The sequence below is a fragment of the Thalia democratica genome, chromosome 2 (assembly GCF_965202585.1).
Source record: "Thalia democratica chromosome 2, ktThaDemo2.hap1.1, whole genome shotgun sequence".
NCBI classification, from domain to species: domain Eukaryota; kingdom Metazoa; phylum Chordata; class Thaliacea; order Salpida; family Salpidae; genus Thalia; species Thalia democratica.
Genome location: NC_139166.1, coordinates 41688131 through 41760219, shown reverse-complemented (window position 1 = coordinate 41760219; position 72089 = coordinate 41688131). Strand labels below are relative to the sequence as shown.

Below are 72089 nucleotides of genomic sequence, written 5' to 3'. Positions count from 1 at the left end.
TATCTTTTTTTTAGATACAGCAGGGACATTGAGAAGTACACACTTAAAGATGTATGCAATATATTTATGATAAGAGGGATATTATATTTTAAAGAAAACTATGACATTTTATTTAACAAATGAAACAACAACAAGATCTTAGTATGATTAATGCAAACGTATCACAACTAATTTTTGAAAAGTTAATGCAAACTTTGTTTAATTTTTTTTTAAACAAGTAGATGGTGGCTATTTTTTATTTGAAAATAACAAAATGTGGTTCAAAACTCCATGGTATGAATTTTTGTCTTGGTTTAAAGTGTTTACCTATTCATGTCTTTTATGTATAACCATCAATTCAATAGTTAGTTGATGGAATTTGCTTAATTTATTTAAAAATTGATATTTAAAATAGTAGTTTTTAGTTCGAATTTGTCATGTGTTATCTTAGTATATGTATAGTTAGTATTGTGTATATCTCTATACTACTATGTCTAGCTAGTTTTGGTTTGCTGATAAGGAAAACTAATATTTGTGGATTTGTTAGTATGCACACCTGTTGTATATTGTATATTTAATGTTTTTTAATTTGTTTAGTTTTTATTTTTACAACCTTTATTACAGAAATTAATTAAAAAAGCTTTTTATTTCTGACTTGTTTAGATTCTATACAAACTTAAATATATAACATTTAGAAGCTTCAACTTTTAATAAATAATTTTTCAATTATTATTAGTGCTAGTACAGTTAAATGATGCACAAATTTCTTTGTTAAAATAGTCTTTAAAAGTTAATGTATTTATTATAGTATGAGTCTAATGTGCTTTGTCAACAAATCATTGTTGGCTCACTCTGGTTTGATTGTTGTTGTGATTTTTTGTGAAAACTTGCTCTGTGATTTGAGCTTTATGATTTTTCCACACTTTGTGGTTTTTATTGTTGAAATTTTAGCCTTGTGCTGTTTTCAAAATGGTGTGCCACCAAGGTTTTATTTTGTTTGAAAGATACAGGGTTGTTACTCTTTGAGTCAAAAAACTGTCCTGAGTGATCCTGATTTTTTCTTATATCTAAAAATAATTTAATTTTTAAAAACAACAAAAATCAAGTTCCTCAACAATATTGATTATAAAATAAGAAAAATTTGAAACTAAATCTTATTCAAAGTATAGAAAAAATTCTGTCCTGAGATTTTTTTAGATTTTGAAAATATCTTGAGTATTTCATTTAAAAAAAGCTATCCTGATTAATCCTGAGACTTTGAAAAAAATTCAGCTTGAGTGTGTGGTCACTCTGAAGATGGTTTTTGTTTTTTTAGTTTTTGGCTTATTTAAAGTTAAATATTAATGAGGCAGATAACATTGCATTTGCTATTTAAAGATATAACACATTTGCTTTTGCCAGAGAAAACTAGAGTTTGAGACTGATGTTTGTTACCATAAAAAAAGAACAAACAAATAAACTTTCTAGTGGTATTTAATAAATCAGAAATTGAACAAATTTAAAACCAAAAGATACTTAGAAAAACTACAAAAACATCCCAAACCTGGTACAATACTATTACTACTTTATTAATAAATATTATATTTACAGTAGATAAGTTTTATTTGAATCTCAAGAAAACTTAAAATAAAAATTTGCCATCAATAGGTTTAAACAGGAAAATTTTTTATAGAACTTACTTTGTCTTAAAAATTACTCTTACTCACACATCTAAAACAACAAACGTGGTTTGAAACTAGGTTACTTTTTATTTATAAAAATTAAACTATAGTTTATACTTTTTATGCATGTGTGTCTGGACTACAATCATGCAAGTTCAACTTGGAGAGTCTGTTGTTAGGACTCTTACACCATTAGGTCACACTTAAAAAATTTCTATAAATGCGAACTTTTTTTATACGCAGAACCAGAACCACTTATTGCCTTAATTATGTAACAATATACTTAAATTAATGTTTTGTTTATAAGCAAAGGCTGCACACGTTTGAAATATAGTAAAACATGAAGTTTTGTTATTTTATTTCCCAAGTGCTTTTCAAACAAGGGAATTTTCTATAGCGCATCTAATGCTAGCAATGTGCATTTAAACTGTTTTTAAACGATGTTAATTAAACCTTAAATTTGAACAATAATAAGATCTTTTCAGAAGTTGCAAAAGAACGCTATATATTTTATATCTTAAAAATTTGTCTTCCACGACAAAAAATTGTTTATTCGATTCGAACTTTTAACTTTCTGTTTTAATAATGAAATAAGTTGTTATTTGTCAAGCTATTAAGTTACTGCTAATAATCGTAAACTAGGATCCAAGTTTTAAAATTACATAATGTTCCTTAATTTTTACATAAAGTTTTACTCGTTGTTGCAAAAACTAAAGGAAATAGACAAAGTGCTTTTTGTTATGCCGGGTCGGCTGCAATTGTAAAGTTTTGGTTTGGAGTTTTCATAGTGTGGGTCCAATTGTAACATCAAGTTGTTTGCCTAAATATTTGATGAGTCAGCAAATTTTTTAAAAGCTTTTTTAAATTATGTATTTAGTTATACCTTTATTCCTAACTCTGCTTATCCAAACATTTTAAAAATAAACCAAAAAATTTTTTTTTAGTTACTAAAAATAAAAACTCATGAAAAAAAAAACTTTTTTATTTTGCAGACTCAGCAAATATTAGGGAGAACACCTTAATGTTTCAAAAAGACTCAGACCTAACTTACTTGAGAGTGTTATGTCCCATTGTAAAAACTTCTTTATAAAAGACTTATCTAATCGAGAAAACAAAAAGTTTTAGGTTTAGTCGGTTAATCACAATGATTTAATTAAAAATAGTTGTTTTAAATCAATTAGGACTTAAAAAAAATAAAGTATAATTATACAAATCTACAGTACACTGGTAAAAATATTGTAAAAGAAAACAGCTTTTATTTTTAAATGTTTTTATAAAATTATAATTTTTCATTACAAATAAACCAACAAAAATAAAATCTTTACAGCTATCATGTAAAGTACTAGTTCAAAGTTAACTATATTTTATATAAATTCATTGTCTACTTTAAAATAAATTTATATTAGACTTTAGAATTTCTAAAATTTAGACTAAAACTCGAGTGCAACTTTTTGAGACGACCTTATATGCTTTTTAGATTAAAAAAGAAAGTTGCAGGGTAGAAAAACTAACTTAAAGGCTAAACCTAGTGACGGGCTTTAGTTTTCCCATTCGTGTTTTTTAATAACAAAGCCATTTTTTTTTTAAACAAGTTTTAATAGTTACAAGTTGTATTTAAAACTACTTACAACACTTATACTTCAAGCATAAACTATAGTATTCACTTAATATATTCTAATTATGAAACTTTAAAAATACAAGGGTTTAAGACTTAAATAAAAATTTTAAATAAACATAACTACTTTAAAGGTTGAGTTTTTTTAGTAAAAACACCAAAAATATGTAATTTACTGATGTTCTTTTTTAATTATGAACTATATTTAAACTAGATATGTAGTTCTAAAGACTTTTTAGACTAGCTTGAAGTACTTTTTAAGTATAAAAATTTTCCTCACTCTAATAAAAAATAAAACTTTTTCAGTAAAACCTGGTTTCATCAAAATAAACCGACTTTTTATACAATATCAGAACTGGTCAACACAATACCCATTATACAATAGCATATAAATATCTTTTTTAAAACTTATTCATGCATAATTTTTTTTTAATACTTTTAGATATGCTTTATAATGTTTAAAGAAAAAAAAAATTGTATTATTCTATTTTATTTTATAAATGTATAATTGATTAAATAATTACTAAAAAAAATAGATTTTTTTAAGTTAAAGTATTTTTTAAGTTGGTTAATATATATTAATTTTTATACCGAATCAAAAGTACAGAACTTAACAAAACGATAAAGTTTGAAAATTAAACAACTTAAAGTTATATAAAAAACTGAAAACAACTAAAGTTATATCTTTAACTTATTTCAGTATCGAACACTAAATAAGGATCTGGTTTCTTTTGAGTTTATTGGTAAAACCGAATGGATTTTTCTTATACCTAGGTCTTGGGATCAATTATTTTAAGCTTATAATTTCTTTTTTGTCTGCATAATTTTTTTTGTTTAGCTATTTTCTTAATGCAGTTTTTATCTGATTGGAGTATTCGTAGAGCTTCTAATCACAGTATTTAAAAATTTGTTAATTTTCGTAAAAATATAAATACTTATATGTATAATTAAGAGAAGTTAAAATTACAGAAAAAAAATTCTGAAAAGTTACATCAAGATTTAAACAACCCATAAATTATAAACATGATAGCAAATATTGTATATAAGTTTAGGTAAATGTTGGCAAAATTTCTAAAATTGCTAGCTAATAAGCCAGAAATTTTTAATCAAATATAAACTGAAAAGTACCTAGCACGTAATCATAGATTAGGGATAGGCAAAGTACGACCATTCGGCTTGACCTAGCTCGCTAAGCAAAAACCTTTGGCGTTCGACGTATTATTTGGTTTAGAAACAACTAAAATTTATCGTTTTATACAAGTTGTGCTAATATTTAGGGTCACCAGTTTAAAGACTTTTTTTTCGATACAATTTTGCGCTAAATTATTGAAAAGAGTTATTGTAAAGTTCTGTCCAATGACGAAGTCCACCGAGAGTGATTAAATTCGGTCCGCAAAAGGTAAATTTATCTTATCGATAAGAAAAGTTTCCCAATCTTATTTTATGTAATAAATGAATGAAAAATAGTTTAACCGTAGTTTAATATAAAAAGTATGATTTTTTTTGAATTAATTTGATTCGTTTTCGGTCGGATCTAAATGATATTAGGATTCGGTCTTAACTCACTTTGAAAAAAAAAATTCGAGTCCGGCTGGATAACAACTAAAAAAAAATCCCGAATCTTAGTATGTTGATAGGGTAGATCACTAGTTTTTAAAGTAAAATAAAGTTTTAGTTTTTCTTTGATTTATTACAGTTTTCAACTTCCATAACAGGTTAACACTAGTGGAGACACGTGGTGTTTTTGTTAATAGCAGAAATTTTAAGAGTTTTTTTTAAATTACTTGAGTTAATTTTCTTAAAACTAATTTAGTTAGATAAAAATACTATAATAACAACAAATCGTTTGTAAACAAAGATTTATTTTTAAAATAATAATTTAAACAGTTTAATAATAGTTTTAACAGTTAAATGATAGCTTTAAAATTTTTAGGTGGAGTATCTGCTCCAATGCAACGCGACGCCCTGGTTAACACTTAACTGAACCAGTAGACAATCAAAATAAATTCAAGCAACATTCCGTGAGCTGGCTTTGTCCTCATTATGACTCATAAGGCAGATATAATCACGATGAACCGTTCTATCAGTCTAACCAAACGATATAAAGTACATACTAAAACACTAAAATATTTCTCTGTGCTTTTGTCGAGAAAACGGACGCTTTAAACTATTACAACTCATCGTCTTTATTGATATTCTCTTTTCAACTTGATATTATAATTAAGGCATATTTTTACTTTATCAGATATGAACTTAGTAGTAATGTTTTTAGCCGAGCTATTTTCCTGCCTGTTTAATTATACTAAACTTAAATGCACGACTTTCAACATCTACCCATACCACATTCTGCGACCTGGTTACGTTCTCATTATGACTGATTAAGCAGATGCATTCACGATGAAGCGACAGGTTTTTGTATCAGTAATAGCCTGAAAACAATAGTTTGAATTATCTAACTATCAGCTTCTCATGAAAAAAAATTATACAAAATTGAAAACTAAGACTTGTTTAAATATATTGCTATCTTGTCTTACGTTACAATTACAAATCATAACTTGTAAAACAAACTTCAAGCTATTGCGGATATGGCTAAATCTAGGATAAGTTAACATAAAATTTCTTATGATGACGGTTAAAATTACTTTTAAAATCAGTAATTAGTTCAATTTAGACTAATTTTATATGAGATAATAGTATATTAACGTTTGCACTTTTCCAAAATTCACTTAAATTTGTTACTCTTGTAACTTAATTAACAGATTTAAAAAAAGCGCCTGTTATAAAACTAGAAAATATTTTAATTTATTAAAGTTTTAATCATAATAAGACTTTAATTAAAAAAAAAATATTTTTAAATTTAATAATGTTTTTTTTTTAACTTTTACCAAAATTTAAAAACAAAAAGTATGTAAATAACAAATACTTATTAGTAGTTTATTGAACGATAAAAAAAAGTGCTTAAAAAGTTAGGTTTAAGGACCTGGTGAACAAAGGAACCTTTCGGTTATCGAGTCGTACACCACTGTTAGTAGTTATTTTAAGTCGTAAAAGCAGTTTAATATTGTTTAATTTATTTTTACAAGTAAACAGTAAATAGTATAAATTTACCAGTATACAAAAACCCATCGTGAAAAATCATGTACATATATATATAGAATTAAGTTATAAGATGTAACGTTATAAGGCGTTAAATCCTGGAGATCCTGATAAGCTAAGCTTATCGGAATGTATACAACAGATGTTCTTGTGCTAAAACTTTATTTCAACTAACGGCGTTTCACTGCTCTCAAATAAATTTAAGAACAGATCTACGGAGTCTATAAAATGTTAACACACATTAGAAAAAAAGCAGAAAAAAGCATGTATAATTTTAACTTATCAGGATCTCCAGGATTTAACGCCTTATATTTCACAAAACTCACATATACTTGCAAGTTTAATACTTCATGTTTTTAAGCTGTATAAATTATTGAACAATTTGTTAAAATTATTATGACGTAACATTTCTGCACAACTCAATTTAATTTTCATTTTTAAAACCTGCCTATTCTTAGAGCTTTTTGAGGTTAGTGCCTACTTTTATTAAATTTGTTTTTTTTGTAGACAATTTTATAATTTTATGCTTTTATCCCAAACTTTGTTTTTAAACCATAAAGTCCATTTATAGTTACTACCTAGATAAATACTATACATAATTATACATGCTTTTTTCTGCTTTTTTTCTAATGTGTGTTAACATTTTATAGACTCCGTAGATCTGTTCTTAAATTTATTTGAGAGCAGTGAAACGCCGTTAGTTGAAATAAAGTTTTAGCACAAGAACATCTGTTGTAGAATTAAGTTATTTAACTTAATAAATTAAATTTTTTCACACTGAGCCCACCTTGAGGGCTTTATTTATAAAAATGTTTATTTAGAGATGTAAACCTCAAAGGACTCGAGTTAAAATAACCTAAATTTCAATCTGTATCTTAGTTTTATCTTTATCTCTTTCAATTATCTGTCCTAATATATAGTTACTCACTGAGGTTTTATAAATTTTTGCCAGTTTATTGTCGATTGGTAAATTAGTTTTTGCACAACCCGTTTTGCATAATTTTTGATAGTTTCAAAATTACGTCATAATCTACTTATGGAAAAAATTTTTAACTTTCATTTGTGATTTTGTTTTGTGCTTTATTTTAAACTTGTTTTGAAGCTGATGAGTGCATAGGCACGAAACTCGAGTCCTTTGAGTTTTACATCTCTAAATAAACCTTTATATATATATATATATAATTAAGTTATTTAACTTAATAAATTAAACTTTTTCACACTGAGCCCACCTTATTGATAAACTCGAGTCCTTTGAGTTTTACATCTTTAAATAAACCTTTATTCATTTCAATTAAATATATATATATATATATATATATAATTTAATGAAATGGCGATTTAAAAAATTCTGGAGCATATGTTTCATAAAGACAAAGAAGATTGTTTCTAATCTTCAGCCAGTTCAAATTTAAAATAAAAAGCACTTTGGTAAACAAAGATGCAAAAGTTTACAAAAAAACAAAAACAATATGACGTAAGAATTGAACATTGTACATTACAAATATTCAGTACAAAAATCGATCTACCATCTAACTAATCAAACAACCAAAATTAACGAATACAACAGCTAATTGACTATAAAATACTTTTAAATTGACATTTAAAAGCCCTTCAATTGGGCTCAGTAGAAGGTGTTTAAGTTTGAACATTAACCTTAATATATATATATATATATATGTATATTTATATATAAAATAAGGTTAATGTTTAAACTTAAACACTTTCAACTGAGCCCACTTGAAGGGCTTTTAAATAATTTATTCAAATGGCGATTTTAAAAATTCTGGAACATATGTTTCACAAAGCTTTAATTTTTCATAAAGCTTTGATCATCAGCCAGTTAAATTCAAAATACAAAACACTGTACTAAACAAAGATACAAAAGTTATGCAAAAAAACAAAAAACAATATGACGTAATATTGTACATTACAAATATTCAGTACAAAATATATATTATTTATATAATTTATATAATTTATATAATATATTATTTATATATATATATATATATATATATATATATATATATATAATTAAAAATGGTTTCACTATGTTTTACATTAATGAACCACAATATTTAAAACTAAGTTTTAAAGTTTTATCAATGAATTTGAGTTATAAAAGACTTGATAAGTTTTATAAGTCTTTAACTTATCTTAAGTACTTAAGTTATTTAAAACATACCTTGCTAGTTTTATTTTTAATAGGAAAAGAGATTTGTTAATTTCATGAATGTAACTTTATCAATCTGCGTTTGAAAAAAAAAACATAATATGTTGTTAAATATTTACAGTTATAGGCTGCGTAACTAGTTAGGTTGATATCAGGTAAAAAAGTGTGTTTTTATACGACGTGTGCGTAATTAAACGACATGTGCGCTTGTTCTAGACAGCTTCAAACTTTGGGTTTAAATTGATGTTTTATAAGCCTACTAACCATTTAGTTTTTAATAAATTTATTTTGTGAATCAAGAAAATATTGTTTTAAAACTATTTTTTACGTAGAAATAGATAGATAGACCAACATAGAAAGTTCCTTATAACTTCCTCAAATTTAGTATAGTGTAAAAAATAAGAGGTTAAAGAAAAAATAGCAGCAGACTATGTTTGAAATGTTTAAATAAAATAAAATACTTCTTTAACAAAAAATTGTCCTGGACAAGATATTAAACTGTATCCATGGTGTATGACTCGATAATCAAAAGGTTTTTTCATAGACCAGGTCCTTGAACTTAACTTTTGTGAGCTTTGTAGTTAACATTTAAAAATATTTAATAGAAAGGAGTTACGACTACTATTAGAAAATTTTACCAAAAAGTTATTTCGATATTTATTTATCTTAATATTTGTAAATAAAATTTTTATTTGTATACTAAGATATTGTTAATTTTGTTAACTATTTTGATTCAAGTATAAAATAAAATTTAATGTTAAACTCAAAATAACTTTTTGGAAAATAAGCAAAGTTATAAAAGGTCACTGTACTGTAAACAGCTCTTATCTTTTTTTGTTTCGAAACAGCATTTATTAAAACATACATCCAAGATATTTTACAACTTTTTTAGTAAAAAACCTTTTTATATAGAAAAAAGTTTGATTTTATTAAAAAAATTTCTAGACAAAAACAAAAGAAGGCAGTATTACAATTTATTAAGATCATAAAGCATTAGGAAACCTAGCTTAGATGGTGCCTCATTATTTATTTTTTTAAAGATGTCAGTTGACAAAGAAAAGTTAAATATTTTTTACAGTTTTATTTTAAAAGTAACATATTACTATAACTACAAAGAAAATCAAAATAGTGATTAAAAAAATATATATACTCAAAATATCTTAAACCAACGTAGTTATATTATGTACTTGATAACAAGTACATTTATTCAAGTATCGAAAAGGTTTGTATACAAACGGAAAGCAGTAAACAAATTATATATCTATTTTTCAAAACTTAAGCTATATCAGTCCTGAAAAGCTGTATCAACATTGTATGTAAAGTATATAAACACTTCTTGTTAACACTTGTGCCCATTCTAAATTTATTGCTGTTTTATTGTCGGTTATAAAATTTTAGTTAAACTTATAAGTTTTATTTTATAAAAGTAGTTACAGAAAATCAGAGTTTATATTTTGTATAAATGACAACTATATATTATTTATATACAAGATCTAGCCTACAATTTTTACTTATATGCCAGGAACTTTTCAATAAATATTGAGAATTGTTATTTTAAGATATTTTTCTTTTTTACTTAAATACATAGTTCAGAAATGTTTTAATGGTTGACTAACTAACAACTTGACTTTTAAACATCTTGTTATGCATCGTTAAACTCTTATGTGATGTCAAAGAAAATATTATCTCATGAATGAATTTTTTTTATTACATTTCATTTGTTCCTTAAATTTTTTCAGAACAGTTTTTGAAATATTTATAGTAAAAACTCTTGTCAGAATTTTTCATTTATACTATATGCTTTTTGTTTTAGTTACTTAAACTATTTATTAACCAGTTTAATCTAATTTAGTTATTTTAATATAAGTAACTTTGTTGTTTGTTTGCAGTTGTTGTAAGCGTCGAGAGAACTTATTTATATCAGGTACTGTTTAACACGAAATTTAAGTTTCACTATAAGTAAAGTATCAGACATACTTTTTAACTTGTTTTTTTTAGCAATGAAATATATAAATATGAAGCAACAACGACGAAAAGTACGAAGAAAACAGCTTTATAACATAATTGTGATCCTTTTGCTTGTTGTTCTAACTTGTTTGTTGGGATTCACTCTACACAGCTTCGAAAATGTCTTTAGTCAACGTCTTCCTTGCAAGTAGTGTAATAGCTGGCTTTAATGTATATAAATAGTTGTTTTAAATTAAATATGGTTAAAATTTATAAAGGTTGTACTTGTTTATATAAATGAAATACATAATTAATAAAATACTTTGTTTAAAAAATACTTTTGTTTAAATTTGACTTTAATACAAGAGTTGAAGAATCTGAAGAACTAGTCAGGCGTAGAGCATATTCTGAAGGAAGATTTCATTTTCGACCTTTACGACCCGATAATAAATACTTGTTAGAACCATGGTACATAAAAAAACCTTTTTGTGTGAAAAGCAGTTGTAGCGATAAGTCTAACTTTAACGATACATTGGAAGGTTGGCTTAGTTTTTACCTAATAAATCAGTTTTTAGTTAGTTTTGTTAAAACATTTCAATTTGATAAATTTTCATATGTTTTTTCAACTGGTATACTTATTTCTTCAATTTATTTTACGTTTATTTTTTAATTTACTGCGATTAAAGATAAAAATTTGACAAACAGACATAAGAAATTTAGTTTTGTCTGATATATGTTTAAGATTCACAATACGTAATATAAGTCATTGTATAGAATGTATAAAAATAAACTTATTTTAAAAGGTACACAAGTATTCCAAACTATTTACTAGCTTAATTAGTTTACGTATAAAATAAAAATTAATAATTTATAAACTATGTGCGGTTCTTTAACTATTTTAACGTAACTATAATACTTTCTGAGTACTATGTTCTTATTATAAAAAATAAATTTCTTTATTTCGTTTTTTTTAAACCAAGTTTTTAATTTTATCTTTTGTCATAGTTTATTTTCGTAAAAAGATTCTATAAGCATTTATAGATCTATAAGCATCTCATAAATATTTTAGTTAGTTTTGTTTTACATTATATGAACTTAAATGTTAAAAAAAAATGTTTTTAACCAGAAAGTATATCAAAATTAGTTTAGTAATTATATCTTTTAATATTAAAAAAAAACACATAAGGTGCGCAATGGACAATGGTGCAGTTTGTAAAATCCTCTGCTCATTCGTTCTACCGTAGGGAGATGCTGAGAAGGAGCTGGGGATCTTTAAGATATGTTGAAGGTGTCAGATTCGAAACACTTTTTATAGTTGGTTGGAGTAATAGCAGTCAAACAGCGAGAAAACTTATTGAAGAAAATAAAAAATATGGTGACATTTTACAATACGACGGTCCTGATGACTACAAGTTTGAATTTTTTAATTAATTTTTTTAAATAAAAACATTAAATCGATACTTTTTTTTTAAAAACAAGTACTTTAAGAACTTAATTAAATTATAGCTATATTGTTTTTTTCTTAATGTATTTTAAATAGAAGACATGTTCTAAAACACTAAAAGAATTCGTTAAAAAAAAATTGCTACATTTTTATTACTAAGTTAAATAAAATTAATTTTCAATATTAAATAGTAGAATGGTCTATAGAAATAATTACTTTGGTAAAAAAATAACATAAACAAGTAGATATTGGAAAAAAAAAGTTTCAAATGTTTTCAGTGCTAATTAAAAAAATTTTGAAAATTTTTTTTTATTCAAAGTTAAATGTAGTTAATCAATAAAAAAAGACAACATAATTTCACTTTTACTAAGTATATTTCACTACTACTACTTTTAAGATTAAATATCAGCCTGGTAAATTGTTGCAAATTTACAGCAACGTATATTTTTATACAAAAAGTCACGCTTCTGTTTCAGTTCTTTAGCTTAGAAATAGTCAGTTTCCTAATTTTTAGTATGCTTTTATACTTTATTTAGCACTGCTAAGGAATAGTTTTAAAGTATAAACAAGTTTACTATGCTTTTTAGCACTATTAGCGTATTTAGATGGTAACAAGTAAAATTAATTTTTAGTTTTTAATATTAAATCTACAAACTTGGTAGATTTTTTAAATTAAAAGCATTCCACAAAAAAATATGAAAATGGTTAAGTATTTAAATAATCTTAAAACTTTCAAAATTAAAAAAATGATAGTTTAGTAAAAGAAAAGTAGAAACAAGTTGCTTTACTTCCGACTCATTTACACACTGACTCGACTAAACGTTTTGAACATTTAGAAGTTTTTTATTTTTCGGGTTTACTAAACCAATGAAACTTATAAAACAAAAATTCGGGTACAAGACGTTATAGTAAACTGTGATTTTTTTTTCAGACATAATTAGAATTTACCAGACGTTTTGAAAAATAAAAAACATAAAAAAGTGTTTATTAGAACCAATAAAACTTATAAAACAGAAATTTGGGTACGCTACGTTGATAAATAAAAACAATAAAAGTTCACTTAAAGCTTCGGATTGTACCATAACATATTGAAATTTGAATATTTTTCTTAGTCTGGTTTACTAGACCCCATGAAACTTTTAAAGTAAAAATTAGCTCGCAAAGGGTTAATTAAAATTTTGCAGTTAATTTCACAATTTATAAAAATTTCAAAAATTTAAAAAACTATATTTTAGTTTTTTCTGGTTTACTAGACCCAAAAAAATTTAATTAAAAATTGTAACAAGACACTAGATTCTAACTACGAAAATTTGACATACAGTTTTGAATTGTACCAGACGTTTTAAAAATTAAAATTAAATTTTAATTTTTAGTGTTTACTTGACCAGATAAAACTCTTGAAAAAAAATAGGGTACAAGATGTTGGTTGTCAACTAGAGGCGTCGCTTAGGGTGGAGTATTCAATGAATCTTTCGAAACTTTTTTTAATTTTTGAGCATTCAGTTTATTGTTAACTTATTAGTTTTCAACACCCCCTAACAAACTACCACGCGTCGCTACTGTTGTCAACTATTAAAGCTTCCCACACAGTTCGTACCAGAAACTAATAGAAATTAAAAAACTTCTGAAAAAAACTATTTTTGGTATTTTTTCTGTTGTTATTTTTCATAATTTTTTTATACAATAGTTTTGTATGAATAAGTCTTTTAGAATATTTTTAATTTATGTTTGTTTTTGTTTTTTCAATGTTTTTGAAAACTTTAAGGTTAATTATGTATAGAACTTTTAGTTAATTATTTATAGAAAAATAGCTTTGACTTATATAAACTAAATAAGAATTTAATACTTGTCATTAAATCTAATAAAAACTTTAATAAGACTATATCTACTTTATACACTTTTTACAATAAAGTTTTTATTAAAAATAAAGTATTAGTACCTTTTTAAAACCTATTTTCTGTAAATCTCTGTAGTTTTTCAAAAATTATAAGTTAGTTAATGTTGTTTAATATATTATATTAAAGCTTTTTTTTTTTTTTTTTCAAAATAACAAATTTCTTTTAAAAGTAAGAGTTTTACCAAGTAACTTCAGAAATAATAAGGGTTTTATGAAAAGTATAAATTTTGAGCTTTAATAAAGTTATTTGTATATTTTTTTGAAGTGAATGTTTTGTTAGGTGTATTTATGTGGCACAAATGAGGAATCATAGGGGTTGCGAAGCAATATAAACCTCCTTGTACACAATTATCTCTCATACTTCAACATTTCATTTAACTCTAAATTCTAAAATAACTACGTACTACAGTGTAAAATACAATAACATTAAAGGTAGCTCAAATTGCTCTAAACCCCAACAACGTCATCACACGTTGTAGAAAATGTATATTATGTATATATAATTTTTTGAAGCCTCGTAACTATTTTAGCTTGCTGCGTCCCTGGTAAAATTTTTACTTTTTAACAGTTTTTAAATACCACGCTTATTCATGTAAAAATATATTTTTAAGTTTTCCGAGTAAGCATAAGTTTTATCTTAGACTTTTATTTTTCAGTTAAAGCTAATTTATTTACAAGTAAAGGTAGTTGGAAATATACAAGAAGCTATTACTTATATTTGTACAATTGAAGTCCAAAAAATTTTAAGAGTCGATGTATTTTAGGCTTACACTAAAGCTGGCTAAAGTAAATTTCAAACTTATTTAAAACAAAGTTTTGTTTAAACAGAACTTTTTTTATAGTTTTTAAAAATTTACAAAATATTTTAACTGATTTTTTTACAGACATATTGCGTTGAAAACGCTTTCTGGAATGGAGTGGTGTGCTAAGAACTTAAACAAAAAATGGCTTTACTCTTCAATGGACGACGATTTTATGATACATGTAGTAAAAGCAAGGGATGCCATAGACGATTCCCATAAGCAAGTTATTTAAACGTTTTTGAAGACTTAAAATAATAAAACGAATTAACTGCTTAAAAAGTTTAAAATTATTACTGTAATTATTAAAACTAGCTGATGTTTTTTTATGGTTCTGCTTCCTAATATACAACAGAACCCATTAGTGAGCAAAACTTTAGTTTAGTTCGTATTAAGTTCTAAAATTTTCTAAAAATAAACCTAACTTTTCAGGATAACCACTCAGTTTCGACCCGCGCACAATTTCAACTCGATCAAGTTTGAGAACCGCTTACCGACCAAGGGTTAGGGGTAACAGTGATAGTAAAAAAGATAAAAGTTAAACAAAAAACAAAATAAAATACATTAAGAAAAAAAAACTGGGTGGCAATTGTGCGCTGGTGGGAATTGTGAGTATACCCTTTGCAGAACATTTAAAAGTCGTCCGAAAAATAAACTATTTTGAACAACTCATTAAAAAGCAGTAATGGTTACTAAAATCAAGTTGATTGACTAAAGACAAGACAACACTGTATCAATTAAACTAATAAAACACTTTAAAAACAAAATGCTTTCAAATATATGTTATTTTAATTACCTAATTAAAACTCTTAAGAATATTTTATATGATTTTAATTTATAGCAGCTAAATAATACAAGCTTATAGGATTACTTTTTATGGTTTAAACTTTTTCATAAGTAGTTTTTTTGTTTTATTTTTATATTTAAGAATGTGTTTTTTTATACACACTTCATAAATGAAGACAATACAATGGTATAATTTATATACTTTTGTCTACCTATGTAAACAACTTTTTGCCATGTTATAATAAGTCTCTAGTTACTGACTGTGTCAAGTTATTGACGTTTTGTTTAAATATATTATTAGTTAGTTTTTTTTAACCATCTTTATAGTTGCGATTAATGGTATAGTTGTAAAATGACAAACGAATAGATGGTTATAATTGTACTAGTTTTGATGTGTTTTTCTTTTTACGAATACACAATTAAATGACACTATAGAGATGATTTCAGACAAACTAACAAGCAATGTACCTTTACCGAAGAATCAATAAGTTACACCTTTTTATAATCGTCTTTCTAAATTTGGTGAAAATGAAGTCCCTTAGTCAGATATAAAAATTAATCTAGAAAACAAATTAATAAATTAAAGCGTCCCCTCCCAAGTCAAGCAAGTCCCTTTGCTAAAATTTCCAAACAAATTTGTTACACCATCAAAAAGCTTGCTGAAATACTTACCTATAGTATCAAAAACTTTTTTTTCAGGCAGTTGATGGAAATTGGGGAGAGTTTCCAATACTTTGCATGTTTAGAAGGGGAGAAGGAGAAGAGCCGGTGAGAGAGGCAAATGGTCTTTATAAGAAATGGTACATTAACGAAAGTACATTTCAATGGCATGTATTTCCTGTCTACTGTCATGGTGGAATGTATTCAGCATCTGTACAAGTAAGTCTTTATTAATTAACTAACAACTCAAATAATGACTTAGGTACTTTTTAACCATGCTTTTAATTATTAAAAAATAGCACAGTTTTAACTTGATGTTATGTCATAAGTTTTATCTAATTAAATAATTTGTGAAGTCTATCCTTAAACTTTGTAACAGTAACATCGTTCATTACCTTGTTAAAAATATACAGCTTCAGTTATTTATTTAAATGAATTAAGAATAAAAACCTTTCTTTTTAGGTTATTACTGACTTGTTTGAAATATCAAGAGTTTTTCCCGACTTGTACCTTGATGATGTGTGGATAACTGGAATTTTAAGACAGAAACTTGGGATGCCCGACGATATGATTGTTGAACCAGATCAAGATGTTGCTATTCATTTTACAGGCTACGTTGGAAAAGAAAAGGATGGAGTAACTGAATATGTGAAGCAATGGGAAAAACAACTTATACTATTTGATGCTAAAAACAAAACAGTTTGTCAATGCTATAAATCTTAACCAAAATTATTTTTTCAAGTTTAAATTAAACTTTTTTGAATTATTATTTTTCAATTTATATTTCAAACTAAATAAATTTACTTTATTTAAAATTCTATTTATTTATTGTTTACAAACTTAGTCTATTTTTAACAAAAAATTAAACATTATTTCTATTTAAACTTAATAAAAAAAAACGTTGAGAACATCTTCTATTTCAATGAAAAATTAAATTAAGTGTTAACACCAATTAAATAAATGGAATTAAATATCTTATATTTATAAAAGTTTACTTATTTAAAAATAAATAAGTAAATTAATCCTTTTTTTGATCTATGAAGTTACACTAAATTGTGCACATTTTACTTTCAGGTTTTATATGGTATATATTAAATTTAAAAAAAAGAGTGAAACGCGAACTAAGTATAAAATCAAAAACTATTTTACATTGAAACTTTTGATACAAACTAAAATATATTAACCTAAACTTTTAAGTCAGTTAATGCGGTTATAAATTTAATGTCCCAAATTAATTGTTTTTAAATACTAAAATGAAAACGCTTTTAGGTAATTCTTCAGAATCGTTAACTGTACTTAGGGGTACTATTTTAAGGTTTTAAATAAGCTTTATACACTTTGTTCCTGCTCTTAATTTTTGTTTAAAAAAAAATTGATTATTTATTGTTTTTTTTAAACGTCTTTCAAACTAAAAGAACACGATTTAATTAATTTCTGTTGATGTCCAAAGCTCGTTATTTCAAAACAGACTTGTATAGAAAAACTTATATTTTGTATAGAATGCTTAAATTCATTAAAAAAAACTTCTTGAAGGTAGTTAGTTCAGTAAGCTGAAGTTTCGCAGATATGAGAAAACAGATATTTGAAGATTTTAGATACCTTTTTTACAATCTCTCCGAGTTTTTTAAATGGATATCAATTTTTACAATTAGTCTTTACTTTGAACAAAAAGCATCTTAAACGATTTGTTGAGCTCTATAGTTGTCAGTTTTTATTTTAAGACTGTTATGAAATCAAAATAGTTCTTTTTTTATTTTAAAATTGGATTTTTTAATTTTCTGTTTGTTATATATAAAAGTAAGTAGTCTTATAATAATATTTATCACACTTATACTTGCTTTTCGATTTCATAAATAATTATCTTAAACGACTCTTAAAAACTAATTGTTTTCTTAATTTCTTTTAAGATTAAATATAAAAACCTTAAAAACAATTTTTTTTAATCTTAAGTTTGCACTAAACTTGTTCTTGTTTGCTCTGTATAAAAGTACTAGCTTTAAAAAATTTATAATTTCATCTTCATTATTTGTTTGATTTCATATGTAAACACCTAAACAGCTTTTTTCCGGTGAATAACTTATTTAAAAAATATAACAAAACACATTTCATTTTTCTTAAATTTATTTGAGTACTTTCGTAGTAAGGCTCATCAGAAATTGTATCTTACTAAGTTAAACTAATTTGAAATAGAAATAAAATTTATAATGTAGAATAAAGTTTTAAGAATAAAATGACGTAATAATCGAATGTTAAAACTAACTAAAAGCGGGTGTCTTGCCAAACGTGAACTTTTTTCCTTTAAATATACACCAGTTTTTACTGGTTCACTAAGCTTTACTGAGCACAAAATATGCAGTTAAGTACTAGTTTTCAAAATTCAACTCAAACTAATTAAAGACAATATGTAAGCTAATAAGTCAATTCAGCAACAAAAAAGGAAAGTGAATATTAAAAGATCGTTAATTTTTAAACAAACAAAAGAACTTCTGCAAACAAAAAATAAATAAGCTACTTAATTAAAAAGGATAAAAACTATAAAAAAGAATTAATTCTTTATTTTAATTTTAAATTTAAAAAACGATTTTGTATAGTGTAAATGTTTTACAAAATAATTAAATTACTATTCTTTTTACTTTGCTTTAAATAAAATTGTTTTTTTTTTCCTAACTAATCGAAGAATATACTGTAAATCAGGTAATGATTTTTTTTAACCTTTTTCTATATTTTATAAATTATTTTCAAATTAAAACACCTATATTCGATTTCGTTGAAAAGTAAATTGATTTTTTAACTATTTGTAATATTTTCACTTGGTAGTGGCAAGTAACTTGTTACGAACAACCGAGCCTATAATATATTTTGTAAATAGTTACTCGAATTATTAAATACTAACTCAAATTAATTCAATTAAAAAGCAATTACATTAAGTTTTTGACGAATTTTTGTAAATAGATAATATTTAAAAGAAAATTCGTGTTAGATAGTAAAGTTTAAAATTTTATTCAGTTTTTAGTTGTAACCTAGTTACTAATAAAACTATTAATCTAATTATACACTTAAAGTTAATACTTCAAACAAAAAAAATCTTAACCATAAATACTTTAAATAATAAATATATTTAGTATTTAAAAAACTAGATAGATACAAAGATTTATTCAGACTTCAGTAGTTTTTATTAAAATTGTATTTATTTTATATATAGTTCACATTATTATTTATTGAACGACAAAAAACTCACCTCATTTAATCGGTGATTATGAAAATTAGATTCTACTAGTTGTTTAAAACATACAATAAGTAGTTTAGTATGCTAAAAACTTATTACTTGTGAGCACAGTATTATTATTTATTACGTTCTACCTTTACTATAAAGATTTCAAATAGGTTTAACAAATACAATCTTACGAAAAACTTAAACATTATGTTTTAGTTTATTACATCAACGTAGTTGCATTTAGCAGAGATTTTTTTTTTAATGCCTTATATTTACTTATATAACAGAAAGTTAAACATTTAACCCAAAAGAGTAATCAAATGTTTAGTATTGTTTATTGAACGCCAAAATTAGCTCAAAAATTTTTGTCCAAGGACCTAGTGTACAAAAAAACCTTTCAGTTATCAAATCGTACACCAGAACAGTTTAATGTCATATCTAGGAGTCAGGACCTTTAGCTTTGTTAAGATATTAAGTTGTGTAATAAAAACAAACTTGTGGTTAATCAAACATATAATTTAATATTAATTTTTTGGTTTACTACACAGCTTCTTAATTTGCGAATGTTTAGGTTTGATGACAATAAAATGTAAAGATGTAAAAAATACACTCAATGTCTTCATCTTGTATTTATTTAAATATTAGCAGTAATTCTCAAGGAGAAAAGTCCGCTTTGCAGCATATAACCCTTAAAATTAACTTTCCTAACTAGTTGTACCAATCTCTGCAACCAGTTTTTAATAGTGAGCAACTTCTAGTGAATTAATCAATTCAATAATGATTTAAATGTGACATATAATAGTATAAAATAAGAAGTAAGATGAAATTAGAAATTATTTCAAGACTTTATACAAGTTTGAGTAGTATATCTTAGTTTATTATTTTATATTTACAAACAACTACACACTAATTTGCCTTAACAAAAAAGATATTTCATTTACAAACAACAAATATTGATTTATCACATATTGCTTAAATAATAGTTGTGTATGAAGTATAACGGCAATAAATAATTTTGTTATCAAAAAGCAAAATTTAGTAAATTTATAATTGCAAAACTTGCCTCGCTGAACAAGTCTCAATAGCTGAGTGGTCTAGTGCGTTTATCAAATACCAGCAACTTTAACTTTACTGTTGTGAGTTCGGAACCGGGCAGTAGAACATTTTCTATCCAAGTTTTTTCATAAATATTTAATTTTTAATTTTCACTTATTGCTACAAAATATTGTTGATTGTGTGTTTCTAACTGTATGACTGTTTGAAAATAGTTTTTTTTTAATTATTTAAAAAACTATTTACAACAAATCAATTAGTTTTAACCACAGAAAATGGGCACTAAAAATGAATTCAAAAAAAAACTATTTATATTGAACTACTCATACAGGGTTGCAACAGATCAAGCTGAGAAATTTTCCTGATTTTTTTATAAATCAAAATGAACAAAGTAAATTTTAACTTATTCTAAAAAACTTTTAAACTAAAACTAAACTAACTGCTTAAGGCCATAGGCTCAACACATTTTTTTTTACAAAATATAACTTTGGTTTTTATATAAAATTTTGAATTACAAACTATAAGCCAGTTTTTATAGCATTCAAAAATATTATTTTACTTTTGAGATATTTTATTTTTATAAAAAGTTTCCAGTACAAATGTATGGACCACATAATTTGGGTTAATTTTCTTGGAAGTTTTAAAAATCACTAAAAATCTATATTCTCCTTTATTTTTCAAGCAATCTTCTTCAAATTTTCCTTACATTAAAAAAAAACGTTACTTATGAGTTTTGATAATTTAAGAAATAAAATTTTATGACAAAAGTTAAAAAAAAATGTATTTTTTTTCAAAAAAAAATTTACTTAAAATTTTTAAATTTACAAGTAAAGTTTTTTTTGTTATTGTATAAAGATGTAGGAGGAGATAGATTATAAACAAAATAGTTTTTTTCTGCTGTTTTAGTTTTCCCTTCCCATAGGGAACCTATTGTTTGGCCCGACTTTGACTGGTTGTATCTCAAAAAAAAATTAAACTTTTTAAAACTATAAAAAGCATCTTAAAGCTTAGAAAAAATTTTATAACATAAGATCAACTTGTAAAAAACATGGCCCCCCTTTTGCCTTAAACTGACAAAATCTGACTTCTTTTTTTATTCTGTCAAATTTCATGATTTTTCTTGACTTTTTCTTCAAAAACCCCTATTTTTTCCTGACTTTTTTCAATTTTTTTAGTTTTTCCTGATTTCCTGACCTTGTGGCAAACCTGCTCATATCTCAAATTTGGAGTCAACCTGTCTTGAGACTTATAAGTCTATGTCCCTTTTACAAGTCAATTATATTATAATGAACTTTGTGTCCAATTGCTTTTCACAGTTTTTGAAATTCAAGAAAAAAAAGTACAATGAACATAAATTAAAAAGGTTTTTTATATTAAAAAAGCATAAAAAAACTACTGCATTACAAACCATTTTGTTCTACAGTTTTTGAACAATATTTCTTAATTTTTTTGCTTAATTATTTTTCTCAAAACAATATGGTTATGGTTAACTTTAGGTGAGCACCAATATCAAACTGAAAATATTATAAATTTAATGTCTTGTTTAATCATAATTTTAGTCTAAAAACTATACTTTGTTTCTAATAAGCTATATAAATATATAGAAAGAAATAAATTAAAATATTATAAAATAAAAAATTTAATCAATTTTATTTCACAACATCATAATCAATATAAATTATTGTATTGATATAATCACTTTATATTGTAAAACAAAAGCAATTACATATTTTAGTTTATTAGTTTATGATATATAAGTTTAACTTTATTCATGTAGTATTTATAAAAGATAAATTTTTAGCCTAAAATTATGATTAAATAAGACATAAAATGTCTTATAACTTCAGCTTGATATTGGTGCTTACCATAACCCAAAATATTGTTGATTGTGTCTTTGTAACTTTATGACTGTTAAACAATTTTTAGTTTTTGGGAATAATTAAATATTTCTTAAATATATTGATATAAATTTATTTCCAAACTGTAAGATAAAATATAAATCTATTACTTGTACATTATTACTCTAATTCTAAAACAGTATTATTTTGTGCTCAGTAAACTATTACACCTGAATAAAAACTGGTTCATACTTAAAGGAAAAAAGTTCACGTAAAAACTGGTGCATATTTAAAGGAAAAAAGTTCACGTTTGGCAAGACACCCACTGAAAACTTATACTTTAAAACTTTGTTGTACATACTTATAAAACTCGTTAGATTAAAATCAAATTAAAATAAACCAGCGATAAAAATTAAAATATAACTACACTTAAAAAAAAGTTTTAACGGGAAACTAATTACTTTAAAATTACTTAATATAAGGATTAAAAAAGTCTAGTCAGGCATACAAACTTTTTTCTGCTTGCATAAGGCCCAGTTTATGTCTTGTTTTATTTTTACTAATGTTTTAGTTGTCTTTATCAAATATATTTAATAATTTTATCATTTAAAACACTACTTTTGTTTAACTTTAAAAACATATAACTTTAAAAATCTAACAGCATTTTCAGTGAAAGATAGTATAAGCAGACCAATTAACTTTATTACTGGTCTAAAACAACAATCCAACTTAAACTTTGCATATATTTCACGTAGAAAACATAAATATTTTAACTTTAAAATTCACGGTGACCATAGTTTCATAAAGTAAAATAATTACCGTACCATTAGTAGCCGTAGTTTTATCAAAAACTTAGAAATATAAACTTTGAATATATTTGTAAATGTGAGAGTAGTACTTAACTAGTTACCTAATTTGTTTTATTATTTAGCTGCAACAACTAACGAAAAGTAACAAATTTTTCCATTTATATGTGTTGTAGGTACGTGTCTCGACTTTTTTCAATGGGGTTGCACATTTTTTTAAATTCATTAATAGAATATTTTGTGTAGTAGCTTTTGTAATACACTTGAAAAATTACATAACTGTCCAAAATTTCTAAAGGCACATAAAAATATTTAAACTTTAAACAATTTGAAAATACCAGTTTAACAGAATGCAAAACCTTAATAAGTAATCAAGTTGTTTAAATTTTAGTAAACTAATTTACATACAAACCTAAGTCTTGCTTTTATTGAAAATTTAAAAATTTTGGCTTACATTGTGAAAATAACATGAATCATAAACTAATTTATACATAAGAAATTAAAAACAAAGTACTTATCAAAATTAGTAATTAACTTGTTTCAATAATAGAAAAAACATGTTCAATGATATGTAAATAAATTACTTACTTAAACAGCTTCAATTAAAATAGTATAGCTAGAAAAAAAGTTAAATCAAAAACAAATTAAACTCTGAAAACAAACTAATAATAGATGGGAACATTTTTTTTAAATTTTGGAAAAAAAAAAAATTGTAAACTATGGTTTTTCCAGTGTTGTTAAAATAAAAACAATATGTGATTTGGTCAAAAGTTTCCATTGTTAAAAATGAAAATCTTTGAATTGTAAATTATTCAAAACAGTTTTAAAAACACCTTTGATTGGCTAATTTTAAATGAATAGTTTCCATTATTCAATTGTGCAAATTTTTTAATAATAATAATAGTTCCAGCTTTATTCAACCCTTAATTAAACGTAATATTCTACTTTGTTCTAAAAATAACAAAAAAGAAAATTTTTCCATCTCACATTAAAAGAATTAAAAAAACTTATTCTATTTTAATCATTTTCTAAAGATTAAAAAAATAAGTCAAAAGAACATGAATTAGCCGTCAATAATGAAAATATAACATTTTGAATATGAAAAAATTGTGCAAAAACCTAAATTCAAAAAAGTTTTATAGTTACGTAAAGTCTAAATATAAATGTACTGCAATACCTCTCTTATATGGAAATGATAAAGACAGAATAATATCCTCAGATTTCGAAATAGCCTCACTCTTTAACAGAAGTTTTTTTAAAGTATTTTAAAAAGATGATAACCATCAAAGTTTTAAATTAGCTCAAAATAATTGTAGTAAAATGGATTTTTTTTATAACTTATGAAGACATTAAGATTTCAATTAACCACCTAAAAGATAAAATCATTAGAACCCAAGAAAGTATGCCACCTTGTTTTATTAAGCATACTATTCTATTAACAACATTTCCACCGTCATTAAGCTTCAATTGCACCCTAGCATTTTCTGATATACCAAAACAATGGAAAATCACTTGTCATTGCAGTGCACTAGAAAGGTAATAAATCTAACGCATTAAACTATAGGCCAATATCTTTAACTGGTAGCTTTTTCTTGAACTTTTGAACACATTATATGTATTAAAATTCTTTAATCTTTTTTTACTATATTTTACTAACTAATAAACAATTTGTTTTTTTTTCCTTAAGCGATCATTAAACATTCAATTGTTAATATGCCTACATTCTTTGACAGTTCCTTGTCTCAAAAACGAATATATTAAAATAGTTTATACTGATATTAAAAAAGCTTTAGACTCATTAGCATACAAACGATTATTGAAAACTCTAATTCACTATGGACTACATCAAAACTTAGTAAGTAAATATTTTTTCATTAACAGATCACAAAGAGTACTCATTAATAATACGCTATCAGACCCTTTAACAATGTACAGTGGAATACCTAAAGGTGGTATAATTAATCCTTTTATTTTTTAATTTATATTAACGCTATTTATTCAAATATTGACATTAAAAGTGATATAAGTTTTTTTGCAGATGATGCAAAAATTTTTAGTTAGTAAAATATTTCTTTACAATTTTTATTTTAGATAATATTTACAAATGGCTATAAACAAACTTGATTTAAATCCTAACAAATGTAAAATCTAACCATTACCAAAAACAATTGCTAAATTGACTTATTAATCAATAACACTAAGATACCAACAGTTAAAGTTTTTAAAGATTTATGAATATATATCTATGAAAACTTAAAATGGAATAAACACGTACATTATTTATAAAAAGTTCCACATACTTTATTTTATCAAATACTAAAAAGTTTTAAAACTAATTCAGTTAGTATTCTGACACCTTATGTTTGAGATTTTAAACAGGAAAAAAGTCAAGTCGATACCGTTGATCAACAGCTGTTGTGAGTAGAACAAGTCTTTATCATGAAGGTTTATTAGTGTGCTGTTATAAATAGTATAAAACGTTCTTTCAAAAGCCTCTTGTATTTTTTCTGAAAAAGTTGCTAAGATTGTTGAACTACTTAGACCTGATGGACTATTAGCTTCATGATTAAAAAACTTTTTTAGTACTGCTGCACACTTGATAAAATTTAAATATATGTTTTTTTATCAAAAGAAATATATTTTAATTTCATAAATAAGTATAAATTATAAAGTCAGCTGAAAAATCAAATCTGCAAAAAACTTTAGTTTTATATATCATTATTTTTACTCTAATGGATGCATGTACCTGTATGTTTACAACAAAAGATTGAGTTAACTAAACTTTAATTAGTCTGTTTTGATTGACTAATTTTATATATATTAAATATTCAAAACAAAATAATCTAAGTATATAAAACTGAGAAAGCTGAAATTTTCCAGATATTCAATATAAGATATTTGCATTTTTCAACACTTATTCGCTATAAACACGTTTTCGTAAAAAAATTTTTGAGCTTACATTCTTATTCAATTTAAACAATAATATCTTAAACCATTTGCAAATAAGTTTGTAAATATGACATTTTTGATTTTGATTAAATAAAAACATCAGAAAATATTTATACCTAAAAGCTCAATTTTGTTTTTCTTGTTTATTCTATATAGAGCAACTAAGTTTCATAAAAAAATAATGGAGCATACAGTTTTTATTCCATTCAGACGAAGATCATCTTAATCTTGTAGATATGATATTTATGGTTTATATTAGATAAAAACATCACAATTTTTTTTTTTTTAACCTAAACGTTCTTTTTTTTCTGTTTATTCTATATAAAACAACTAAGTTTCGTACAAAAATAGTGGAGCCTACAATTCTTAATAAATTTAGACAAACAAATTTTAAAACGATTTGTATTGCTTATTAGATATGACATTGTTGAATTAGATTAAATATAAACAACAACAAAAAAAAGTTTGACTTAAAATTTTAAATATTGTTTTTCTTGTTTATGTCATATTTACAAGGCAAGCAAAGTTATTTGAGATTATTTTTGTCTAAACTGAATGAGAATTGTAAGTTCCATCATTTTCTTTACGAAACTTAGTTGTTTTATATAGAATAAACAGGAAAAAAATTGAACCGTTAGGCCAAAAATAAAGTTAATTTTTTTTTCTTTAATTTAAACTAAAAGTGTAATATCTATAAGGCAAGGCAAATCGTTGAGTTGTTTTTTGTATAGATTGAATGAGAATTGTAAGCTTCATTAATTTTACAAAAACGTTTTTACAGCGAATAAGTGTTCAAAAATGCAAATATCTGATATTTGAGTATCTGCAAAACTTCAGCTTACTATAAAAGTGGAAGAAGCTGATCATGGAAAACAAAGTCTTTCTAAACTAGCTGTATCCTAATCCGGTCAAACCTCAGCTAGGGTTCGGATCTTTTTAAAAAATCAGGATCCGGTAGATTCCTATTAAATAAGGACATAAACAATACTTAAAATTAGTGATCTACCGAATCCAAAAATTTTGGATTCGGCCGAATCCGAGTCTTATTTTCAAATTAGGATTCGGCCGAATCCGGATCCGAATCTCAATTTCGAAATTTGGATCCGGCCAAATCCGAGTCCGAAAAGTTTAATAGTTGGAATCAGAAAGATTTAATCTGCTTGTTATGTAAATACAATGTAAATTTATAAAAAAAAATTACGTGACATTTTATCAATTATTTCGTAAAAAAAGTTTGAACAATATTTATAACGTGTTGATAAACAAATACATTTTTATTTTAGAATAATTTATCTTAATTTGAACAAAAAACATTTTTTTTGCTAGAAAAAAAGTTAAGCTACATACACAAAACTTAAATTCAATATTTCGATGTCCCTGAAAGCAACATTAACAATTAAGTTGTACTTTCGTTATACAGGATAAATATATTATAGACTTGAAGAAATGCTAAAGCAGAAAACAAATCACAAAAAAAGTTAAAACTTTTTACGTTCAACTTAGAAGTTAGTTTATATTGTGACAATAAACGAGTTAAAACATAAATTTTTGCAAGTGTTCATATTTATAAAACAAAGTGTAATCGAAAAAACATGGAGCCGTGATAAGTTAAAATATAATACCAACTGTAGTAAACGCTTAAAAAAGAATAGAATCAATAGATTACAATTGTAATAAAAAAAATTTAAATTCCACTTAGGATTACAATTTTACCATAACAAAAAAGAAACATAGACTAACTTAAGCAACTGTTTAAAAATATAAAACGAACTACAATCGCAAAAGATATCTTTGTTATACTACAAAAGACTATTCTTGCTTTTTTAAGTTGGAGAATTAAAAGTTTTACGCCGGTCTTTGGAAGCAATCGATTGCGCTTTTGCTTGTACAAATTCTCAGCTTCAGAAAATAATCTTTCAGAATACACATGAGGTGATGGTGCAGCAAGATATTTCCTTGCAAACTGGCAAGATGTGGGTATTTTGTCTTGTTCAAGTTCCACCAATTTAAGACTTCATCCTCTTCAGTTTCTACATTCAAATTTTCTGTAGCAAAAAATCCCTTTATTCTGTTTCAATTTCTTTATCAATAGAAACCTGTTGCTCGTCCTCCTGTGTAGCATTTTTTGATTCTATTCTAAACAAAGAATAGTAAGTTGAAAACTTCTTCGGATCAAAATTTACAAAGTTTGGTGGTTGTGGTTTTTCTGGTGGCAACATAAAATAATCACTACCTTAATTAGCCTTGAAACAGATATGCACTTTGTCATTTAATTTTAGCTTTTCTAAAATAATAAAAAAAACCTGCGTTTTCTTGAGTACCCTGAGTGTTTGGCAACCCTTGATTGCTATATTTAGTAGAAGCTAAAAATAAATATTTAAACTATACGATTTTGTAAACTATATTTACGCACTAAAAACAGTATAAAACTAGCCAAATCATTTATCTAAAACTGTTTTATTTAAAAATATATAACAAATAAAGGTCTCTACTCTCTAGTCTCCACTTATTGCTAAAGACAGGGTTGCCAAATGTTTTTGGCAAATTTTCTTTAGGTTTTCAAAAATTATTCCATATTTTTAAAAGTACACATTTTTGGGTCAATTTTTAGTTTAAAGTTTTGTTTAAGGTTTTAAACTGTGTTAAATTGTATAAAAACATTGAATAGGTACTGTAAAGCTACTTTTAAAATGTGTTTTGATAAAAAAAATTGTGATGATGGTAAACACTTTTTATCTTTATGATAGATTTTTTGTGTCAAATCAAAACTTTACTATATAACATGTAAAAATTGTTTAAAAATCCACTTTTTTTAGTGATTTTTGTTCGAAATTCCAGGTTTTTTCTTTTTTTTTTTTCAAAATTTCTCAAATTCCAGGGTTCCAGGTTTTTTAGCAACCCTGTAAAGAGAATGATATGACTTCAGTTATGTTAAGATTTTGTTTTCATAACAATTTTTCACTCCAAGAAATAGAGCATCAAAAAAATAGAAATTTATTATTCCAAAGTATCAGTTGGGTCTGGTTGACTGTCTGTTTGTAGGTTGTCAACCTAACTTTTTTGTCCATACTTTTCCTGTGGACGGGATGACTTTCTAGCACGTTTGTGCTTAGGACCCTCTGCAGGTAGCTTGGTATATTTATTTCTTAAATTGGACATAAAAAGTATAAAATGCTTTTATGGTAACTTATTATAATGTATCAGTGAATTTTAAATATCAATACTAAAAATTATTCTAGACTACTTTAAATTAATTGATAAGATAGTTTTGGTGAAGTGTCTGTTATACAAAAGAACAACACAATAACATTACAAAATAGTTTTACTTGAAAAACACTAGCTGCTTTTTAAACTTTTATAAATCACTAGGTAAAAGTTTTTTGATGATTTGTTGCACTATTAATTTTAAGCCCTGCTTCTCATAACTGCAGCAAATAAGTTCTAGATATTCTCTTAATATTCTGAGTTCAACAATGAATAATGCAAGTATTTGCAGTAGTTCACTACAAGTTACTTAAGATTTTATTACTAACAGATTTTTTTTTCTTTAGAACATTGTTTTCAAAAAAAAAAAAAAAATGTTTGAAGTTATAACATATATGTCATAAACTAAAATTATCAATTAAATAACTAATAAAGTATTAACAAAAAGTATACAGCTAGAAGTATGCAAGCATCTGCTTTAATGTTACATATCTAAGTTGCATTTTTTTTTTGCATAAATAATGCAGCAGTTCATTACAACGAGCAAACATAAAAACTAAACATGTGGTGAATAAATAAGAGCGGTTATCAAAAAAGCTGAGATTAAACGCCTTAACTATGTAACTTCTTTTATTTGAGAGTTTTACAAAAATATTATATCTTAGTTTTTATACTTTGTAAAAAACTCTAAATCAAAATTAATAAGGCTTTTATAAATGTGAAAAATCATTTTTTTAATTCACTCAAGCGTGAAATCATTAACTAGATTTACATTTCATTTAACTTTTAAAAAACATTTAAGTAAAATTCAAAAAGTTTAAAGTGGTCTACCGACTACAAATTATTTTGAAATTAGGATTCGGCCGAGTCCAAATCCGAGACCGAATCTTAAATTCGGTAGATCACTACTACTTAAATTGTTAGGAATTACTAGAAAAACACTAAAGAGTGTGAAGGACGAAAAATCTACAAAACAATTTTTTTAATACTTTTGCACATTTAATAGAAAAATAAAAATATTTTTAACTTCTGTAAGGTAAAATTAAACTATATCAATAAAGCTAAAAGTTAAAAAAGTAGGTTTTGTAATAATTTTAAATGAACAAACTTAAAACCCAATACTGAACTTAAACAACAATGTTTATAAATTAAATGATTTAAATGACTTAGTAAATAAAATTCTGCATTCTGTTTTGACGTTTTTCAGTGGAATAGCACATTTTTTTGTTTAATAATTAGAGTATCTTCTGTAGTAGCTTTTTCATAACTTTCTTTCATATAAGTGTCTAAAACATTCCCAGGTATATAAAAGTGTTTAAGCTTTAAGAAATTTGAAAATATTAGTAAAACATAATGCAGAATACTAATAAAGAGTCTACCAGTCTCTAGTTCTTAAATTTTTAGTAAAATAATCCTAATATAAACCTGAATCCTGCAAATACTGACAATGTAAAAAATAATTTGTTTCCTTACATTGTGAAGCTAGTATGTGTACATAAATTTTTAAATATTAAAAAGAAAAAATATAAATATAAATATACAAAGGTTGATATATTTGATAGCAATACATATCCTGGACATGACATTAAACTAAACCCTTGTGTATGACTCAATAACCGAAAGTTTTTTTCGTACACAAGGTCATTAGACCAAATTTTTGAGCGCTCTTTTTTTTCGTACAATAAACAATAATACAAGACGTAAACATTATACTTATTTCTAAATTGTTCGCTATACCCAACTCAAATATATTTTGAAGAAGCGTTGTCAATATTAATCAATTTGATTATCAGAAAGAATATTTGAACATGGGATTTAAGTTGAAGCAAGCGTTTAAGACAAGCAAAGCTTTGGGATGCGACGTTTTTATTTAAGCAAATTCTCTTTAGAATTTAATTGTTAATTTGGCGACAAAAGTTTTAAAAATTACCTTGGCATGACACTTTATGTTAAAACAAGTAAACTCTAATTAAGTATTTAGATTTATACATTTTTTGAAACTATACTATAAACCGTTATCTTTTTAATGACGTTAAAAAGGCCCCAAGTATTGAGCGTTACATTACAGCCCCAGTTACAAGTTAAAGCCAATTATACTTTAGTGGTTACAGATTTTATAAACTGTGTGACCCTAACTTGAATGTTATAAAAATACTTTTGAATAATGAATATACAAAAAACTCATAGTCTTTTTTGGGTAGCTTTTTTAAATGCTTGTCCAGAGTCAATTATTTTAACACATTGAATTAGAAAAGCTGATTCATCAAGTAAACACACTTTAAAGTTTGAAATTAATATTAGATTTCATATTTAAATTAGAGTTGTTTCTTTAGAAATACTAATTTGAACATTTTAATCTTAGATAAAATATTTGTTAATAGCAGTGGTTCTCACAGTTTTCAAAAGCTGTGCACAATAATTTTCTGAATTTTTTTTTCCACATTTTAGACTTTTTACTACACATCTTTTACTTATAAAAACTACTCCCTTTTAGGTTTTTCTGTTTTTATTTGTACTAATAAATCAAAAATTATTGTGCAGTAATTAATAACTGTGTGCTTAACTGAAAATACAAAATAACTATAATTTTATAAATATTTTTTCTGTGTACAGTAAAATAATTTTTATACGCACTACTTTGAACAGGTAGATACTAAGAACTAATACTTTACAAACAAAGCAAAATTTTTTTAGTATAACACAAACACAGGGTTGCTAAAAAACCTTGAATCCTGGAAAAGCCTTCAATTTTACAATTTAGGTTAAAATACCTGGAAATTAAGAAATATTGAACAAAAATTACTAAAAAGCCTGGAAAAACCTGGGATTAAAAAAAAAACTTTTACATGTTAAGTAGTCAGATAATAACTTGAAACTTAAACTATATATTATGGAGTTGATGATGAAAAGCAAAGAAAAAGGTATAGGCTATTTTATACTAGATATATTGGCAAAAAAAATAATGGTCACAAACAGTAAAAAGGCCATAATTTGAAACTTATTTTTGTTATTCTAGAGTTGATGATGAGCAAAATAAATAAAGGTTTTAGGCGTTTTAATGGTAGTTTTTTGAAAAATCTTTCTTGAGGGGGCCACAGCTTTTTTAAATTCTTAAAAAAAGGCTTTTAAGAAAAGTTTGAGAAACCCTGATCTAAACCATTCAATTTTTAATTAACTTTTGATAAATAGCCAGTTTGTTAGTGAAGTTTTTTTGTTACAAATATATTAAAAGTTTATGTTATTTATTGCACTTAGTAGCCATTTTATTCAAAAAACCTAGATTTAAAACTTAGGCAAAAAATCCTACATGGTTGCCACACACTCAGGGAATTTTAAAATTTTGAAACAAGCTATAGAAAATCTAAGTGAAACTCAGGGAATTTTGATTCCTTTTTTTTAACTCAGGAAACTGGCAGCTTTGGTTTTTTCTAAAAATTTCAGGGAAAATATTTACTATATCTAGAATGTGATTTAGTTAATCCAGTTTCAATATTTTGTTCAAAATAGTTAGTTTTATTTATTTTAAAGTGTTTATTTAGAAATTTTTTAGCTTTGTGGCTAGTTCTTCAATATTCTTGAATAGCATTGTAATTTTTTAGTAAGTATTAAAGTTTTTAAGGATTTAAAAATAACTCAGGGAAACTCAGTGAAGTTTAAGGTTACTCATGGAAGTTTCTGGCAACTCAGGGAAGATTTTTTGACTCAAAAAATGCAACTCTGAACCTAAATTTTTGATAATATTTGAAAAACCTTGAAAATCATGGGGTTTTAAACAACTTTTGTTTGTAAATTAATGAAAATTCAATTAGATAAAATATAATGTTATGTACCTTATATTTAAAAAAGTATACTATAGAGTATATTTTATTATATCTAAAGTAGCATTACAGTATCTTCTTTTAATTTTATAATACTAAGAACATTTTTCAACCCTGAAGTTTTTAATAAAATAAGAAACATAAAAATGATATCATAAAATAACAAACATAATTTTTTTTCATCGCCAACAATTTTTTTTATTAAGTAACATAACTAAAGTAGCTTTACAGTATCTTTCTAATTTTTATAGAATACTTAACACAGTTTTTAAACTTAACTTTAAACTTAAAATAGACCCAAAAACGTGTACTTTCAAAAACCTGGAAGAAATTCAGCAAACCTGGATGAAAGTTCTCAAAAATCACTAGCAGCTCTGATAATATTTTGAATTCTTAAATTGTCCTTATTATGTCAATTATTCTTTGTGATTATTTTGTCCTTATGTTAATACTATATATAAAAACTATTATAATTCAAAATATTCTTCTAAGTTTTTATTTTATACTCAATATATTGTTTGAAATATTTTCAGATTCTTCTTCAGCAAACAAGTTGAATATAAACTCCTTGGTAATTGCAAATTGTACAAAAAAACTAGAATTCTTTACACTTTTGCCTAGTACTATAATAATTTTCAATTGTATTTCAATTATAATTTTTTTTTGAATAATATTGAGTGAATTAATTAGTCATTAAAAAAAAATTGTTCTTAAAAAATTTACCTTACCCTCTACAGCCTTTGGTGACTTATGCATGCATAACGTAATAACTTTTTCAAACAATATAACTTCAAGTAACTCTAAGAAACTCAAATTTAAAAAATGACAGGTAAAATCAAGTAAAAACTGAATTGATCTTAAGATTCTCAATCTAACTAGTTTAAAATTTTTTAAAATCAGTACAAATTTAAATTTTAAAGAAACTTTGACCAATTCAGCCTAGATAGGACTTTATGAAAAACTCAGGCTGACTTAAGTTTGATGGATTTTTTATAATTATGTTAATGCTTATTTATTTTCAAATTTTGACGCTAGTTATGAAATGATTAAATTCTATTTTTTATTTATGGTATTGATACTGTCTACCAACTTAATTATTTTTAATAGTGTTAGGACTAATTAGGTAAATAATTAACAATTTATAAACTTACCTTTAGACTCAGTGACTCTGGTAGTCTATTGGTGGTTCTAGCTAGTTTCTCTTTACTTCTAGTTTTATCCCTTCATAAAAGTAAAACTGAGATTCACTTTTTTACCCAGCAGTAGGCATGATAATGATTCATAAAGTTTGTTTATATTTAAGCAGAGTTCAACATTTTTTCTAGCAGGATGTTTTCATTTTGATACATATGTCTTTTAGTTTATGAAATTTACTAACTCTCTTTTTTACAAGCTCACTAAAAACTGATTATCTCAATTAAACTATTGATTTTTTATCAACTCTTACTAACTTTTTAAATTACTTAAATGATAAAAAAAAATTAGACCAATATTTATTCAATAAGTCAAAATAAGTTAAAAGCTATATTTAAGAAATTCAAACAGTATTGATTATATACAGGGTTGACACACACTCAGAATACTTAAAACACTTGGGATAACTCTATTTTATAACTTCATATTCAAACTTATGAAAATTTCAAGATAACTTGGGATGACTCAGGATAATATGAATAAAAAAAAAAACTTATAATGACACAGCAAGTTAGTTTTCAATAGAAACCCAGGATAGTTTTAAGATATCTCAAAATCTCAAGTCAGTTTATTCTAGATTTTGGATGAGATTCAGTTGATTTAGTTTCAATATTTTGTTATTTAAAACCAAATTTTTCAAAGAACCTGATATTCATTGAATTTGTAAATTTAGAAAATTTGTTTTTAAGGATTTGATAAAAAACTAAGGATGACTCTGAACAGTTTAAAGTCACTCAGGACAATTTTAAGTAAAACATAAATATTAGTCTTTGTTGTTCTGGTCAATTAAGGGTATAGGGGGGTAAACACCTTTTTTTGAAATATAATCTTAGTTTATATAGTTTTTACTAAGCTACAAAATGCTTTTTACAGATTTAAAAAATTCAAAATATTTTTTGAGATATAGCCAGTCAAAGTCAGAGGCAACAATAGGTTCCTTATAGGAGGCAAAAACTAAAACGGCAAAAATAGACTATTTCACTAAAAATCTATCTTCTCCTACGTTTTTTGTGATAACTACCTCAAACTTTCAAAAAATGTTCCTTGATATATTTAGAAAGTTCCGTCAGAAGGAATTTAAAAAAAATTAAAAGATAAAAATTTTATATAAAAAAAAAACAAAAAAAACATTTTTTTTTGTTTTTTTGTTTTAAAATTTTTGTTTTTTAATTCTTTTAAATTTTGTTCTGACATAATTTTCTAAATATTGCAAGGAACACTTCCTGAAAATTTGAGGAAGATATCTCAAAAAACGTAGGAGGACTAAAAAACTATGTCCTTAAGCTATTTAAATAACTCAGACTTGCAAAAAGGCTAGTTTGAGTTTTATTATATTCAAACTTCTACACTGATTTTGGCCTTTATCATAAAGTCAGGCAAGTTAATGCTTCAGTTATAGTTTAACCAATTTTTTCTTGAATTTTATATTGTAATTTTAAAGGATCAATTTACATGAAATAACTAAATTCTTGTTTGAAAGCTTAAAGTAGTATATAATTAGTGCTGTAATTAAAATTTATGATTATAACACAAGCAATTTAGAAAATCAAAATTTAAGTTATTATAGTTTATTAAGTTAAAATCAGGGTTCATACCTGTCATGCCAAATCAGGCTAAGTCTTTTCAATGTTGTTAGACTATTTTATACTGTTTTTTAAAACTTAATTTCAAACTGAATAAACCCTACATTGTGTAATTAAAAAAACCTGGAAGAAATTTTCAAAAATTTGTCAAAATTAGTTGACAACCCTAGATATATCACGTATATATGATTGAAAGTTTTCTGAATTTCTCAGAAGTTTTAGTATCTTTTTGTTTCAAGTAAATATTATTAACTATCTTACCAGTAATATACTTATCAATTGAGGCATTCAACAATTTTTTTACTAAGAAGTGAGTATATTTATTAGTGAAAGGGGAGTATCATAAAAAGAGTGTATCAGTCTTGATATAGTTAGAGTTATTTTAAAAGATAAAAACAAGTGACAAACACTCTTAAAATAAACTTTTAAATATTTCCAGAGCAGTTATATTATCAGTTAGCTTGATCTATGGCAACCCTGCAATTAGTATTTGATTTTTTTCAAAAAGTTAACAAATTAAGTAGTTAACAAAGTTTAGTATAACCTATAATAAAATTTATATGTGAAATTACTTATAGAACCAAAACCATTACTATATAATGAATATTGAGAAATTTTTATTATTTAAATATTTTATTTATGATTATAATTTTTAACAGACTACAATTAAAAAATGAAATCTATTAATTTTAACAAACCGTTTATTTTTGCCATGTTTATTGTTTGTGCTTTCTTAATTTTTCTTTTGATATATGCCATGAATTTAAACTTGAAAGAAGATGAAATTCTAAACAAATTACACATAACCCGAGCTAATAACCTGATAAATCAAGAAGTTTCACTGCAAAAACAGCCAGACAAAACAGATTTAAACTGTAAAATGTATAACTGTTTTGACATTTATAAATGTGGCAAGGTCAAAGGAAAGCCTTATCAGATAAGTGTATATCTATATCCCTTATTTCAGTTTGTAGAATCAACAAATAAAGAATATTTGTCACCAGATTTATCACGGGAGTTTTTTGAATTGTACTCAACTATTGCTAAAAGTAAATTTTATACTGATGATCCACAACAAGCCTGTATTTTTGTACCTCCAATAGACTTATTAAACCAAAACTATTTAAAAACTGTTTTAATTGGAAAACTTCTGTCCCATTTTAGTTACTGGAATCATGGTAAGAATAACTTACTTTTTAATATGTTACCTGGAACATATCCTGACTACAGTACATCATTACAAGTTGCAAGAGGCAAAGCTTTACTAGCTGGAAGTAGTTTTTCTTATTGGTCTTACAGAAACAATTTTGATATCAGTATCCCAATGTATAGTTCATTAGCTTACAGTACCCCTAATCTTTACATGGTTCCAGCAATTCAAAGAAAATACTTTCTAGTATCCTCTCAGGTAAACTTACATTTTGAGTTCAAAACACAACTTAAAAAACTAGCTTCAGAGCACAATGAAGATTTTTTGTTTGTACAAAAATGTCGAACAGTTAATGAAGATGAGTCTGCTCAAAAAAAGCGCTGTTATGGAATGGAAGAAATGGTATACCCTGAAATGTTATATGATGCTACTTTTTGTTTAGTTCTTCCAACATCTAGACTAGGACAAACTATGCTTTCAGATGTTATGAAAACTGGTTGTATTCCAGTATTTGTTTGTGATACTTATGTTTTGCCTTTTAGTGAAGTTCTTGACTGGACAAGGGCATCTGTATCTATACGAGAAGAAAATCTCGAAAAAGTTATGGATATATTAAGAGAAATACCTCCAGTTGAAATAAAGTTAAAGCAACGTCAAGTTCAATTTTACTATAAAAAATACTTCAGTACCATGTCTTCCATTGTACTCACTACTTTAGAAATATTAAACCAACGAATATTTCCACAAAGGGCTAAAGATTACCATGAGTGGAATAGTGATAAATCTTGGGGTTTAGTAAGTTCTACATTTGCTTTGACACCACCTCACATAAGTAAAGATAGTGAAGGTTTTACTGCTGTTATACTTGCTTATAATAGAATAGAAAGTATGTTTGAACTTATGACTAAAATTGATAAAGCTCCAAACTTAGTTTTCATTTTAATAGTTTGGAACAATCAACATATGTCTTTTCCTCCATTAAGTGATTGGCCACATATGGATACTGAATGGAAAGTTATCTCTGCCCCTTCTAATAAATTAAGCAATAGATTCTTTCCATACAGAGAAATCAAAACAGAAGCAGTTATGTCAATAGATGATGACATTGTTATGTTAACTATAGATGAAATAGAGTTTGGATACCAAGTTTGGAAAGAATTTCCTGATAGAATTGTTGGCTTTCCTCCTCGCTTGCACATGTATTCAGATAAGGAAAGTTTGAAGTATGAATCAGAGTGGAAAAACAATATTTCAATTGTCTTAACTGGTGCATCCTTTTATCATAACTATTTTAATCATTTGTACACTTATAAGATGCCAGGTGATATAAAAAGTTGGGTTGATAACCACATGAATTGTGAAGATATTGCTATGAATTTTATAGCTTCAAATTATACTGGTAAGTCTCCTATTAAAGTTACACCAAGAAAGAAGTTTAAATGTTCAAATTGTAATGAAGGTACTGGTATTTCATTGGATGTTGGTCATATGGTTGAAAGGTCTCAGTGTATGAATTACTTTGTTAAAGCTTACGGAATGCTACCTCTTAAAAGTGTGAGCTTTCGTGCAGATCCATTACTTTATTTAGATGATTTTCCAACTAAACTAAAACTTTTTCAAGACATAGGCTCTTTGTAAAAAAATGCATACTAATTGAGTAATGAACAAAGTAAAATTTTATATTATCATAAGTAATAAAAATCACTAAACATAATAATCAATTTTTATTTTATTTACACGTTTAAATTCTTTAACTTTTTAGAAGTCAAATTTTTGAGGTGTTAACACATAGTTAAGTTAAAAAAATTTAACTCAAAATATATTTACTTTTACTTTAACCAGCCTACAACAATTGAGATTTAGATGTTTTAAATGTGTGTAATTTTTGTCTATAATAGTACTAGTTTAATATTCTTATGTAGTTTAAATGATTTTAATTACAAATAAAAAAGTTTGAATATAAGTCTATTACACTTTCCCTAAAAAATCAAATTGTTTTAATGTCTTTAATTATTTTAAATGCTTAAAAGAAACCAGATTATATATTTTTATATTAAAACTTTTTTTAACAAAGCAAATAATAATAATAGTCTAAAATATGTTCTAAATAGTATAAATTAGTATAAATAAATATGTTGTGTAATAATTATGTATATTTTAAAAAAAGACTTTTTTAACTTTATTTGTTTTACTTTTTTGTTTAAGATTTAATATTTGATATATTAGCTTTTTACTTACAATACCATTAAAGTTAATTAATGTTGTATAAGCTAGCAGTATGATCGTTGTTAAATTCTCAAAAAAGAAACAGTTATCCATTAAATGTTAATTAAAAAATAATATTAATGAGCATTCTTTATATAGTTTTTGCACTTAACGATTTTTAAGAAAGTTTTAAAGAGTTATTTTAATATAATTCTGTCTTCTTTGTGTTTTTTAAATTATCTATATTTTATACAAACTGTATATACACCATTTACTTTGAACTGAAAAAAGAGTTATATTTTGTTTTATTGTAGTGTTGAAAGATATTACTGTTATGTTTTGTAATCAAGTGTTTAAGTTTGTAGTTAACAATTTTTTCACCTCAACTTGCCTTATGTAACAAAAGTTTTTAAAATCATGTTTCTGTATTATACTTAACTAATTTTAGGTTTTAACTTAATAATTTGATGGGATTAACAAACCAATACCTGAAGTATACTACAAGTGGGTCACAATTCGCTCAAGTTTGTAGCGGTCGGTGCAATCCAGTTTATGTGAATTTATATAATGAAAAAGATCGTTATGTAGCCGTTGGTGGCTGTGAAAATGTTTTAATTTATGATACAGTAAAAAAGGAAAAGGTATTAATGATTCAAATATATTTTTAACTACAAGTAAACTAACAAGTTTTTAACTGTAGCTGTTTTTAGTAAATGAAGTAAAACTTTTTTATTAATCAATCAATTATTTTTTAGAATGATAAATTTAAAAACAAAAAGCAATTTTAAACTTTAATGAAGAAATTTTTGTTATACAACCAGTATTAAATAAAAATTAACAAGTATACTGTTATTAATTAATTAAATTTAAGTTAAGTATTTGATTGAAATATAACTGAGTTGAACCTTGAAATATTTAAGTACTTTTATTCAGTAAGCATTAATTTTAAGAAAAATTCTGATAAACTTTAGATAGAGTAAATTGTTTTTTTAGTTGATAAATTAAAAATACTGAATATGCCTTTAATTTTAAAGATAATCAGAATTACTTATAAATACAGATTTTCTTGCACTCTTTTAGGCCATAGGTGGTCCAAAATACTAATTTACAAAAATTAAAATCTTTTATAAAGAAGCTTAAAGTATATACTAAAAAATACTTTTTCTAGAAAAAAAGTTTCCATTAGTTTTTGATATATAATCAGTTTTCTGAAAAGTTTCCGAACCATATGGAAATAAAAGTTATCATAGCCAATTTTCTCAGAGTTGTGTAAAATTTACAATGACTCTATTTTATATTAATTTAAAGTAATTTACTTTAATTTTCAAGAAGTATTTTTCAATATTACTAACAACTTGAAAGAAGGGAACTTTTGAAAAAATAGTTTAAAAAATGTTAATGACCAGAATTACAAACAAATTTTTTCTTAAATATTTATTCAAAACAAGTAATCAAAAATAGAAAAAAGTTCCTACAATTCGTTCAAGTTTTATTTAAGATTCACAAAAAAGTTTTAAACCTTGTTGTTCAACAACTTTAGGAGTATGTAGACTTTTAGTGGAATACTTTGTTTTTACCTTTTTATCCTTTCTATTGAAGCCTATCGAAATGGTAGCTTATATTTATGTAAAAAACTATCTAAAATCATTAATTTAATTAAGAGAAAAATACTAAATTAAGTTTAGTATTCCTAATTAGACTTTTAATACAAATTTCTTCAACTTTAAAAGTATGACTTGTTTTAAAATGTATGTAAAATCAGTTTCTTATAATAAACAAATTAAATTTGCAGAATTACTTAGTAGATTTATAGTAATTTTTCATAATTAGATTTGTATTTTCTTATATTATATAAGTAGGTATTTTATAAAAAATCTACTATAGTTATTTCTCAAGAAAAGCAAATTTTATATGTAACAAAATCAAGGTACAAGTATTGACAAGAGATCAGCAGTGCGAAGTAACCTGCTTGGATTCCAGTGAAGACGGAACGAAAGTTGCAGTTGGTTACACTGATGGATACACTCAAGTATTTGATTTGGCTCAAGACGAAGAAGCAATTTTTTTTTCAAGCAATTCAGGAGTATCAACTGTTGCTTTTGATAGCAAAGGGATGCGCCTTGCTACAGGACATTATGTATGTTGTACATGTTGTTAGATTAGTAGTCTAAATGTTTTTAGTTATTAATGCATTAAGTTATATTTTATTTTTGTAAAATGTAATTGCTTAATCGGTGATAAATAAAAAGTTTTATTATTTTAGATGTAGAATATTTAGACAAGCCCCAAAATGTAAAAAGTTAATAGACATTTTTTCTGTTTTTAGACAACTATCTAAAACAGTGTATTTTTTGATCATCCGACTTCTTACTAAAAAATAATCATCATGTTTATTTTTTAATCATTTCAGCTTCTTTTTATATTTGATAATCAACTGTCCTACGTAGGGCTTTGTTACTTTTCTAAACTCTTGTTATTTTTTAATGTTTTTTGTAACTCAATGTTTTGTTTTTAAAATACTTTTTGATATTTTACATAAACTTTATTGGATAAATATTTTTTTTTACGATTTTACCTTTAAAATTTGTGGTAAGAAGTACCATTATTTGGTACTAAAATAAAACTAACAGTAGTTTTTCACTGAAGTGTACAAGATAAAAATCGACGATATGTTATTTCAAAATTAGCTTCAGTGGCAGTATTAAAATTAAATTCTTTAATTCTTTGCACCTAAACTGAAAGAAGACAATTTTTTTTCGTAAAATAATGTTTTGTATGGCTTTTAGAGTGGAGAAATAGCAGTTGTTGATTTAGTTGACAATAAAGGTCTCGCTCGTTTTGGAAAAGATACTGATGGTACTAATAAAGGTCACAATGACATAGTAACCAAATTCTATTTTTCTAAAAAGAAGAATGTCTTAATCTCAAGGTAAGTTTGTAAAATAGTTTTTATATGTTTGATATATTTAATGATATTTTTTCAGTTCTAAGGACGGTAAAATCAAATTTTGGAATCTAGATGTATTGTATTGTGGAAAAACAATATCTCATTTTCAAAAACCTGTGAGTCTGTTTTAGTAAAACTTGAAAATAAACTTTGTTTAATACTCCTAAAAACTACTTTATTACTAAATATGTGTTAGTTATGTATAATAAAATTTAAAAGATTAGTTTTTATTTAAGTTTATGTATCTGCTCTATTAATATTAAAATCGTTAGTCCTAAACTAATTTAGAGGTACATAAGCAGTTGATTGTCATGCCATTCAGTTTTGTAATGGTGGGAAACATCACGCCTGAAACAGATAAAGAAGTACTACTCAATTAATATTGAAATTTTGACATAATGTATCTTAATTAGAATAGCTAGCGTATTGTTAAAGTAAACGCCTTGACTCATAAAAAAAAGAAAACAAAAACTTTCATTTTTAAAATTATTAATTATTATCATCACAAAGAAAACCTTATGTCATAATACTATGACAAGTTTACGTAGACTCATAAAAAAAAAAAGAAAACAAAAACTTTCATTTTTTAAATTATTACTTATTATCATCACAAAGAAAAATTTCCAAGTTTTGTGTCTATTATAATAATAAAATTAAAAGTATTAATATGATATTTTCCTTAAAATACTTATAAAAATGTTCAAAACCACCTCAAACTTAATTTTTTTAAAAGAATGTAATAAAGTAGTTTTAAAAATCATTGTACAGTTCAATACGTATAAATACAAAAACAACTTTTTTGATTTTTTTTTATAAAGGTTTGGCAATTTGTGGTAAATGATGATGAAAATACTTTGATAACTGGAAGTGATGATACGCAACTGCGAGTTTATGATATGCAGTACGTTACGACTGTGAGTTCATTTAAATAATTTAATATTAACCAAAATAAATCTTTAAATTACTGTGGATAAAGCCTTTTAATTTATAAAAAGTTGTAACGTATTTAAATAATAAATATATATATTCAAATTATTTGCTTGTTTACGAGGTAATAAACATTAAATTATGTGATTTATCAAAATCCGATCACTTTTTGTCAAGTAAAAATAATGTTAAAGTAAAAAGTTTTTGTAATATATTTACTATTTAGGAAGAAAACACTTCAACAGAACAAGAATTATCTAGTTAGTTAGATGGTTTAAATTGTTATGAGTAATTTGTAGAGACTAAAAAATGAAGAACGTTTAAAAATAATATCCATTACAAAAAAAAGCTGTTTTTTTACATTTTATCTTAAACAGTTCTTGTTAATCATTTTAAAATCATCCTTGTTAGCTCTTTCAGATGGTTTTACTTTAAGTATGCTGTAAATAACAGGTAAAATTATTTTTAAGTTTCTAAATTAATGAAATGATAAATTATATTTCATATTTACTTATTGTTTGTATACACATTTTATTTTTTGATATTTCGTATATTAGTAAAAATAACCATAAATAGGTACAAATGTTTTATATATTATTTATTAATTTTCATTACTAAAATTAAATATGTTAATTTAAGATGAAGAAAACGATGACAACATTAAAGATAGAATTGTAAAGTTGACATATAAGCAAACCTTAGAAGAAAGAGCGTCGAAAAAACGCGTACATGGAATGTATATCACTAAAGATCAAAAGTACATGGTCGTCCATGTAAGTTTTATATTGGATTAGTACATTCAATAACTTGAAAAAAGTTTTATTTCACATCTAGTTAAAATGTATGGTTTAAAAGAAATTATTTACTATTATTAAATTTTATTATTGTTTTAAAGTTTACAATACTTTGACATACGATTAAAAGTTGTTTCTTGAAAATTTAACAGGGGTCCCGAAAAGTAGAGTTTTACTCCATATTAAATGAAGAAGAAATTATTGAAAAACTTAAGAAGAAGAACAAAAAACTAGCAAAAAAAAGAAAGGCTGAAGTATGCAATATAAAAGCAGATAAAAGTTAGCAAATATTTTTTTATATTATTGAATTTTTTTTTGTATTTTTTAATTACTAAGCTATTATTTTAGGGTTTAATGGTGTAGAAATAAAAAGTTAAAAGATAATTAATTAACATCCATTTACTATTTTTATATTGCTTACATAGTTTTATCTGTATATGTACTTGTGTTGAATATAAAAAGTTGCTCAATTACGGAGTAAACAATAAACATGTTTATTTTCTGTAATGAGTTTACTTAAATAATACTAAATGTGCTAATTAACTATTTTATTTTATTACTGGTTTCAGTGATAGAAAAGGTCTGACCTTATCAAATACTGTTTACCATTTTATAAATTATTTGAAAAGGTTAGACCTTCTTTCTCACTGAGACCGGCAATAGATTAGAATAATTAGTTAGCACAATTATTATTAATCGTAGTTTTACCTAAAAAATTTTTTTTTGAATGTAGACAAAATTTAATTTAAAAGTATTTAACTTAAACATTTTGTATTTACTTTATAAAACTTAAAAACAAGTTATTAGTTACAGGTTAAATTTTTAAGTAAGCTTCTTACATTTAGGTTTAATCATAAATATGTTCATAAATAAATATTTTTTTCCAATTTGCTTGTGTATAAACTCAAACTTATAGTATTTTTACTATTTTTGGAACTTTTTGAAGTAATAGTTAGATATTGTTATTTAACACAAATAAATGTTTGTATTTTTAACAGATGTTGACGTAGATGAAGTAGAACTGGAGTTGAAAGAAAAAATAACTTACAAAACAATTTTCAATTCGAAAAACAGCATCGCGTATGTTTTGTTTATTGCTTTTGTCATATTTTTAATAGTTTTTTATAAATTAAGATTGTTTTTTTCCGAAAAAACAAAACTTTTATTTCATTTTTTACTCTCTATTTTGTTTAATAAATTTCTAAGTAACATTTGAAATATAAGTAATTTAAAATTTAGAGATTTTAATAGGTTCCTAAAGAAGGCACAAACTAAAAAGACAATGAACGTTTTTGGCATTAGATTTTTTCTCCTAAAGTTTTGAGTAGTGGTAAAATTTTTACAGTATAATCTGTATAGAATTATAAACTACTCGTAGGAAAAGTTTTTTATAATTCTGACTACAAAATTATTTTTGATAGTTTGGTTAAAATAAAAAAAAAAGTTTCATAGAAGTTGCATTTAATATTGTATGCATCATTAGCTAGAATTTGGAATACTGCTTTAAAAACGTATTAGGAAAAAGTTTTGTATTAAATTTTCAAAAATCTAATAAAATTGGCCATGAAAAGTTTTAACTTTGCGTTTGTCTCAGAAAACTTTTACAAAAGTGGCTATGATGTATTTATTGATTTTTTTATTCTAAAAAAGTACTTTATGGTATATACTTTAGTTTTTTTATTAGGGTCAATATTAATTTTTGTAAAAAATAAGGCTTTAGCTTAGTTTTCAATGACTTATAAATTTAGTAAATGTATTGTCTCTAACTTTTCTACTGAAGGTAGTTACGCTTAATTCAAGCATGTTGAACTAAAAAATATTAATCTAAAATCTTAAAGCATAGTTAAGGCCATAGGGGGGGGTCCGACAAAAGGCCCCCGTTAAAAAAAATAAAAAAAGCTATGGCTTCCTCCAACAAGATTTCTCAAAAAACTACATTAAAACTGCCTAGAAACATTTTTTTAATTTTTTGTTGTTCATCATCAACTCCAGAATATCTAGTGTAAGTTTTAATTTATAACCTCATGGCCCCCTGTGGCCCCTTTGCTGCTCATAGCTCCCTAAATTTTTGTAATGGCTCCCAAGGGGGCCACTTGGCCCAGTTTGGGAAACCCTGATCTAAAACATACAAAGGAGAGTACTTAAACACATGTAAATATATTTTTGAATTAAAAAAAAAATATTTGTTTGACTCAAAAATATCCTAGATATTGTAAAACAGAAGAGCAAAATTAGAAAATTTAGACTAGGTATAATAAACATAACATTCTTTCTAAGTTGTCTATTAATTATATAGTTTTAGGAATTGTATCCGTTATTTTTCTAAATGTTTAAGTTTTGGAACTTATAAAGATTGTTTAAGGTTATATAGATTAAAAGTATTGATAAGTTCTAAATAAAAATACTTTTGTAGTTGTAAAATTACATTTATTATTTAGATTTTTATTAAACTTTTTTTTTAAATTTGTCTTTTAAATTTTCATGCAAATCAACATCATAAATTAAACAAAACCTTAACTTTTATAAAAATGTATTGATAGTGGGTTATATATTGCTTCAATTACATACTGAAAAAAGTCTAAAGTTTTGTTGAAAAGTTCAGTCTAAAAAATTGAGTTATTTTCTACACTAACAAACACTTAAAAACTTATTTATATTTTGGAAAATGTTTTGACAAATGTACGGATAATATTTATATACTTGAAATCGAACTTTATCTATTCTATGTTTTTCGCTAACAAAATAAGACTGTAATTACAAAACAGGTTTATGACAGTTCTATCAAAGAAAAATGTAGTGACAATAACTTGTGTTTCTCGAAAAAATCTCATTCATTCACACGTGATAGATGTAGAAGGTAAGGACAACTCGTCACTGAAAGAAGTAGTCATTCAGAAGCATGGACACAGAAGTGAAAGCAAAAGCGCGTGTTTTTCTTCAGATGATAAGCAGTTTATAACAACAAGTGCTCAAGACGTAAAAGTATGGAACAGGTTTGTTTTTAGCCCCCGTCTTTAAGACCACTGTACAGTTTAGTGATTTGATAAAAAAGAATCTAAGTTATAAAATAAAAACTTATTCTTGTAAATCTGAGGCCTAATTATTAATTTTGTTTATAGATCATCGAAGCAGTGTACAAAAACATTTGATTGTGAACAGCCAACCTGTTGTTTATTTGCGCCTGGCAACAATTATGTTATTATCGGCACCCAAAAAGGAAGTTTGATGATTTACTGTTTGCTAACAGGGCAGCTTGTACAAACAATAGAACAAGCGCATGAAGATCAGGTTACCGGAATAACACTTTTAAAAAGATATGGAGAAGTGGCTAGCGTTGGCTTGGACAAACGATTGGTTGTGTATGATTTAGAGCTGTTCATCGATGGGAAAAACAAGTTGGTATGGTTCGAATTTTTTTTCGATTTGTTTTTGAAATTATATCATCACAGTTTTTCTTACAAAATATTTTTTGTTTAAAAAAAGTTATAGCTTCTTGACATTTTCAATGTTTAAATATTTTATATGAATAATTTTCAATAAAGTATTTGTTTTTTAAAAGTATGAACTAAAATTAAAATGTTAAATTTATTCCCTTGTGCTAAACAACTATAAACATATTTTGTTATTTGTTTAATAAAAAATCTAAAATTGCTGCTTTTCAGTTTTGAGATTTAAAGTTTTTAATTTTGAGTTTTGTAAGTCTGTTGATTAATAATAGATTTTTTATAAACTTCAAAATATATAAGGTTTTAAAATATATTACAATTGTCAATTAGAATATATTGAAATAAGTTTTAATACTAACTTATATTAAGCTTAAGTGATTGTTTAAAAAATTCATTAAATCTATTAGCTTAATCAATGCTCCTCAGTTATTGGTCACGAATTTTTATTATATTTTATATATATTAATTTTTATTATATTATATTTTTGTTTATGATTAATTTTTAAAAAGTATTAAAAGTACAAAAAGTCCTTTGATTGTTTTTTGAAGTAAGAAGTGATGGATTAATTTAGACAAAAGAAAATCATACAAAGTACAAATCACTGGGTACATAATAAATTAACTAAAACAACGGGTTTCATAACAAAAAAATAAAAGAAAAACATATTTTTTAAATGTAATTGTGAGTAGCTTAAAAATTTTATTAAAAAACTTAAAATTATGGTAAGTTTTGACCTCAAAACTGTTTTTTAATTAATGTATCACAATGTTATCTCTTTTTGTTACTTTTTCATTAGTTTCATATTAATTAAGACTGATTTTATTTGAGCTCAATGTATTGAAGTCAGCGTCAACTTCTAAATATTATATTCAATTACTTCTCAATAGTAAGCAATGTATCAAATTTTATTAAATACTTAAAAAGTATTAGTTCACTTAAAGAGTTTATATTTTAAACTTGAATTTAGAAACTTTTCAGACAGTCTTCGTTTGATGTTAAGACTTTAAAAACACGTAACTAAACAAGCTAAGCCAACTTGCAAACGGAAAATTTATATGAATAAATTATCTCCCGCTTGATTTTTTACATGTGTGGATTATTATGAATCAATTTTTTAACAATTATTTAAATCCAAAAATATGATATTTTATAAAACAATTGCTACACAACTTGTGAGTTATCTTAATTTAAATACTAAATAATTATTCAAAAAATATTTTATAATGTTAGATTTTTTTTAGTGCGCAGCTGCTGAAACTAAAAAAAAAAACTGAACATCTATTTGATGGAAGAATTTTGGATCTTAAAGCTTTCACATTTATGAATGAAGACGATCAGAGTAAAAATAGACACTTTTACGCTGTTTCTCTAGATGATTTGAACATAAAAATTGTTTTTGCTGATAGCTTTAAAGTAGGATTTTGAGTTTAATTAGCAAATCTTTTAAGTATACTTAAGTAATAATACTAATGCATTATACTTTCTTAAATTAAGTTTTTGACGATGAAGTTAATTTTTCAATAAATACAAAAGCTAAAACTTACTTTGAAGAATGCTAATGATAAATAAAGTCAGTTTTATAACTCTTTTACTTAATACTAAAAAGGTCGAATAAGTATAATGATGATTATTTTACTCTTGATTATGAAATGTTTTGTTTTTGTAAATAATTTCGAAAAAAAAAGAACACAATAGTTTACGATAATAATTATTATTTTTCATTTACAGGAATACAAAAAATTATATGGAATGAGTCTTGTTTGTGACAAGATTGATACTTCCTATGATGGTCATTTACTAGTTGCAGGCTGTAGAGATCGAAATTGTTACATATTCCACACGGAGTTTGGAAATTTAGTTAGGTAAATATACAAGTAAAATATTAAACTAATCTTAAAGTAACTTGGAAATTTAGTATTCTCAGCTGATACATTTTACTGCATAAGTTTATACTATTTTTATCAACAATTAATATTAAAAAAGCTTAACTTGTATTGCACTTTAGATAAGTTTGTTTGACAGTGTTATTTTATTTGTTTCAACAACTTCTGAGAAATTTAGTAAACTTTTGTATAGAATTTGTGTGTAAAGACTTCAAGTCACATTTGAAAATTTAAAACGTTTGAGTTTACTTTTGTAGATCTATTTTTTTCTAATACCTACGTTGTAGTACAAACCGCTTGGTATTTTAGTTAGGGCATGCGGAACATTTACAAACATTAAACATCCTCTAAACTTGAAATTTCAAAACTAATTTAGTAAGATATGAATACTGCAACTACAAAAAAATTATTATTAAACAAAAGTTTATTTAAAAATAATAATTTTAGCAGTTTTATAATATTATGATAAAATTTTAATTTTCTAATTGGATCATCTGGTCTAATGTTCTACCCCATGCGACGCCCTTACGAACCTACAGTTTTATGCTTTTTGAATTACCAAAAAACTCATAACTTTCTTAAATTAATGTTTTTCCTTATATTAATTAATATTAATTACTATAAGAAGTTATAAAAGCTTTTCAAATATTTAAGAAAAGTTTTGATTAGAAGTTTAACTTTAAATATTTCAAAATATAGTCAAAAGATCTGCATTAAGTCTTGTTGCTATCACTAAAAAAAATAGTAATAAATAATTGCCCTAAACAATTTAAACTTTTGTACAAATTCAAGGAAAATCATTGCTCATGACAATCAAATCACGCATGTTCAGTTCGTGCCTCTAACACACATGTATTGGAGCTGTGCTAGAGACGGAGATATAAAGCTATGGGATGCAGACAAGTTTATCAAGGTTCAATGCTTGAAGGTTAAAATGTTTTATTTTGAATTGTAAATAACTATGAGGGTCAAAAATATATAATTTTTTTAAGATGCGACTTTATGCGAGATGTCGCCTATAATTGCTCCCTTACTTTGATAATTACTGCTCTAACCTTATCATTTCGTTCTATACTATTTTTTTGTTTTCAAACCTCTAGTTGAGCAACTAATTTTAACTATCAAAAATATAAATTAAAGCGTTTGCTAATAAAGATCCTGGAGAAACAATTTCACTGGAATATATAATAATAACAAATTTAATCATTTGTCATTTTTTATTACACTAAAACTTGTTTCTGTGTTTCTCGAACTTTAATAGCTCCGTTGAAGTGTGTTAAATTGTCAACACACAAAAAACATGCGTTAGTGTAATAAATAAGTAGTATTGTTTAAATTTGCAACTAATTCTATTAAGTGTATCAAATAATAAAGTTATAAGTTGAATATTTTTTTGAAGCTTCTTTAAGTTGAGTGATTTATAAAAAAGTTTGTTGTTTTTTGTTTATTAAACTTAACTCTTAGACGTCTAACTATATGAACCAAATTGTAATATACTATTTTAAGTTAGACAAAAAGTTAATATTCTTTTGTAAGTTAATAAATTTACTTTTTAAAGTAATTCGTATTTAAAAATTAGTCTGATTTTTTTAAGCATTATTTTTTAATAATGTGTTTTTTGCATCAAAAATGTATACTGCTGAGTATACAATAACTTAATAAAGTCTTGTTATATTTAGGAAGTAGTTTTGAAGTATATATGTATGTACAATGTAGAACCAAAGCAAAAACTTGAACTTGATTTGAAAAATATTATTTTTTATGACATCAGGTTGCCAAAGATCGAGACATTTGTGTTAATTATACAATTCCATCTAATGATGGAGAGTTTATGCTTGCTTCAACTACAAACCCACTTGCAATGAGGCTGTATGAGAAATCATCAGAAACGATCATACCTGAGGAAGAAGAGATGCACGAACGCGACTTACAAGCCGACAAAGAGTTCGCTGATAATTACAAAAATATTGTTAGTTTCAATTATATACTCTTTAAAAATAATTTGTTAATTAAAATGATAAATTTAAATAAACGTAGGTAATTTAATTTATAATTCTCTGCAAAAAACATCGCTTTGAAGTAAGTTGTCATAAAAAATTGTATGAAAAAAGTTGTGACAGTTGAATTAGTTTTTTATTCTTATCAAGTACTGCTATAATAAAGCTATAAATCTGATTGATCATTACTTCAAACTTTTATTATTGTTTATTGTGCAATGTTCGACTCAGGCATCAAAACCTGAGCTACTTAAACAGGACACACAAGAAGAAAAATATAAATAAAATAAATTTATATTCAACTATCTAACATAGATATTAATTTTAAAGATAAATTTTAGAGAACCGATTTAATAAGTTTAAACTTATTTGTTTAATATAAAAGGCGATAACTTAGTACATACAAAAAAGAAATAGTAAATGCAGATTCATAAGAAAGTACCATCAAATAGATGATCTTCCAGAAGCATTGTTTATAAGACTTGAAACATTTATACAAAATTAATAAAAAAAAAAAGATTGTTAGGGTAGAGGCGAAGGGAAATAAAAATAATTAATATTATATATAGCAAAATGAAAGAATTAGTAGAGAATTTAGATGAGATAAATTTTGTAAATTTATTTTTATTTTTTGTTTTTATTAGAAATTTGTTGAATTTTATTAATGTTTATAGTATTTAAATTAAATATTTTTATTTTTAAGCGTTCCACCCTCTCAATAAATGTTCCACCCTCTCTCACGATACCACATCCTGTGGTAACTTGTTCCACATTGTCATTGCTCTATAAAAAAATGAACCTTGCTACTGACTGTTGTTAAAATTATGTATACATTTTATTTGTCTATAATATCTTCTTAACTGATATTTGTTATTGGAAAACCTAATAAATTGACTGAAAAAAACCTTATATTTGCCATTAATAATTTTATAAAGAGTAAATAAATCAAATTCCCATCTTCTATCAACTAGTGATTTCAATCTAAGTTTAACCAATCTATCATTATATAAAGTATTAGATATGTTACAACGATTACATATACAAAGGGTTAAAACTCCTTTGTAAGACTCAATTTTATTGATGTCTTATTTTAAAAGGGTGACCAAATTTGGGTAGTGTATTTAAGCTTAAGACGAACGTGTATTTTAAATAGTTTTGTCAGAACAGTAGCTAAATTGGTTTTAAAACTTTTTAATACTTGATATAATAAAATTCGTGCAACTTTATATAAATAATTTACATGTTTATTTAATTTTAAGTTTGCAGAGATATATGTTCCTAAATCCTTAAAAAACTTAAACAGCTGGTATCTTAGTGTTGTTTATTAATGGGTCAAACGGGCACGGTTTGTTTTTCTTAATGGTTAGAATTTTACATTTTTTAGGATTTATATCAAGTTTTCTTGTTTTTAGCCATTTGTAGATATTATCTATAACTTAGAGTATATTGTAAAGAAATATTTGACTTACTAAAATTTTGCATCATCTGCAAGTAAACTCATCTCACTTTTAATATCAATAGTTAAATTAATATCGTTAATGTAAATTGAAAATAAAGGGACCAATTACACCATCTTGTGGTACTCCACTGTATATCGTTAAATGGTCTGACAGCGTATCATTAATAACTTCTCTTTGTGATCTCCCAATTAAAAAATTATTGAACCAACTCACTAAGGATTCATGAAGTCCATACTGACTTAAAATTTTCAATAACCTTTTGTGTGATACTGAATCGAAAGCTTTTTTAAAATCAGTGTAAACTAATGTAATGTATTCGTTTTTGAGATAAGGAACTATCCATGAATGTAAGCATGTTAACAGTTAAATTTTTGACGAGCTTATAAGGACAAAACTAAATTGTTGGTTAGATAGTATATTATAGTCCAGGGGTCGGAAACCTTATGTGACTTGCGGGCCAATTTTCTTAGAAAAATTTGCTCGCGGGCCGCACTGTTTAGTAAAATACCTTTGAGGGCCGCATTTATCTTAAATAAATTCTAGTAATAAGTATAAAAATACTATTTAAGATCAAAACTATAACAAATTAAATAATATTAGACCATTAGTAAAGAGTTTTTATTGAATTAAGAGCCTAAATGTAGGTTTTTATCACAACAAAATAATTTTTATTGTTTTTAAAATGTACATTTTTTGCTGAAAAGGAGCTCGCGGGCCGCAGATTTTGACTTAAAGGGCCGCATTTGGCCCGCGGGCTGCAGTTTGTTCGACCCCTGTTATAGTCAAATAGATTTTTGATTGGAAAAGATAAATTTGACTTGGTATTGCTTAAAAAGCTTTTTAAATATGTATCGATTAGAAGTTTCCAATGCATAAGAAAATTGCTTGCTATGGAAATGTAATTAATGAATGATTATTTTATTATTTGTTTTTAGGCGTTTACATAATCAATTATTTACACCTTTCTTCATATATACTGCTAAATCAAAAGTATAGTTCAAGGAAAAAATAGTAAGTAAAACAAATCAAATTACTTTCTTTCGAAAATTATGTAATATATTTCTTATCTAATATAAATGATTAGTGTCAATATTTGAATATTTTAAGAATATAAATTACCACAGGTACCTGGAGAATTTGATGTTGATGAGCAATTAGCGTCGAAAAAAACGCCGACAAGTATAGGAGGAGCCGAAGGTGTCATGGATGCTGTAGATGTTTGTTTGACCATTTGCTATAGTCATGTATTTAGAAATAGTGCGATAGATTAAATTAGATAAATATTAAAGTGTTAAAGTAGGTGTTTTAGGGCATAGGGGTGGGTTATAAGATTCAAAAAAGAATACTGGGTTTTATATAAAAGTTTAAAGTAGACTTTAAGTGAGTTTTTATAAAAAATAAAAAAAAAGTATTAACTTTCGAGATATAATCATTTTTGTGAATGTTTCCGATACAAACGTATGGACCGCATTTTTTATCGTAAATTTTATCAGAAAATTAAAATTGCACTAAAAGTCTATCTTCTTCTCTTTTAGAGCAATCAACCTCGAATTTTTAGAAAACATTCCTTAAAAACATTTAGATTTTGGAATTTAAAACATTTTAGTTGTTGGAATTTTAAATATTTTAAAAAATTAATACTTTAGAAATAACCTCAAAAATTTTTGGATTTTTTCAGTAACTGTTAATTGAGAAATAAAAAAGCTTCCTGATTTCAAAATGTTTATATATTAGTAATAGACTTACTGTGAAAATCTGAATAAATTTAAATAAAATATTAAAAATAAGATAAATTTTGATAGAAAAAGTACATTTTTGCCTTTTTAGTTTACGCCTTCTATAAATAACCTATTGAACTCACCTATATATCTCGAATTAAAAAAAAATAGTTTAAGCGGTAAAAAGTTTCTATTAGCTAAGATAAAGCTTTAAAAATAAGATTAAGTGGTAGAAAAAAGGTTGACCCTCCATATGCACTTAATTTATTCTATCTAAACTTTTTATAATTGAAAAAATAAGTTTTTAAAAAGAAACTGTTTAATGTGTTTAAAAAATATTTTTAACACTCAGTCAAAATAAATAGTTATTTATATGAAGTAATAGGTTAACAATTTATCTTAAAGTTGTTATCAGAATAATATACTTATTTTGTGTATTTGAAAAAACTCAATGTGTTTTATTAATGTTATCATAGATTAACGTACTTTATATGTATCTATTTTTAATTAAAGAAAGTCACAAAATGATTGAAAAAGTGTATGCAGTATCAGTATTTACTATTTATGTCTAAAGCTATTTTTTTTGTATGATAATATTTTTTTCAACACAACTTTGTTTTGTATTTTAAGCATCTTTTACTTAAAAAATCTTTTTAAGAGAAGAAGTGAATTATTTTTACAAAATTTTTCTTGATTAGTAAAGAAAGCTTATAATAAAGTTAACTTAAGTTTAATTTAAAGATATTCAAATATAACAACAAGATTATATTATCGTTAATAAGTAAAACATTCCTTATATGCAGTTGTACCGCAAGGATAAAAAAGCTGAAAAAGAGTTCTATGCATCTTTTAAAGACGTCAAACCTAAGGTATTTTGCAACTTTAACTTTCTTTTTATAGCAAAAATAAACTTTTATTTTAAGATTTAACTAATTTTGCTCAAAAGTGACGAAATTAAATATTGTACAGTACCTAAAATGTAAGTATTCTGTTTTCACTTTTGAAATAGTGTGAAGTATTAGATTTTGCTGTTTTTTTTAAAGTGTACTATAGTTTTTAATTAAACAACTTATAATGAACAATCTTATTTAAAATTATACAAGATTTCGTTTTTTTAATACTTTGATATGCTTAGCTTTAGTGTATTGATATATAGACCTAGGTTTAAAATCTGCACAGCTTTACTCAAATAAGATTTGAGTTTAAATAAATAATCTGTAGAAAACAATAAATTTTTTACTTTCATTGTTCTAATTATTTATTTATCATTTAGTACTTTTTTTTAGTATAACTAAAATCTGCATATTTTTTTACAGCCAAAGTACAAGTCAAGCGAACAAATTCTTTTGATTCAAAAAATTACAGTAAGTAACAATGTGTTTTAACATTACAAAAAAACCTAATTGAATTTTAAACTCTTAATTGAAAAAAATAAACTTATTTTGTATATTTACTAACACATTTTTTAAGTATACAATAATATATTTTTGCTGTCAAATTTTTTAGATTTTTGAGGATTTTGTATGTCAAGATTTGTATAAAAATTTTAGTGATTTAATTATATTTACAGCTAGCTAATAAAAGCTGATTGCACTAAATTACAGTTCTTTTCTCACATGAGAAAATTTTAGATATTAGCAAGATTAAATTGTAAACATTCATGAAAAAAAAACCTTTGCTTATAATACTTAGTTGTAGAAAATTAAAAAATTTAATTTGAGTATTATGTTATTTTAATATCATTCAAACAAGAAGAATGTTTTAATTTATCAGAACAATATGGAAATTTTCAAATAAGTTGTATTTTTTTTTATTAAGGACACTTTTAAAGTAAAATTATTTCAAGTCTAAAAGTTTGATTAGAAGTCTAAAAAGCCTTCGTGTCATGTTTTAAGTTGATTTTGTCTGGGTATAAATTAACCTTGGTATTTTGAAATAATAAATATTAAAGTATTAAAAAAAAATTATAACAGGCTGCTGAATGGGTTCTTGAATGCATAAAAAAGATCAGATCAAGGTGAGATTTAATTCCGAACATAATTTTTGTAGTTTAATTATGTTTTACTTCAGAATTTTTTTTTTTTAAAAACCTTTAATTAATAGTAATTAACATCAATAAAAACTTCAACAGTGAATTAGAGCAAAGTTTTCTGATTATACCATTTTCCTACCTTCAAGATTTGTTAGGATTAATCAACCAGTTTTTAGAAGAAGAGGTTTATGTCGAGCTCGTTTGGAAATGTGCTTACCTTTTGTTAAGGTATGTTTTGTGTTATTGTATTAGTTTTAGTTGTTTAAAGTAGTAACCTTCAAACCTTTTCAGAATTCATCATCGTCAGATAGTTTCAAGTAAAAGTCTTCTGAACAAAGAGTTGCAAAAGTTACAATCAAACCGTAAAATCATTGAAAATATCCGCGTATGTTGCTTTAAAATATCATATTCGTATGCCTCATATTTAACGTTTATAATGTTTTTTCAACTTCATCAGTAAATCTATTTACTACCGAAAGCAATTGATTTATAATTAAGAGTCGTTTAGACTATTAATACTTCTTTTATTAACTGCTTCACTCTACACTTACATAGTTATTTTATTGATTTTCCTTGACTTTAATACATTGCTAAACTCAGCTAAAGTCAATTAAAGTCAAGGATCGTTAATTTCAGTGCGTAGTTTTATTATTTATGTGTTTATAATACTATATTTTCAAAATTAAAATGCACAATTTAAAAACTCAATATTTCAATGCATCCTATTTTTAAACCGTTTTAGTTTTTAAACTGTTAGTAAACTGAATGGTGTAGTAAAATAATCTTATAAATAAAGGATTTAAAAGTTTAAAATAACTGAAATTCTATATTTATAGATATTTTAATTTAATTAAGGCTATTTATTATGATTATACAAAAGCTTAATAAAAACGAATATCCAATAATAATAACAGTCTGTTACAGGGTTTTCTAAACACCTTTTGATAATCGCTCTTTGGCAGAGAATTATAAAATAACCCCCTTTTATCCATTACAAACCCAATAATATCTAAATTAAGTTATAAATTTCCGGTCAATTATATCTCAGACTTTTTTAAAACTTTTATTACAAGCCCAAGAATATCTAGTGTAGGTTAATTTTATTAATATTCTATTACTTAAAGTTTCAAAGCCTCCTTTTTTTCGCCCCTAACTATTTATTAACACCGACTTCTGAAATCACCCAAAAAGGGGTGATGTCGCTCTGGTTTATACCGATCAAATAAGTTTTTCTTCAAACAGTAATCATTTAATATTATACAGGATCGGATTGGGTACAACAAATCCGCATTAGAACATGTAAAGTCGATAAAAGAAGAAAAAGATGAAGTCAGCATTTTTCAAGATCTAACTAACGTTCATAAGGACAAAAAGAGAAAAAAGAAGAAACGCGAAGCCCTTAAAATACGTTGATTGTAGCCGTGTAAATATGTTGTAGTCTGATGTACTACATAAGCATTAAGATAACTCTAGCTATTATAACTACTATCTTAGGTGCCTTTTTAAAACTAGGAAATAACATTTTAGATACTTTTTAGTTTAATATTTAGACTTGCTTAAGCCTTTTTTAAATCAGATAGAAACATTTGTGTTCTGTCGTGTGGTTTTATAAAATAAAATTAAAATTACTTTGTGAATAAATGTGTTTTACAATAGTTTTATAGAAAAATAAAAAAAATCTTTTATAAATCTCGTTCTAAAATACTCGTTTGTTGTTTTAACTAACAGATAGTTAGGATGAAATCAGTAATCTGCGGCCTGAGTTTGTACTTTAATTACTGCATAAAATGTGAATTTTAGGAAAGAACAAATTGAATTATATTGGTCTTTAATTCAATTAAGGCCATAGGGGGTGGGTCCAACATTTTTTTTACAAAAATTAACTTTGGCTTTTATATGAAAGCTTTAAGTACAAACTACAAGCCAGTTTTTATATAATTCAAAAACGTCATTTAACTTTTGAGATATTTAATTTTTTGTAAAAATTTTCCGAAATAAACGTATGGACCGCAAATTTTTCGGGGTCAATTTTCATCGAAATTTTAAAATTTACTAAAAATCTATCTCCTCCATTTTTCAAGCAATCTTCTTCAAATTTTCAGGAAACGTTCCTTATAATAAAAGGAAAACACGTTACTTTACAATTTTAGTAATTTTAAAAAATAAGAATTTTATCACAAAAATTAAAAAAAAAAAATATTTTTCAAAAAAAAAAAATTATACATTTTTTTTTAATTCCAAAGTAAGGTTTTTTTGTTATTGTATAAAGATTAGACTGTGAAAGTTTGAAGAAGGTTGCTTGAAAAATGTAGGAGGAGATAGATTTTAAATGAAATAATCTTTTTTCGCTGTTTTAGTTTTCCCATAGGGAACCTATTATACGGCCCGACTTTGAGTGGTCATATCTCCAAAGATAATTCGATACCTATGATAAATAACTGCTCAATTTTTTGCTATCAATAAAATGCAATATTGAAAAATTTGTAAGCCTAAAAAGTATATGCATTTTAAACAAAAAATATTCGATTGAAAAGCTTCAAAAAGTTGACGGAGATTCGCGCTACTAGTGGAAAAAATTAAAAGTACGAGCTCCAGCGGTAGGTTATTATATAATAACTACAAACTAGCGTATACTTTATAACGTTAAGTTCCAATAGGTTTAAATTATAAAAATCTCGTCGGGTATTGCAATTTCAGTAGCAAAATAATAAGACCTTGAAATTATAAAACTAATTGCTACTTTTTTTGGATTAAACTTTTTGAATTCAGACTTATTTCATGAAGACTAAAAAAGTAATTTAGCAACACGATTAATTTTATTTTTTTTGCACCTAAAAATTTATAAATTTTTTTACTACCTTCCTTAATAAGGAATTTTATAGAATACAGTTTGAGTAAAGAAGTCTAGTTTTTTAATCAAGCATTTCATTGTTTATTTTTACCTTTTTTTAAGTCGTTTAAGATACTAATATCAATCAAAACTAGTAAGTTTTATATATGAGCTCTTTAATCTTTGAAAATATTAACTTAAAGTAGTAAATATATTATTTAGAATAAGGTGTTTGAGGTACGTTGTCTTCAACTTTGATTTTAAAATTTAGATAAAGATAAAATTTCTAAGTAAAGTGTAATGTTCACAAGTTTATTTAGTTGTTTTATTTAGGCTGGTGATTAACCATACTTTTTTTTAGCTTTAATTGATTTTCTCTAATATAAACAGGGTTGCTACTTTACCTAGAATTCGACAATTTAGGCAAAAAAACCTAGAACTTGAAAAATCTGGAAAAAAACCCGGAATTTTAACAACTTTCACATGTTCAGTAGTAAAATTTTGATTAGACTCAAAAAATTTATAATATAAATTTAAAAAGTTTGTCATCATCTAATTTTTTTTTATTAAAAAACAAATTTAAAGTAACTTTACAATATTTTTTCAATGTATTTATACTTTTTAACACAGTTTCTTACCTTAAATTTAACTCTAAACTAAAATAGACCCGAAAATGTGTACTTGTAAAAACCTGGGAAAATTTTGAAAAAATGAGTGGCAACCTTGTATAAATTTTATATACGCTAGGATACTAGTGATAAATATTGTAATTCTAACATTAAAGTTAAAATGGCTTCAAATTACGTTGAGTGTTGCATGTAGAGACAATCTCTAATTAAACAATACTACGAAAATTAAGTTATTGGTCATAATGGCTGCTAAAGTTTTAAAATATATGTTCAGTCAATAAGTATATAAGAAATATTGCCATACTATCGTTAAGCGTAAACTTCAACTAAAAATGCTTGTATAGTGTTTCTAAACATAGTAAATACTAATCAAGTAATAGCAGAAATAAAACAGTTGTAAGAATAAATACATACTTATTTTTTATAGTCTAAAGTAATAAATGATCTCTAAATAAGGAATTTTCGTGCGTAAAACTAAATTATTTTTATATCTGAAGAGCGCCTTTGTTTTTTAAATGCTCAATTTCAGTTATTTTGCTTTAGTTGTAGTCGAGCTATGAAGTTTTCGCACGCTAGAAGTTTCTGCTTCGCGGACTAGGTCCAATCCGCGGTCCGCAAAGAATAAGTAAAATTTAGGTTAATATATTTAAGTTGCAAGTTTAAATGAAATTAATTCAAAACCTGTGTAAAAAGGGACATAAACTCTTGCAAAATATACCAGGAAATAATAAAGAAGTATTAAGTGTGAACTAAGAGTGGACACATAAGTAGCATTTGCTCACGTTAAAGCATCAATTAATTCTAGACAAAAAAATCAGTTATAGACGATAACTAACTAACTATCAATTTTAACAACCATATTGTTAATCAAACGATAAAAAAAGCGCTAAAAATATTTAGTTTTAGGACCTGGTGCACGAAAAAAAAACCCTTTGTTTATCAAGTTAAAATCATATACATATCTATATATAGTTGTTATATTTTGTAGGCTGCTTTAATCTTAAAGTTACACTTTTTATGCAGCTTGTGTACACTAGAATAAAAAGCATCTAAAATAATTTTCTTATATAAGTAATTTTTTTTGTCGTAACTGTATACTACAATAATTAATAATATTAAAAAAATTATGGTTGTTTCTATTACTAATCATAATTCTATTTCTGTTATATTAGAAATCATAACATTATAAAAAACTTTGTCGTTTATTTATACGCCAGCATTACTTTGTCTTAGTACATGGAACGCTGTGTATCTTAATAAAAATAAAGTGTGTAAATAAACTCCAATTAATAGAACCACGTTCTTTTTAAATTATTTTTTTTTTTAATAAAAAAGGAAATAAAGCGACCCAGAAAAGTTAATGAAAAAAATCCGGCCTGTTTTGTACTAAATGCTCCTAAATCTGGCCCACCGACTAGAGAAGTTGTCTAACTATGTTATCGTTTATTCAAAAACAATACAATAAAGTTAAAGAATAATGTGTATCTTTTAATTTAAAAACAGTACATGACAAAAATAAAGTAAAAATGTCATGTAAAGTAGGAATAAATCAATAACAAATTAACCTACCAACAAATGTTTTTTGATCCAGCTAAGGTAAAAATTTGCAAACAAAATGTAAGTAAAAAACTACCTTTAAGTCTTAACAAACATTTTTGTAACTTCTATAACAATAAAAAATATGTATATTTTTTTTTAAATCTACAGTATGCACCAAATGAACTTTTATAATACATTATAAGTGTGAATTTAATTGTTCTTGTGTAGCTTCAAAGAATTTTGTGTTGTAAATTTAGTGAGATTGTGTTTTTATCAATAAAGGTGTTTTGTTTCTATAAGATTGAGTATTGCTCTTTTTAAATTTTCGATCCGTATCAATTTTAGAAATCAAGATCCATCCGGACTAATCGGACCCTGATCCTTGATCTAAAAGATCTTTAATTTGATACTTCACACATTACTAACTTTTTAGCCTTTGCCATTAATCTTTTATCATCATTTAGTATTTTCAAAAATAAAATCTCGGCAACAGTTTTTGATGTCTTCGACCAAAACTTTTAATACTTTTAAGAAAACTTTAATTACAAAATATTTTATTACGAAAGTAACTGATACCTCATGGTATGTAATTTTTATAGCAATAGTAATTCGTAAAAACTTTATTTTCAGACATCTTGAATGCTTAAATATTAAAATAACTAATAAAAACACTTTGTACTTGCTATCGCTTTTAAGCAGATTCTTAGACATTTTTATATATGCTATTAAAATAAGATTTCAAGTAAAACATTAAGAATTTGGTAACATATCTGAAAAGTTTTAAGGAATTTACTCTAACATTAAACATATCAGTTTTAAAACCTCTTTTTTTTTTGCGAAAATAAAGTACAACGCTTAAGATGAATGCAAGTTTTTTTAAAGATAAAAGTAAATAAAACTAGCCATTACTTAAACGACTAAAATAATTACACTGCTCATCAAAAAATAGTTTTGATAGTTGTTAGTTTAGTGGCCAAAGAACGTTTTATGTGTATAAAATGTATAAAAAATGATAAAACTTTTTCTTTTAAAATTAAATTTATTTTGAGCTGTAACTACTTGATTAAATCTAGAAACAGCCAGTTATTAAACTACAAATTTAATCTAAACTTTCTTACACGTTTTTTATTAGCAAAATTTATATACTTTAAATAACTTAATCAACTAAATAATGTTTTACAGATATAGCTATTGTAAGCTATTTAGAAAATATGAACGAGTATGTTAAAATTCATAAACTTTTCTATTAAACAGCATTTAGGAATATTAATTACTTCATGTTTTAATTCATATCTAAACTTTTAATTTTTGCTGTATAGATTTTTTTAATTAAAAGTTGTTAAAATAAGCTGTGGGTTAAGGTTATAAAAACATGTTTATGTAATGGATAACTTCAGAAACATAATAAACTGCATTAAACGTCAAAACGTTAAATGCATTAAAAAGTTAAATGCATTAAACGTTAAAACGACTGCATTTGAGTTTATAATCTTAATGAATACAAGCGTTATTTAGCTACTTGTTAAGCTCTGATACCTAAATATATCGTAAAACGTAAAAAAAAAACATTGGGGTACACTTATATATCGTTAAATATAGTTTTATATACAAACAAGGCGCGTTTTTAAAGTATAATTGTTTTAAAACACGTCTGTATTGTGAAAAATTTGTAGCGAACAAAGTAAACAAAAACAGCATTTGGAAAAGTTCTCAATGTTTTTTTTGTTATAAAATGAAAACATAGTCTTTTTTAAAACTTTAATCATGAATACTATTTTTTTGTTATTTTGTATATTTTCAGGTATTTAGATTTATTAATTTTAATCTTTTAAACTTAAAACAAGCATTAAAGTACAAACTTTCAAGTAAATATATTATTTTAAAGAGAGCTCTAATGTTGTTTCAAACTAATAACACCTATTTCAAATTATCATAATGAGCTAAAAATTTAACATAGCTTTGGTATTAAAAGTAAGGTAACAATACTTTATTACATCTTAAACAGTTTTTTAACTACTTTGCACAAAATTGTAAATTTAAATATAGATATAAAGCCATCTATAAATACACCATATACTTTATACTTAAGTATACTTAGTTAAAACCTTAGAAGTTTACACCTAACATGTTTTACTAATCGCTTGAAAGTATTTTTTAAGATTAATTAATTCTATATGCTATGACAGAAAAGTCACTTACTTGTTTCTCACTTTTTTAATTTTACTGAAAAATAATAGTTTCTCAATATACTGAATTCAAATATTAATATTTTGACTAATGATAAAAAATAATACAAATTAGTTAAATATATAGTAACAACCATAAAACAGGATATGCTTTATTAAACTGTTTTTTTGTTACAAAATTTAGTATGAACTAACTTGTGAAACTTTAAAAAAAATTGAAGTATATACATTCTGTTTATTTTTTTGATTGCGAACTTAATTTTGTACTAGTTGGAAATAAAACACAGTACTCATTTTTATATTGATTTTTAATAATTTTATTGATGTTTTAAACTTGCACTTTTTCTTGTATTTTACATTAAACTTATTTTTTCTAACTAGAAAAAAAGCGTTTTTGCAGCTGAAGTACATAGATGTTTTTTTTAAATAATGTTTTTTAAATAAATAACAGCTTCCTTTGCGGAAGAAAGAATTGTTGGAGGGTCAGATGCAACTTCAACATCTCAAGCTCCTTTTCAAGTATCTTTGCAGGCATCAGGAGCTCACTACTGCGGTGCTTCCCTAATCTCAAACATTCATGTTATGTCTGCTGGCCACTGTAAAATTTCCGATGCTATTTCGAGGTAATTTACACTATTTAAATTAGTTTTATTAATATTTATACCAATAGAGTCGTAATACCTAATTTTTTGATATTATTTTTTTTTAATATTATCAATACTATATTAAATTATATACTTACTTACATTTACTTTACAGCTTCATTATAAGAATTAAGTTATATATACGGGTATGTGATTTTTAGAACTATGGTAGCCATGGAAGGAATAAAGTACACTGAGCTTAAACAGCAATACAAAATTGATACATGGGTTGTCCATCCTGATTTTGTTCAGTCACTATATATTGACTTTGATTACTCAGTTATCACACTGGCTGATGCAGTTACTATGAAGCCAGGAGTGGTAATCTATTTGATTTAATAGAAAACTATTTTTACGATGTTTAACAAAAATATTTTGTCACTAATTTAGTTTTTACTTTTTTTCATGACTAGAAACCAGGTTAACAACATAAAGTTTAAAAAATATTTTTTTTACTAATCAGGAAAACTAAAAGTTTTTGTTAGCTATAAACTTAATAATTGCAAGTAGAACAATAAGTAAATGCTTATAACAGGTCAGATAAATAAAGTATAAAAAAAAAAGTTATTAATAAAAATACTTTAAAAATACTATTATTATATTTTGCAACCTTTAAAATATGGAGTTTGTTCTTGATAAAGATGCTCAAACTATCGAAAACCACTAAAAACAAAACGTCATTCTAAAGTTAAAGATATACTTTTACTTTAACTAAATTCGTAAAACTTTAAATTTTTAAGTTTCAGATTTTTGAGTTTTCTTAAAACTAAAATTAAGATAATCATTATAAAAAAATAATGAATTTGGATTTACTGAAAACCTAACCTACACTAGGTTGAAACTATTTCGCTACCAGCTGCTGGACAAGAGTTTACTGGGACTGCAACAATTTCAGGTTGGGGTAAGATAGCAGGAGACAACGACGTGTTGCCAATCACATTGCAAATTACTGATATTGGACTGATGGATAAGGAAACCTGTGGAAAAGTTTGGGGAGAAAGAAGAATTACAAAAAGGTCACAATGCGTTGGGGGAACAGGAACTGGGTCCTGTAATGTAAGTCGAATAAATTTATACTAAACAATGATGTTTACTTACATAAATAACAAAAAAATTACTATTAGAAAGATAAATTATTATTCGTAAATGTCTATTTTTAAACTTTTTGTAAGACTTATTGATAATAAAACTTTTATTAATACTAGAGACTAAATAAAGAATTGATATGTGTTCATAAATAAATAAAAAAATTATATATCATTTAATCAAATATAAATAAAAAATTCTACGTTGCATAATGAACAGCTTGAGTTGAGTAAAGCAAACAAAACATTTTACATAGTGCATATATATATAAAGAATATTATGTTCACAAATATTAAGATAAATTTATAAATTAACAATAAACTCAAATAAAAAGACACACAAAAATACTATTTTTATTTATGCTACAAAGGTTTAGATACCAGAGATTTTAGAAAATGACCTTGTAAAACTAAAGATTTAGCAAAATGAACGTTTAAAAAAATATAGATTAAATAGTTTAAAAATGCCATGTTTAATGATTGTTAATAATTGTATATAAACGGAAAAAGCAAGTAATATAGTTACAAAACTAAGGTTGTTTTTTATAAAAACATAAAAAATTAAAAATAAATAACATATCAAACTAATAGAATAAAAAAGCTAATTACATCATAAGTTTCAACGCGCTTATAATTTGTTTTTAAAACTAAGAGCCTTATTCTCTTACTATAGAGAGCTTATGAATAAAGTCTAAGACTTAAAGCAAACTCATTTTGAGATAACAAAGTTTTACTTAATTTAACTAAAACCAAATATAACACTTTATTTAAACGATAACACAAACGAGATAATAACTTGAAAGAATAATTTTGTAAGTAGACTATGTGTAAAATTGTTCATCAAGTTTATTAAAAATTTATATCTCAAATAAACATGTTTAATCAAAGTTATATTAATGTTTCTTTGATATATTATAAGTAAAAAACTTAGTCTTTTTTTTTGATAAGAGTGTTTTCTAGTACTCTTTGTTCTTTTTTTTTTATATGTTAATTTTCTATTTTTGATCAAATATTTTTCTAGTATTTTTACAAATTAAAATAGAAATTTTAACTTAATTGTAATATTCCATCTTATTTCAAAGTATAATTAAGAACTTCAATACTTTTGATTTTTAAAATAAAAATTCTTATAGGAAGCATAAAGTTTTAGATATTTATATTTTAATTATACTCAATATAGGTTAAGTTTTCAATAAATAAAATTTGAAAGAAAAAATGAAAATACACAGTTAGAAAATATGTAACTTTCTACTTTCTAAAGTTTGAGCTTGCAAAATTATTCTTATTTTAACAAATAAAGTTTAAAAAGCTCATAAAACAAGTGTTTCGTTTCAGTCTATAAATGTTTCTTAAGTTTCTTTAAACTGATTTGTCTAACAATATCTGAAATTTTAATAAGTACAATAATATAAATTTTGTTTCTTTTTATTCTAATTATACTCTAAAATTTTAAAACAGGGTGACTCAGGAGGTCCTTTGTTTCAAGTGGTTGATGGGGTGAGATATTTAATTGGTAATACATCATGGGGAGCGTCAACTTGCAACCCAAATATTTTTCCAACTGTCTACTCGAAAAACTCTGTTGTTATTCCGTGGATACTTTCACAGCTATAAATTTTATATTGGAAAAATTGGAAAATTACTGACGCTTTATAAATTGCAGTAAAATAAAAACAAATTTAATATTTGTCTAATTTAAGGTAAAAATAAACTTGCATAAAACATTTAAAACTGTCGTAAGTTTTATTATTGTATGTTTATCAACCGAAAAAAAAGTTACTTTTGTTCAAAAAAAAAATTGATGTATATTTCTTTCTTATGTATTCTTACTTCTTAAGTATTGGTCTTATAACAAAATTTTCATGAAATTCATAAAGTCAGTATACGTGTTTAGAACAAACTAAATCGCAGTATATAAAAGTAAGCCAGACTTAACTATTTACTTCTAGTCTACCTTTAGGCCAGATAAATTTTGCGACGTATTTTTTAGCTTGAAAACAGACAAAACTGAGCTTTTTATAAATATTCAAAATTATCAATTGCTAAAATTGTTTGTTGATAGAAATCCGAAGAAAATAAGTTATATAACCCTCAACTCTTGATACTAACACTTTACCTGTATAAATTTTTCAGAAAAATCTTCTTAAACGGCATATATTGGTACCTAGCTTTTAATGGTAGATAAGTGGCTTTTTGCAATGCTTTTCATCAAAAAATATAAGCCTGGGCTTGGTTTTTTCCTACTAACTAGCAAATAAAAAATTACTTAGTTTGTATTTAGTGCTCAAATAAGTTAGGACTTAAAATGCTTTTATATACTTTTTACGGGTGAGTGTCTTTGCACGAAGCATCACTTATGCACTAGTCGTCACTTTTGCACGAGTAGTCAGCTTAGCAAGGTGTCACTTTTGCACGGCGTCTTTTTTCTACCGGAGTCATTTTGAACGACGTCGCTTTGCACATTTTAATCCTGACCCTAAACCTAACCATAACTCTAACCCTAACTTAGACCCTAATTCCAACTCTGATCCTAAACCTAACTCCTAACTCTGACCTTAGCCCTAGCCCGAACCTAACCTCGTGTAAAAGTGTCTTCGAACACAAGTAGCCCTGGTACGACGTTAAAGTTTTGAACGGCGTATTTGACTCTTCTGTCCCCACTTTAAACATACGTAATGTAATTGTTAAAACCCTATTACTATGTCTATTGTTCTAAATATTGATTTGTACTTTTTATCAAAAATTTAAAATATATTAGTATTTGTTTTAGATCTAACTTTGTTAATAATACTTTTCTTCTTTTTAATTACACGCGTACTAATGTTAAGTAGTGAAACTATATAACTAACCTTTTTACTCAACATTCTTGTAATTGATTAGTACTTATTGAATTAAACATTTATAGTGAAGTTTTAGATTTGGAAGTTCATTCTAAACACCTAAATCATTTACCATAAAACCTACATAATTTGATATTATACAATACTTCTTATTTAATCAACTAAATATGTTTTAAATTATTTTTCATGAACAATTTGAAACCATGTATAAATCCTACTGTTTATCCAAGCAATTAACCAATATTATTGTTTATTGAACGACAAAAAAAAAACGCTCAAAAGGTTTGGTCTGAGGTCCTGGCGCAAGAAAAAAACCTTTCGGTTATCGTTTCATACACCAGAACAGTTTAACGTCATGCCCAAAACACTAATTCAACAACAACAGTTCAACAACAATTCAACAACAATTAACAGTCATGATTAAACTTTTGTATTAACATGATTATATTTTGTTTTACTTCTTAATTTTATAAGTATAACTAGTTTTGTCCATTAGTTTTCGTATAATTAATTCCTTTTGAGCACTGCCTAGTCCATGAAACACTTTCTGGTTTAATAAACTGTAAGGTATGATTTAAATCCTTTCAGTAGAGCGTTCTTCGTAGTCATAACTAATTTTATAAAGTTTTTTAACTTAAAAAAAATAAATGGTTCCGTTGTTGAATAATTCCGGCCGTTTGTGTACAAAATGCTGCAACATCTAGCCCATCGGCAAGAAAAGTTACTACTCTAATATAGAACACTAAAAAACGTAGAAAGAGTATTTGTTTCTTATGAAGTGAAGGCAGCACAGTTACTAATAAATAAACAACATGCTTTTATTGATATAATTAAAGTAACAGTATGGCAAAAAGGAACAAGTTAATAGTTTACCTTTGAGTTTTTATTTAAATATTTTTGTATTGTTTATAGTCCTGGACAAGACGTTAAAATGTATTCAAGTGGTGTGCGACTCAATAGCCGAAAGGCTTTTTCGTGCATCAGGTCCTTGGACCAATTACTTTGAGCGTCTTTTTTTCGTTGTTTAAAAAATATTAATGTAGCAACAAGATAATACTTTAAAACCTACAATATACATCAGTAATAATTTGTAAAACTACCAGTACAATGAATATGTTTTTGCGTCTTTAAAAAAAAACTTTTTGTTTTAAATTTAGTGTGATTCATTTTTAAACATAGATACTTATTTTTAAATACTATTAATTTTTTTTAATCAACAAGATCCGATCGCATTTTAATTACCATCAGCTCGGAAACGGATAAATTTGAGGTAAGATCGGGATCTGTTCTTTTAAGGGTAGTTGTCACACTTTTGCACGGGTGGAAAACTTTTTATTTTATTTATTTATCATAACTATCACCGTTACCCCAAACCCTTTCTCTTTACTATACTTATTTTATTATTTTTGTTTTTTATTTTCATATATTTTTTAAATTGTCACTGTTACCTCTAACCCTTGGTCGGTTTTTTTTTTCTTATAATTTGTTTATGTTTCTATTATATTTTGTTTTTTTAATGATTTTTTTTGTTGTTAATATTTTTTACTAACACTGTTAGCCCTAACCCTTAGTCGGTAGTTTTTATTATTTTTTTTATCATTTTTCTTAAATTATTTAATTTTTTACTCTCGTGCAAAATTACCCTTCGTGCATGTTTGACCTAAAAAAGTACTGTAGATTACAGCCTATTTACATTTTCTTTCTGCCTGTTGAGTTGGCGTTTTTACAAAATTTATGTAAAATGCAATCTATCGTATTTAACTTACATATAGGGAAAATATTTAGTATAAAAAGAATAAACACTTAAATATAATCTAGATTGTATGATTGAATATGGATACGCATGTTTTAAGTCATATGACATTTTTAATTCTCATATTTTTTTCTAAAGGTCCATATCCTAAAAATAAATTCGAAAAAAAAAACGTCTGTTTATCAGATTTTATCTGTAGTTTTTTAATCACAACATATGGTATACAATTAATCCTAATTTTAATCATCGTGCACCCCATACTGATGCATTAAATAGATTTATATAAATATTATATATGCTTTTCAAAATATTGACACTACTGAGAAATATATGTACATACAAAAGGTTTGAGGCGGAGCAAAACAAAACACACATTGCATCCGAAACAAGGTAACGATGTCAACTAATAGCATGTCTTCGTGTTTTAAAGAAGTTTAACTTGTTTTTTGTAAATATACTCTGAGTAGCTACTCGTTTTTTGAATTTTTTTTTTAGGTTTTCAAAATTACTTCCAGGTTTTTCAGAATTTGTTTCAGGTTTTCGAAAGTACACATTCTTTTGATAATTTTATTATTAAAAAAATCTAAAGTTAAAAAAGGTGCTTTTTAACAAATTTAAACGAAACATTGTTACTATTATTTAGTTTTTATTTTATTCTATTGAAATCTGTACTATTATCTTGAATCAAGTTCTTCAAAATTTCTCATATGATTGTTCAAACGCCGTTTTATTGATACATAACATATAGAGCCATACAATCTAGTTAAACTTTGTTATTAGTTTTAATTTGTTATTTTTAACTATCAGATTATTTAATTGAATTAAATAAGTTGATAATTATACTAACTTGCATCTTGTTGACTGAGTTCACATGACATTTAAAAGAACGGAAATGAAGAAAAAAAATAGATTTATTAATTGAAGTAATAATTTAACTAATAGATTATCAAATAGCAATCAAAAGCTTGTAGTAATTTTTCATAATTTAAAAAATATTAACCAAAATTGTTCAAAAACTTAAATTCAATATTTTTTGTTTTTTTACAAACTTTGAACAAAATCCAAGGGTTTTCCAGTTTTTTTTTTTTTGCCTAAATTGTCAAATTCCAGGTTTTGTAGCACCCTGTGTACTGTTGATACTAAAAAGAATACTCGTGTAGTTTTAAAATAAAAATGATGCAACAAAAGTTATGACTTAAAAAGTGTAAATCAGATTAAAGAGCATTAAAATATAAAAATAGCATAAAAGTTCTAGACCAGGGTTCCAAAATGTTTATCATATCGCCTTTTGAAGAAACCTAAAAAGCAATAGCTCCAGTAAAATTACTCAAAAGTTTACTGTGCTCAATATATTTTTTGAATATCTAATGAAAGTTTTAAGTTACCCTTAAATACTCTAAAGAGCTTTTTTGTTTTTATCGTGAACTCTAGAATATCTAGTACAAGTTTAAGATCATGGTCTTATGGCCCTCTAACTTGCTAAAATGGTTCAGAAGGGGATCATATGACACAATCTGAGAAATCCTGTTCTAGACTAGTACAGTAGACTACCGCTTAAGTACGCACTTTTTTTGGTACGCACCACGCCTTAAGTACGCACTTATCCAGTAAGACAAAAAAAAATTTTGGCCTGAGATTGTGAAAGTCCTGTTATTAAATGTTATAAACTAAATACTTATGTAGTGGTTGCAGAAAAGTGAAAAGAATAATGATATTTGAGCTGTAATGCTATAAAATAAATAAATCTAGATGACAAAGTTAAAATAACCTTCAAATACAACACAGTTAAGTCATAATTTAATTTAAATGTACACACGTTGATGTTTTGAAAATGTTTGGTAAACACAATGTAGTTTGGTACTTTCCCTCTAACAAAACAAAATATGAAAAATATGACTTAATATTCTTTTTAAAAATCATTGACTGACATTGACTTTCTATATTAAATGTATGTATTATATAATTATATAGAAACATTTTATAGAAAAATAAATCATTTTAAAATATTAAAAAAAATTTTTGCAAATTAGAATTACGTATAAAATGTTATTTAAAATAAAAAGACTTGTTTACTTGGCTTAACTATTTGGTGGCTAGTTGTAAGAAAGAAAACAAACAACTGAATTTCATTTTATACTATGTCGTCAAAAAGTACGCACTACCCGTGCTAAGTACGCACTTTTTGGTCGGGTTCAATTTGCGTACTTAAGCGGTAGTCTACTGTACATTGAAACTATTATTTTGTTAAGTTCGCAATAATGGTCAAGTTCGCCCTTTTAGCTGTGAATAGTAATCCTATAGGATCT

General features: G+C 25.1%; 4 protein-coding genes across 4 annotated transcripts; all 4 read left to right on the top strand.

The window, feature by feature from the left end:
• Positions 1–10418: 10418 nt before the first annotated feature.
• On the top strand, positions 10419–17924 carry LOC145829140 (beta-1,3-galactosyltransferase 5-like). The gene is made up of 7 exons (XM_082936869.1): positions 10419–10448; positions 10523–10679; positions 10838–11010; positions 11658–11883; positions 14697–14838; positions 16098–16277; positions 16521–17924. The coding sequence occupies exons 2-7, from the start codon at positions 10525–10527 to the stop codon at positions 16779–16781; spliced, it is 1137 nt and encodes a 378-aa protein (XP_082792995.1). The 5' UTR covers positions 10419–10448; positions 10523–10524; the 3' UTR covers positions 16782–17924.
• Positions 17925–36383: 18459 nt separating this feature from the next.
• Positions 36384–38979, top strand: LOC145849644 (exostosin-2-like). The gene has a single exon (XM_082954645.1). It carries the CDS (start codon positions 36391–36393, stop codon positions 38503–38505), a length of 2115 nt encoding a protein of 704 aa, XP_082810771.1. The 5' UTR covers positions 36384–36390; the 3' UTR covers positions 38506–38979.
• Positions 38980–39525: 546 nt separating this feature from the next.
• Positions 39526–57907, top strand: LOC145850008 (WD repeat-containing protein 3-like). The gene is made up of 22 exons (XM_082955143.1): positions 39526–39713; positions 41000–41209; positions 41859–42001; positions 42057–42135; positions 42838–42933; positions 43173–43206; positions 43586–43719; positions 43893–44019; positions 44739–44820; positions 46506–46733; positions 46860–47135; positions 48429–48600; positions 48916–49049; positions 49863–49998; positions 50842–51039; positions 53652–53744; positions 55049–55114; positions 55562–55609; positions 56219–56262; positions 56377–56505; positions 56569–56662; positions 57541–57907. Exons 1-22 carry the CDS (start codon positions 39540–39542, stop codon positions 57688–57690), a joined length of 2847 nt encoding a protein of 948 aa, XP_082811269.1. The 5' UTR covers positions 39526–39539; the 3' UTR covers positions 57691–57907.
• Positions 57908–62135: 4228 nt separating this feature from the next.
• On the top strand, positions 62136–66804 carry LOC145828591 (chymotrypsinogen B2-like). Its single transcript, XM_082936346.1, has 5 exons — positions 62136–62145; positions 63913–64084; positions 64267–64426; positions 64940–65161; positions 66649–66804. Exons 1-5 carry the CDS (start codon positions 62136–62138, stop codon positions 66802–66804), a joined length of 720 nt encoding a protein of 239 aa, XP_082792472.1.
• Positions 66805–72089: the final 5285 nt, after the last annotated feature.

Coding starts and splice junctions, on each gene's coding strand:
- LOC145829140 (XM_082936869.1), top strand. CDS start 10,525: ATGAAATATATAAATATGAAGCAACAACGACGAAAAGTACGAAGAAAA. Junction 11,884..14,696: donor GACGGTCCTGATGACTACAA/GTTTGAATTTTT, acceptor ATTTTTTTACAG/ACATATTGCGTTGAAAACGC. Junction 16,278..16,520: donor TGTATTCAGCATCTGTACAA/GTAAGTCTTTAT, acceptor CTTTCTTTTTAG/GTTATTACTGACTTGTTTGA.
- LOC145849644 (XM_082954645.1), top strand. CDS start 36,391: ATGAAATCTATTAATTTTAACAAACCGTTTATTTTTGCCATGTTTATT.
- LOC145850008 (XM_082955143.1), top strand. CDS start 39,540: ATGGGATTAACAAACCAATACCTGAAGTATACTACAAGTGGGTCACAA. Junction 41,210..41,858: donor GCCTTGCTACAGGACATTAT/GTATGTTGTACA, acceptor TATGGCTTTTAG/AGTGGAGAAATAGCAGTTGT. Junction 56,506..56,568: donor TGTGCTTACCTTTTGTTAAG/GTATGTTTTGTG, acceptor AAACCTTTTCAG/AATTCATCATCGTCAGATAG.
- LOC145828591 (XM_082936346.1), top strand. Junction 64,085..64,266: donor ATTTCCGATGCTATTTCGAG/GTAATTTACACT, acceptor TGTGATTTTTAG/AACTATGGTAGCCATGGAAG. Junction 64,427..64,939: donor TTACTATGAAGCCAGGAGTG/GTAATCTATTTG, acceptor AACCTACACTAG/GTTGAAACTATTTCGCTACC.